The sequence below is a fragment of the Lagopus muta genome, chromosome Z (genome assembly GCF_023343835.1).
Source record: "Lagopus muta isolate bLagMut1 chromosome Z, bLagMut1 primary, whole genome shotgun sequence".
NCBI classification, from domain to species: Eukaryota; Metazoa; Chordata; class Aves; order Galliformes; family Phasianidae; genus Lagopus; species Lagopus muta.
In genome coordinates this window covers 28,213,280-28,275,550 of record NC_064472.1, presented here as the reverse complement: position 1 = coordinate 28,275,550, position 62,271 = coordinate 28,213,280, and the positions used below count along the sequence as shown (strand labels likewise).

Sequence of the window (62,271 nt, the reverse complement as noted above, 5' to 3'; positions counted from 1 at the left end):
CTGTGTTAGCAAAACATGTCTCTTAATGTCTGTTCAATTTAGGCTGGATTGTAGGCCTGCTGGAAAACACTAATCAAGGAGACAAGATCTAACAAGCCTCTACAGACCTAATTGTAGCATAAGGGACAGAGCTTGTGAAGAGTTTGCATGCATGATAATATTGTTCAGTACTTTTTTTCCTTGGGGTCCGAGTGTGATCTGATGCTCAGTAATGGGCTGGAAGAAGCTGGCAGGATGACCCGACTTAGAACCTGATAGGCAGCACGGAAAGCACCGTGGGAAATGAATAGCCCTAAATTCCACCACAAAAACATGGTCAGAGAATATAAAATTGCATTGCAAGTAAGTGTGACTTGTATTTTGTACACAGAATGTACTCAGCTCATGATACAAGGCTCTGGGGGTGGAAGAAAGGGAGGGTGCAGATAGCAGACAAAATGTGGGAAACAAGCATGTTAAGCAACTGAAGAACTACACCAGAACTAGAGCCACCAAAGAGGTGTAGAGTCTTGGCAACTGGGGACTGCCTCCTGTGAGGCACTGAGGCCCCTATTTATCACCCAGGTAATCTCTCCAGGAAGGTTCTTTCTCTGCCATGGGCGCCAAGAAGAGGCTAATGTATCTGACAGAGCAAGATGATTACTATCCACTCCTCCACACTCAAATTGGGAATCAGACGACTGTGACAAAGAAAAAGCAGAACATTAAAAGGGACTTCACATCCCTCAGAAGGACATAGAAGAGCTCAGAGTACAAGTGGTGTTCTCCTCTGTTTTAGAAAACAGGGGAAAACCTCTGAATTGTCCTAGAGGATCTCAAGAGGGCTCCCCACAGGTGGTAACACTGCTGATAGCCCGACTGAAGGGCCTCTACACCAGTGGATGCAACGTGGGAGATAAGCAGGAGGAATTGGAAGCCATGGTGCAATTTGAAGACTAGAACTTAACTGTGAACACAGAGACATGGTGGGATGATTCATATGGCTGAAGCTTGATAGTGAGGGCTAGAAGTTTCACAGAAGATACAAGCAGGGAAAGTGGGGCAGGGAAGTTGCCCCAAGTTATGGAGGAGCTAGAGTTCAAAGAGCTGCCTCTGAGAAACAGCCACAATAAATTTGAGAGCTTGTGAGTGATAATCAGGGACCAGAGCTCTAAAGGATATCTGGTGGTTGGAGTCTGCTACAGGCCTTGGAGATCGTCAGTTTTCTGCAGTTTAACCTCTCTTTTGAAAATGTAGATAATAGTATACAAACACAGCATCACAATTTGTCAACGCAGCCTTTCAGTACCTAAATGGAGCCTATAAACAGGGGGGGAATCGGCTCTTTTGAAAGAGTTGATAACAGCATGACACAGGGAAATGCTTTTAAATTGAGGAAGATTTAGGTTGGATGTCAAGGGGAAGTTCTTCACAGTGAGAGTGGTGAGGTGCTGGAACAGGCTGCCCAGAGAGGTGTGGATTCCCCGTCCCTGGAGGTGTTCAAGGCCAGATTGGACAGGGCCCTGGGCAGCTTGGTCTAGTATTAAATGTGGAGGTTGGTGGCCCTGCATGTAGCAGGGAGGTTGGAGATTCATGATCCTTGAGGTCCCTTCCAACCCTGGCCATTCTGTGGCATAACATCAGAAGGTCTATACGTGGCCCTTTTTCCCAGTTCAGTGTTCAAGCACTGGGATTATTTTTGTCACTGTTAGCTAGAATTCATCTTACTAAGCGCTAGTGTCTTCCATAAGTCTTAACTCTGAGCTGTAGGATGGAGAAAAGTTATGAGATGGTTAAGAGTATGTCTGTGCTCTTTTTTTCTAAGTGCCTAGGCCACTTAGAGTGGAGGCCACTTATATGTAGGTCACTCTGAAAGTAATGCCTCTTATTTATCCCCATGGAAACTACAGCAGATATAAAGAGCACAATTAGCACCGTTAGAGAAAATTCTCAGCTACAAAACACTACTTTTCAACAGAGTCATCGCCATCAGTTGTGCATTTTCTCCAGCAGTGAACAAGATTTCACAGGCTGCACTCATCAAAGTCTGTACCAGCGGAGGTGACCCAGTGTCGCTGTCACCACTGCTGAAACACACCACACCACACTGTGCTCACGTCTGCTGTTTGTCTCCAGAAATGTTCAGCAAGCATCAGTGAATGTCAGTAGGTGCCATTTTCTCCATATGGAGGAATTCAGTGACACAGCTTTGCTCCATCTACTCTTCCATGTCAGACACTGGTCTGTCAGGGTGCCCCCTCGGCTGCCATCTATCACATGGCAACAACACGGAATGGAATATTGGTGAGAAGGTTCCACCTCTACTGCCATACCACCACAATCTGGCTCTGACACTGCTGGCCAGCAGTCCTTGCAAAATATATAACAACACAGTTGACGTACATAAGCAATAAAACTTTTTTTTTTTTTTTAATTAAAACTCAAGAAAGAGTAACAAAATAATAAAACTAGTGGGATACGTAGCCTTGTTTTCATGAAACTAACGCATCAGTCTTGTTGAGTGGCAGTGGTGAGGGTTCTGAGTGAGCTCTCAAGGTGCTCCTCAGAGATTTTTGATGACATTTTACTCTTCCTGTGCTCCACCCTTGAAAACAGTTGTTCACAAATGTAGGTACTGCCAAAAATCAATCACATGAATAAGGCATGATTGTGAAGCGAGGGATACCTCTCTCAAGTAAGAAAAAGCTTAATAGAAGACAGGCGAAGAGCCATGACGACATTTTTGAGCTGTGTATCTGATTGCAACCCCATACATTCTGTTGGAAAATTTGCAGGTCATATATTTGAGTTAACTGTGCCCTCCCCAACTCAGCTGCAGCTCACATGGCACACTTGCACACTGACTTTTGTTGTTGAAAGTGATGAGTGTGTGCCCAGGGCTGGGCTTGGCAGCTTGGCAGGGCAGAGCCACTGCCTTTACAGTATGGGGCAGGGACTGGCTAGAGGATGAGTTGGGCCAGGCTGCATGCAGCCCATGTGCATGGCATGGCTGTGTTATCTGGGTAAACAAGGTGAGACTCAACCTGCTAAAATGGCTGCTTTCTCCTGTTTAAGCTGAGGTAATAGCTCTCACTTGCATATGACTAAACCTCTGGTGGTGGGTTAACCGCATCTGGCTGCCAAACTGCTTGCACTCCCTCTTCTCAAATAGGACAGGGAGAGAACATATGAAGAAATTACTTCAGGATTGCGATGAGGACAGGGAGATATCTATCGTTACAGGCAAGAAACAGACTTGACCTGGGGAAAACATTTAATTTATGACCAATCTAAAATAAAAGTAGATTGATGAGAAAGGGATAGGACTAAAAATACCTTTCTTCCACCCCCACCTTCTTCCCAGGCTCTGCTTTACACCTGCACATTCCTAAGTTTTCTACTTCCTTCTCTCTTGGCAGTGCACACTTGGCAGGGCTGGGGAAGTCTCTGCTGCACCTTCCTCACTGTGGTTTTCTCCTTTTTCAGTGTGAGGTCTCTCCCACAGGGTTTCGCTCTTCACGGACCCCTTCAACGCAGTCGTCTTCTTCACAGGTCCTCCAGGAAAAGACTGCTCCACAGTACATGATCTACTCCACTACACCTGTGCTGTCCTAGCCTTCTGGGAGCTTGCACCCAGCATGGGCTCAGCACAACCTGCAGTAAGCAGCCAAGCCTATCCCCTGGCTCTGGCACAGGCTGCAGCATGGATCTTGACTCTGAAACAGTCATCACTGGCCTGCACAGAGCCTGCTCCATCACGCTTATCTCTGGGGCTGCAAGTAACTTCTGTTCCATGCCTGGAGCACCTCCTGCCCCTCCTCTGAACAGCCTCTTAGGGCTGCAGAGCCATTTCTGTCTCATTTTCCCTCACTGTTTTATCTCTCTCAGCTGCTGCACACTACTTTTAACTTTCTGACATGCTATCAGAGGCACTATCACCATCAGCGATGGGCTCCGCTTCGGCCAGCGGAGGGTTTGGTGGAGCTAGAAGGAATTGGCTGTTCGACAGGAGGGGAGCACCTTGTTTCCACTCACAGAAGCCACTCCTGCAATCCCTCTCTGCTATCACAGCCCAGCCAAATACAAGTTACTACATCTGTTATCAAAACAGTAGGTTTACCTAACTTGAAAGATGCACCAACAAAGCAATGTTTAACTTAGAAGCCTGATATTGTTCTGTAAAACAATTCTGCAAGATAGATATGATGTAGCACACTACAGTTTTCGTCAGGTGTTTTCTGTTAGAGTTTACTTCCTCCAGGACAACATGCTGGAAATCGAGTATGGATCACTACCATCAGCTTGAAGTGTGATTTTCCACAGGAGTAACTTCAGGTAAAGTTGAATGCATTTGTCTTTTAATTACAGTATAACAGCAGTGGAATTGAAATACAAAATTAGCACATGATTTGCATAGAGATAATTACTACTAGAGAAGTACAAACTTCTAAAATTTCACAACTAAAAAGATTTAACTGCTAAACAACAGTAGCACAGTAGTAAGATTTAATATCAAAAACTGTAGTATATCAGTTAATGTGTTTGTTCACTTGTACAGATCCAAACCTGAACTGCAGAAAAATGATCAGATTGAGCTTGACCTACAGCATTACCACAGAATCACAGAAAAATAGTAACTTGAAGCACAGTTTTTATTTGTTTAACACGAAAACTTATAGATTAAATAGTTTTTTTTTTTTCCATAAACAAAAAAGCCTTCTAAATATCCCCTTAAAACAACAATGGATTCTGATGTCAGATCACAACAGGTAGGCCCTAATTTGGAAGGAAGTATGACAGATACTACCTATAACCAATAGCTATAATGCAGACTAAACTTAATGCTGGGACTCCTGAACTGGACTTGTTTGCTGTAACTTTGATATTAGTTTCAACTCTTAGGTGAAGATTCAAGCTCCATTCACTAAACCTCCAGCTTTCCAGGTAATACTATTATTGCACTTGTACTGGTTGTACTGGCTTACTAAAGCCACTGTAAAGCAACCATTTATAATTTTTTACATTTTAAAGCACTTGATCTTATCTGCAAAGGAAACAGAGAAATAAAACCACAATTTATTTCAACTTAAATGTGAATGTTGTTAGTTTTCAGGGCTTAAATGGATGTGTAACTACACTATGAAAGCAACAGATGCTGCAACTACCCTATGATGGCTTGTTTGGTCCATGTCAGTAATCAAGTGATGTTATAAAAAATAAACTAGTTTATTTTGTATAAAATGACCAATGTTGCATTTTTGTTCAGATTGCACAGTACAAAGAAGCTAATACCTAAATTAATACTGTTACAGGTAGTTATTACATAGGGACAGCAGCTAGAAAAAATAAGTACCTCAAAGCAACAGACTTCTGCAGCCAGCTTTTCATAACGTTGTATGAAAGTTAAATAAGTCTTAGTTACAAGAATGCATATTATAAAATGTTTGAAAAAATGTTTAAGTATGAGCTTTTAAACTAATTTTTCATAGCTAGAGTATATGATGAATATTTACATTTAAAAAATCCATTTTTCAGAAAAGAATTTACAATAAAATAAATAACCTTCAGCAATCCCTTAAACCCAAGTATAAGATCTGTAAGTGGCAGTAAAACAAAAAAAAAGCCACCTTGTGTCTCTGCTAGTTCAGTAAAGTATGCTTCATCCAGAAAGAAGTGCAACTCTGCTTTAACTTTACTAACAACCTAGAAACATGCACAATACATATGGGTACCTTCAAATATGGTACAACCTTGAATATTTGTACAAGAGTATTCACAAAAAACATACAATATATTTTACACTCCTTTCATACAAAATATTGATATCAAACCAATTTGCATTGATCAGACATTTCTTAGGCAGGCGAGGTGAGAAGGAGAATAACTTTCAGATTTAACCTCCTCTTTACCTTATAAACTCAAGCAAAAAACACTGTAGTAACTTCTCCAGAATATGTCTGTGATGTAGAGGGCCTTATGAACATCAGCTGAACCTGACTATGTGTGTGTTCACTGTCTCTCAGTACTATTAAGTATCAAAACCAAAAGCTTCAGTCTGAAGATTGCATTAAAAAAAAAAAAATCTACCTTCTTCTGATGTTAGCAGATGAAACTGCTTCTTAGTTATATTATCCCCATTTTAGATTTGAAAGATTAAAATATAAAAAAGAAATCCTACTCCAAATCATGGAAGCATGTCTAGAGCTGGTTTGCTTCCTCTCACACCTGATGTTTGGGAAGTAGTTTATTTTCCACTTAAGACACAACGCAGTCATAACTGCCCTCTTGAAATGATTCCTCATCCTCAGTCTTGGACTTGTCCTCTTCATGTCTGCTAGCACTGCTATTGCTGGCATCACTCTGAGGATTAGTGCCATGGCTAGACGAAGTCCTGCTCTCCTCAGCTCTGATATTTGCTTGTTCTGTAACCTTAGAGGGATTCACGGGCTGAAAAGCTTCAGGCTGTACTTGCTCTTCTGCTATTTCACTTAGCTTCTGGATCTGTGGTTTGATGATATTTAGAAATGGTTTGTACCCAGGGCTAGAAAAATAATGGTATGAGAAACCTTTAGTGAGTTGATTATACTACTTCTGTTGAATGCCTAGTAAGCATTTGTTGGGAGATGTTTCGTATAGAAGATCATCTTCTAGCATTCTTCCTGTACAGAACCTGAGTTGTTTTTTTTGAAGAGTAAAAAGGTTGACCCCCAACTCAATAGTCACTCAACCAAGTGACTATCCATAAATTTCTTGCAAAAGTGTTTTTAAATAATTGTTTATCTAAGGCTAAGATAATTCCAACTTGTTTTTTTAGGCAACTTACTGCAACCAAACCTCCATAAATGGAATAAAAATCAAGATGGAAAATAACACTTACCAATCTGTAGATGCCCATTTGTCAACAGCATACAGCCCAGTCTTGATATTTTGACAGATTTCTCCATCAATGTCAGAGGACTGCATTACACTGAAAACCTGGTTGATTACTGAAGATTCTCTGAGGATAAGACCTATGATAATACACCAATCCAAACATCCTGCTTCCATGAAGATATGTAGCAAGTACCTATATAGAGAAAAGCAACCTGCTGAACTACCAAGATTGGGAAAGATCTCCAAGATCATCTAGTCCAACCATCCATCTACCACCAATATTTTCCCATTAAAATATTTCCCTCAGTACAACACCTAATTGTTTCTTGAACACCTCTGGGGATAGTGACTCAATTGCCTCCCTGGACAGCCCATTCCAATGCATAACTACTCTTCCTGTGAATAAATTTTTCCAAGTAGCTAACCTCAACATGTGACTTGAGGCCGTTCCCTTTAGTCCCATTACTAGTTATGCGGGAGAAAAGGACGACCCCCAGCTCACCACAACCTCCTTTCAGTTAGTTGTAGAGAGCAATAAGGTCTCTGCTAAGCCTCCTCTACTCTGGACTGAACAGTCAGTTCCCTCAGGCACTCCTCATAAGACTTAGACTCTCAACAGCTTCACAGCCCTTCTCTGGACACACTGCAGAGACTCAGTGTCTTTCCTACGGAGAGGAACCCAAGTACTTGAGGTTTGGTCTCACCAGTGTTGAGTACAGGGAGATGATCACCTCCCTGCTCCTGCTGACAACACTATTTCTGATACAAGCCAGCATGCGACTGGTCTTCTTGATTACCAGGACACACAGCTGGCTTTAGCTGAGCATCAATTAGCACCCCTACATCCATTTCTTTCACAGTCTTCCAGTCACTCTGCTTCAAGCCTGTAGCACTGCTTGGGGTTGCTGTGGCCAATGTGCAGGACTTCACATTTGGTCTTGTTGAACTTTTTACCCCTTCAAACACAAAATCCTGTCATTCAAGTCTGTAGACATTTGTTTCTTTCTTGTAATGCTGAATACTATTCATTTACAGTTTCAAATGCAATGAGTATTTAACTTACCTCAGCTGAACTTGTGACTTGTGTGGCCCTTTACTAGCCAGTTCTAGTGAAAGATGTTCAAGCTCTGACTGTGTCAGACTTGGACTGGAGAAGTTTTCATCCACCATGGTCCAATCACCATCCACCATAGAACTTGTTTCAGTCAGGTCTGTTGCTGAACCAATGCTGCATTCATCACCTACCAAAAACATTCAGAAACAAAAAAAACCCACTTGCTTTATATTTCTGAAAATACTCCCTATAGAAATTGTTGAGTAACTGCAAAACATTGTATTGGTTATTTATGAAATTACTACCAGAATTCACCCATCAATATTTAAGGATTTAATTTCAGTTTAAAACAAAATACTTCAAAATGCTTATCAAAGTCCTTTGAATGCAAAGATCTTCATCCAGAGCAGTAGCAGACAGCAGTACAAGATGATGCAATGAAAAAATAATTTTTCTTCTCATTTAAACTCTTTCTTTTTTTTTTTTTTAGTTATGCAACTTTTACTTTACTTTTCTAAAAGTCATGGGAAAAAAAAACAAATGACATGAGACTAATTTTCTTAATTTTTCACTGTGTTTTCTTCCTCCCCCCACAGTTCAACATTATTTCACCAGCTGTGAGAAGCAACAATACAGCAATCACATGCAAATACTAGAATGTAGGTGCAATACTTTCAGGTGCATTTTTCCAGTGAGCAAACAGAAGGAAGTGTGACCAATTGACCAACCTTTACTGAGCAAAGGAGAAAGGAATGCATCTTGCATGTGTGGTCCATGGGATGAAGCTGTGTCCATCTCTCTCTGAGAGGAGCTGATGGTGCCAAGCCAGCTGCGACTGCGAGGTGTATTTGAAACCCCTGTGTCCATTTCCATACTTACAAAGGTGTCTGCTGACTGAGACTTTAGCAGCTGTTCCCCCATGGCTGAAAGAAAAGAAAAATAATGTAATGATCAAAAAGAAAATGTGTAAAGTTCCCTTCAGGTATTCCAGGAATCTGTAACTTGCAACTAAGTCAATACTCAATTTGTTGAGCTCAACAAAATCAAAGGAATATAGCAAGTTCAGGTATTTCAAGAATTTCTAATCAGTTTTTTACACCTGCACTGGCATAAAAGAACCATCAGGTAATACAGTATTAGCAACAACAGAACTAAACTGGTGCTACTACCAGGAAGAAGAATACTTGGTAGTGAATATCAGCTCTGCTGTAAGAAGGTAAACCAGTGTACTGAGAGAGTAATAATGCAGAGGAGGTTTACAGCAAGATTTCAAACTTCTAGTCCTCTACAACATAGAAAATTTTAAAGATGAGGAATGTTATTTTTTTTTTAATACAAAATAATTAAATTCTCATATAAAAACTAGGTAAAAATGCTGCTTTTTATAATGTTATGTAGCAGTTACACTTCAGCAAGCAACATCTCAGTCCAACTAACTATCTGCACAAGTTATATCCATTCCAGTACACCCAAGAAGGTAAGAAACCTCAGTAGATCAGACTGAGTAAATCAAGTAGATTAACCTCACTAAATCAAATAGAAGGGATGAGGTCTATGCTAAACAAATTCCCTTCAGAATATATACTCTATGTGAGAAGGCTACGCAGGTGATAAACCTCAGCCTGTATGCTTGGCTGAACTGAACGACACATTCAGGATGAGGGAAGTAAGACTGCAAAAGGGAAACCTAATTCAAATCAACACATATGTTACAGCACCTGTCTTGTACTTTCCATTCTTGAACGGTGAATTAATAGATGAAGCTGGCATGACTGGAAATGGCCAGAGGAAATCCTTGTGTAGTTTTTTCAAAGCAAAAACAAAGTCTTCCACACGGGCAGCTCTGGCTCGCTCCTTGCATAGCCAGCCAATGAGCTCAAAGCCCAACTGTGCTGCAAAACAACCCAGGTCTTTCAGCTTGATCTCTTCTAGCAGGCGCCGAGCATGTCGCCAGAGCATCATGTCAATGTACATATTCTCAGCACAGTCACTGTCTTTACTCCACCTATGGACAAACCAGACAATAGTCATGTGAAGCACTGAACTGAGTTGTATGGACTGCTGGCCACTGCCACAGTACAAGTGGAGTAATTTTCCATATACGAAGAAAAACAGCTTCCACCATTCCTTCCTGCCATATATTCTCTGAAATATCCCAGTGCCACAATAGGTAAAGTGAAATAATCAAAAGAAATTACTGCAGCAGCATCCATGGAACACCAACCAAATCATGAGCAATACAATATAATAAATAAACACAGCAGATGACATTGCAAAGTGACTTCTGAGAAACAATTTCAGAGAAAATTCAAGCATTAGTAATAAAATCATAGAATGTCCTGGGTTGAAAAGGAATTTAAAGATTATTCAGTTTTATCTCTTGCCATGAACACCTTCAGGGCATGGGGCATCCACAGCTTCTCTAGGCAGCTTGTGTCAGTGCCTCACCACCCTCTGAGTAAAGAATTTCCTCCTAACATCTAATCTTAAATTTCATGTCTTTTATTTTAAAGCCATTCTTCCTTGTCCCATTACTATCTGCCTGTGTGAAAAGTTGGCCTCCCTCCTCCAAGCCCTCTTAAAGTACTTGAAGGCCACAATGAGGCCCAGATCTTCCTTCACAGGAGATGTGGCTCCAGCCCTCTACAAAAGATGATCTCTTCAGGGTGTGTGCCAACAGCTCCACGCCTTCCTTGTGTTGGTGGCCCAAGACCTGGATGCAGTACTCCACGTGGGGCTTCACAGGGAAACAGCAGTGTAGCTCAGCAACACACTGCAAGATCCAGACATCCACCTCCGCTGCCCAATTGTCATCTCTTCTTTTGATAAAGCCAGGGATAGAGTTTCTTTTTCTGACCTGTGAATGCACACTGCTTGCTCATGTCATGCAGTTAATCCGCAAGGACCAACCACCCCAAGTCCATCCTTCTCCACAGGGCGTCTCTCAATGAGTTCTCCCAGTGTTTATACATATATGGCTTGTATTTACCCAAGTGCAACATTATGCACTTAGCTGTGCTGAATCTCATTAGGTTCATTTTTCAAGCTTGTTCAGGTCCTTCTGGATGGCATTTCTTCTTTCTCTCATATTAGCTTCTCCACTCAGCTTAGTGTCATCCACAAACTTGTGGAAGGCACACTCACTCAATCCCAATGTCTATTTCACTGATAAAGATGTTGAAAAGCATCAGTCTCAACATGGATCTCTGGGGGACATCACTCATGAGTAGCTTCTACCTGGATAGAGATCCACCACTCGCTGCAGCCATCCAAACAAATCTTTATCCATCAAAAAGCAACACCATTTTTCTCCAGTGTAGCGACAAGGATCTGATGCAATGTGGGCCTACGCCAAAAGCCACACGCAAGTCCAGGTAGATGACCTCAGGTGCTCTTCCTTTGTCTACTGATGCCACTGTTCCATCATAGAAGGCCACCAGATTGGTCAGGCATGATCTCCCTTTGGTGAAGCTGTGCTGGCTGTCTGAGATCACCTGATCATCTCTCATGTGTTCTAATACATCTTCTAGGAGGATCCAGTCCATTATCTTCCCAGACACAGACATGAAGCTCACTGGCCTTCCAGTCGTTCCCCAAGTCTTCCTTTCTTAAAAATGGGAGCGATGTTTCCTTTTTTTCAGTCATCAAGGATTTCACTTGTCAGTCATGACTTTTCATATATATGGAAAGTGGCTTAGCAATCACATCCGACAGCTCCCTTATGACTCTGGGATGCAACCCCAATGGAGTTGCACATGTTCAGTTTCATGAGGTGGTCTCTGACTTGCTCTGCTCTTACAGTGGGGGGATTTTGCTTCTCTGACCTCCAGCTAGAGGTTCAGGGATGTGAGAGGTTTGAGAAGTGTGACTGCCAGTGAAGCCCGAGACTAAACTTGTGGAGGACCCCAGCCTTCTCCATATTTGTTTTTGTGTATCCTGCCTTCTCATTTATCAAAGGGGTTACAGTCTCCCAGGTCTTTCTCTTCTGACCACTGTACCTGTAGAATCCCTTCCTGTTCTTTTTCACCTCTCTTGCCAAGTTCAGTTTCATCAGTGCTGCGGCTTTCCTGATACCATCTCTACATATGTGGAAATGCACACCCTTTTGAAACTCTTCAGATGGTGCAATTTATGGAAAATTACTCAATAAAAGGATTTAAGTTGGTACAAAGATTATTTTGAAAGCCTTATATATGGAAAAAACAAATCCAAGATAATAATGAGTCCTATCTCGCTGTTTCTTCTGAATATTAACAGTGGGTCAATAAGAACTCTGTACTGCAGCTTGAGAGGGATCCACCCAAAGGTATAAAATTTTCTGTGGGCCAGCAACACAGCGAGATCCAGATATGCACAGTATCACTGTGCAATGCTTTTTATGACACTGCAGTACTGTGAGTGGTTCATGGTATTTTTTAGCAAAACAGATTTTTCAAATAGAAGACATAAAATCTCACTAGCTATTTAAATTACTAAAAATGCATCCAATTGATTCAGTTTTCTGGTGGTCAGTAACATCCATTTGTTTCCATTTAAGTACACATATACAGACACACATATATTTACATGTGTGAATGCATCTTCATCTGAGAACATAAGTGAGGCACAAGCATTACAAGAGTCTAGAAATGACAAATACAGAAGGCTATGGAGAGAGATAACGATAAATTTAACTCTAGCACACAATACTTTAGCTTAAACTGGGAAGAGGGCTAGTACATTACCTAACAAAATAGAGAAGGAGAAGATATTACCTTTTTCCTGACGGGCCAGAGGGCATACTCAGTGTTTTTGTCAAGTTAAATTTGCTATGGAGATTCTCTGCTGATTGGGATAAACTAATGCTGCGATGTCTGAAGAATTCAAAGCCACTACTTGAACTAGGCTCCTAAAACCAAGAAAACCCAAACTTGCTATCAGTTGAGTAAACACGCTGTATAACAGCAAGATAGACCATAGAAAGTTTAATGCACAGTATTTGCTGTTTTCACCACAAACCTGAGTTGTTGGTGTAGCTGGAGGTGTCTCTGTTTCTCCAGAACCAATGGCTTTAAGGAATCTGATCATATGACGACAAAGATCCCACTTTCCCTGCTCTAAGGCAGTGTTAAATAGGAGAGTAGCATGCTGCCTACTAACTGCTGGAACTTCCATATTCTGCAAATAAAGAAGAACAATTAAGTCATTTGTGTTTGCCACTGAGAAAGTCAAACCTTATGTCACATTCAAAATTAACAGAATCAACTTTTTTCTGTAAAAGTAAGCTAGCTATTCACATTGCCCGATATTCCAATATTCATTACCACTGAACTTAAAATTTGTTCAACATAAGTAATTTTGGTATGAAGAATTTCTTTTTAAATAATACAGCTGCAACATAGAGCATACCAGTACCTGTAGGATAATGAGATAAGAGGCAGCTGTATCCAAGTCCTGGGCCATTAAGCACTCTTCAAATAAGTCCTTTGGGTTTCCTACAGCAGCAAAAAGATAATTCCACAGGGCATACTCTGTCTTCCTAGCACAATGAACAACTGTCTGCAGGAAGAGGGGGAATTCCGTAATGAATTTTGCCACAGTGGGAAGCAGAGGGTCGGGAATGGGTTCCCGCGAGGTAGCTTCTTCTTCCAGCACTTCATGAAGCATCAGTTCTAGTACATGAGGAAAGTATGGTAACGTGGCACAGGAGTGAGCCAAAAGCAAGGCTTGTTCACCAAGGTTCCTAACCAAGAGCTGGCGTAAAATGTGATGGAGGTAGATCTGAGAGGTTCTCTCAACAATAGAGAACGGAAAGAGAACCTCCAAGTGTTCTCTAGCACTGGTTTGAGTGTACAAACAGTCATAGAGCACAGTGTCATTAACAGCACCAAGAACCAAGGCATCTTCAAACAAAACAGCCAGTGGGTATATGTTGATGTGGAAAGGCAGCATGATCCGTCTTGACAGAAAGGAATGCGGCTTTCGATGATCTCTGGGAAAGAGGGGAAGCCAGACTTTCATACCTGCCCCACCACAGCTGAGCCAAAGAGCTTCCAATAAGTGGCGTTTGTGTTTGTTGATCCTGCAGGTAGTCCATACGTTTTCAACAGACTGGGCTAGTACAACTGGAGCACAAAAAGGCAGCTAAAAAAAAAAAAAAAAGGAAATATCAACAAAAAAAACCTGTGTGTCAAATAAATTATTCCTTGCTTTTAAACCTTCAGAGGAACACTTCTTTGAGCCAAGAATTTCTCTCTCTGAAAGGCACCTGAGAAAACACTACTTATATTTACTTACAAGATATCCTGTTCGTTTTTCTATTAAACTCATGTTAATCAGGACGCTAGAAGGATCAGAATAAGGGAGGAAAACAAAACCTGTTCTCTACTTCTTTGGGTAGCCTTTAAGTCCAAATGATAAAATCACTTTGAAGACAAGATTTGCTTGTGTTTGGACTGTAAACAATCCTTCATCTAAACTTTTCAGATTTCACTTTCCTTCATGTAGTGAAGAGGTTTTTTTCACCACCTCAGCAAACACTAATGCTTGAAGGTTCTGCTTTTAGGAACTTTGTAAATACATTCTGCAAAAATGGTAACATTCCATAAATATATAGAACAGTTTTAGATAGACTGGAGACCTTCTGTTACATATTTCGCACAGGCCTTTTATGTTAAAACTTGTATCTTTCATACAATACAAGCAGTAAATACTTTGGTTAGACAGTACCACAATTAAGAAGCAACTTTCACAAATTCTTAGGGGGAAAAAAACAATAATCAGGAAAGCAGTTATTTATTTCCAGCTAATAATTCATCCTGGAAAATTATATGTTACCTTTCATAAACATCTACCCTCCATTTTAAATTCCTGAACCACTCTCACCCACAATTTCTCCAGTCACTGTCATCTTTGAAGCCATCACAACATTTCATATGTTTACTCACATGCTTCCTTTGATTAGGATTACTATCCTTATCACGTATCTGAGGACCAGATCGATCCCTTTGCAACATAATGAGTTGTCCTGCTAAGTTTAGCATAATGCTTTCAGCTTCACAAGCCTAAGGATAAATCAGCGTTATGGAAATTACATTAGGAAAAAACAAAACAACAGAAAATCACAGGATTTTTGCATACACAACCACAACATAATACCAGAATAAAAACAATAAATTGACTGCACTGTCACTGCAAGAAAAGCTCACTATAAATAGCCATAAATTATAAGATGCTACATTTTCTGTTACCCTCTAAGACAAGTTCTGCCCAGAAAGGGGAGCAGTACAGAGTCCTCAGCTACTGCTTATCTGGTAAAAATAAACAAACAAAACAACCAACCAAAAAAAAAAAACCCCAACACAAAAAAAACAAAAAGCCAACAAACCCAAACCTATCCAACTTGTTCTGAGTTTTGCCTGCTTGAAGTAACAGGTATAAACAGGGCATGCCTGAACTCCACACATCGCCTTCCTTAGCAATTTTACAAGAGTTGACAAGCTACAAGATAAGATGCTGTGTAAACTTGCAAGAAATTAGTTACATAGCTGTAACTATGTTAAATGAACTGCCAGCTCCTGGTAAACTTAGCGCCTTGTTCACACGCCCACAACTGATCAGAAGCTTCATGATGCAGGTGTATTTACATAATTCTTAATCTGAATTGCATAATGCTCTAATTTAAATAATGTTCCACAGAAAATTGCAAATATGTGCATTATTTTTATAAATATATACATACAGATGTTGGCTTCTTCACAACCATTAGCCATGAGACTGTATTTATGATAGTGTGATACCTCATTCATAATGACATATCGTGCTAGGCTCTTTTCAGCAGTGTGCAACAATAGAACAAGGGACAATAGGCAAAAATGAGAACATGGAAAGTTCCATATACACATGTGATAGAAATTCTTTACTATGAGGATGCAGAGAACTGGAGCAGCCTGCCCAGAAAGGTTGTGCAGTCTCCTTTGGAGATACTCAAGCCCCTCTTGGATGCTTTTCTGCTCAACCTACTGCAAAGAAACTACCTTAACAAGGAGAGGTTGGATTGGACAATCTTCAGAGGTCCCTTCTAACCCCTGTGATTCTGTACAGTAAATTGCAAAACCGGAATTGAAATAACAATTGTATATATATGATGTTAATTTATCATTCCAAAAGGAATAAAAAACCTGAATATTTTAATTTGTTATGTTTTTTTTATATCCCTTATTTTAGCTTTCAGACATGTGTCTAGGCACACAATCTTTCAAATAACTGTTTTATCTGTTGTTTATTTGTTTAACTTCCCTTTCAGACCAAATGAATTTACTTGATCCATACAGAGACAATAAAGTCCAACTCAGTGCAGAAGGAGTCAGAAGACTGAAGCAGAACTGAGCACCTACAAACAGACTCAATTATACAGTTTTTGTGCAAAAGAGTAAATTATTGGATGCTTTGTTTAATAGATTTATTCCATGTATTTGTTATTGTCTAAAAATAAGACTGTCTTTTTCCAGCTAAGTCCATGGACACGGACAAGCCATTAGTACTTCAAGAAATTTGAAGCATGAGGAATTAAGGTCACTAATGAGTGACAACACTGAGAAGTCTGACATGTTACATCAGCCTTACTGCTTTGTTAAAAGGGCAGTATAATATCATATTCAGCACTAACGTTAATGGTTATCTTTCAATCACTACCAACATATTATATTTATATAAGTAGACAGTGTTGTGTAACTACTGGCTTGACAGCTTCTGTTTACCAGTCTGGGCTGTTTAAATCTGACCATTTGATTACGAGAGCTATTATGTCCTTTCAGGTCTTACTAGAAGAGAGGTAAAGATAAAAGTGAGACATCATTTTGGAACACAAACACACCAGAGTAAGCAAGCATCTGTAACATCTGCCTACTAGGAAAGCATGCAGTTGCAGGATTGACAGTTTGAAGATTATGAGCTTTGAGGAAGAAACGGTATAAAGTCAGTGTAAAGTTAAATTTAAAATAGTAGCAGTGCTCTAAAAAAATACCAATACCTTTTCCTCAAAATCAAGAAATGCTAGAGGTCAGGTATTTCACACGTAAGGACACATCTCACAGCAAAACAGACTATGAAATGACAAGCATACTGCCCCTTATGCTTTTGAAGAACACATGGAAGTCTCAGCTTGTATGTTCTGCTTTATGGGACACTAAATTAGAATAAGATGAAGTAAACAAAACCTTCAGATTTTATACCTATAGCAGAATTTCAGTGCCTGCCAGTGGCTCTGGTAAGTGAAGAAAAAAACAAATTTTCATATATCTAGAGGCCTATCTAACAGCTAGTCCAACTTTACAACTATCTTAAGGTAACTGCTGTAAGATTATAGGACTTTATAGTCCAGCTACTCAAATAACTGAGCTTATATCAGACAAAAAAATAAAACAGTTTTTCTTTACACTGCACTTTTCAGAGGCCATAATTATTTCCTACAGGAAGACACAGCATCAACCTTACATCTTAGTCACAGTTTATCAGCTCCAGTTTTCAGTATTTAATATATAACAGGGAAACATACCCCTGGCTTTATAGCTAAGTTTAATTTTTCCTCCAAAATTCAGCCCCAAACTTTACAACATGACAAGTGAAGATATGAAAAAGTAGTAAGGGTTTACTTCTTTTTTCTTTCAGTTCTCAAAATCTACACAATAAGCAAAATAGAAAAAATACACAAGTTTTTTTTACTATACAGAACTGATTTATCATTTATTCATCAGTCAATTTAACTTTTGAGACTTAAGCTAACAAATTCATGCAACAAATTCTTTGTACCTGCTGAGGCATCTTCAAGCTGATGCCAGTCTCTGTCCTCACAGATGTCAATGTAACAGACACTACAAGGAAGGGGTGGGGTATGTATCGAGACATGGACACTTCTTGAAGAATCTGGACACTGGCAGTAGCGTTAAGACTGAAATAAAATATAACTATTTAGCAATTATTTAGCAGTATTTTGCACAAAATTAGTATCCTGTAAGTAAACCTAACGAAAACAAGCAATTTAACCTCGCAAACAATTTTCTCTACAGATTGAAAATGATGCCGCCTCCTCCTCCTTTCCCCTTTAACCAGGTATCCATAGGCTCGACTACTTGTACTACACTGCATTATAAAATAAGCTTACTAAGCAAGGCTCTTGACCATTTCGGGTAACAGAACTGTGTGAGTGGATAGAATACATTATTATATACTTCAGAATAAGACTCCAGTCACCCTTCAGGTAATTAGATCTAAGCTAATTAGGGTTTTGTGGAAAAACAACATTGAAAATATTTTCCTCTGCAGAGGAATAGCTTATTTTCTGCTAAAAGAGCTCCCTAACTACTGAAATCAAATATATAATGAGGAAGAAAAATCACCCACTCAGATACTAAAAGCCTATCTGGGAACCTCTCTCTTCTCCAGGGTCACTAGTCTTATTCTCTGAAAATACGTCTCTTCATTGCTGCTGCTTTTGCATCAGAAGAGTTCCCCACAACACCGCAACCCAAACTTTTTTCCTTCTTTGCTTTTCCTCTTCCACCCTCACAAATTACTACCTCTAAGTTAGAAACAGTTTGTATTGAAAATACTCAGATAACTGGGTCTTATTCAGTATCTTCCTCTTCTGTCTATACTCAATTTTCAAGTTATTATCAGATAGAACATAGCACACATTTGTATAGGCATAGCTTGTGCACCTCAGTCATTAACTCCGCATCTGCATCTGTGTATTTGAATATAGCCATGTGACAAAACTCATGAATTATCAGTTGTGTACACAGATAACACTTATCCCTCTAACAATACATTTAAAAACGTGACTTAGCAAGTTTATTTTGCTCTAAGAATTCACGCAGACTGAGAACAGGTTTACATTACCCCAAGAAGCATTTACATACTACTCACCCTTCATGCCTTCTCTCGATACTGTAAAGGCAAATGGAACAATCTGCTCTGAACAATATTACAATGTCTCGGAAGACACTCAGTAGTAACGTGTTTGCTTGCACTTTGGTGATGTGCGCAAATGCGTTGTCAAGATTAGATGTTCGCAGGTAGATTCTCAGCTACAAGGAAAACCAGTAGTTTAAGTACAGGTACTGTTTACTAATAAACTGATAGCACTTCAAAATTCAATTATATTCATTTTGCTTTATGCTACTGCATCTAAACTAGTCAAAGAACAATAGAGCCAAATCTGAAGTACTGAACAAACTTCAGGAATTCCATTCCTTAGTTTGGAAAAAAAGAATTAATTGAAGTTTATCACATTTATACTACTGCTTTGGAATCTGATATACTAAGCAAGAGCTATTAACTTTGAAGAAAAATATCTCACCTCTTCCTGGTGATCATTTAAATTATAACATGCAAGAACAATGAAGTCATTCCACCAAGCCAAGCCACCTGTTACCATCATATTTTGCTCCTGAAAAGGAAAGAAAAGGCAGGCAAATAACAGACGCATGTATACCTATATGAGGGCAACTCTGAAAGTAATGCCTTCTATTTTATTATGTTGGCCTGCAACATGAGGCTGATGTTGATGGGATGGCAGCATAGCTTGAACTTTTCCACCAATATTTCATTATATTTGGCTGCCAAGTGACAGTCTGACAAAATGGCATCTAACGTGGAAGTGTGGATGGAGCAAATGTATGGCACCCACTGGCATTCACTGACACTTGCTAAACATTTCTGGAGACCAACCAGTGGATGTGAGCAGTGAGGTGGTAGATGTTATGCCCAGAGTAGTGACAGTGGAATCTCTGCAGGTGCATATTTTCATGAATGCAATATACAGGCTCTTCTTCATTGCTAACAAAAATGCAGAGCTAGTGGTGGTGTTTATGTTGAAAAACAGTGTTTTGCAGCTGAGAATTTGCTCTACCAAGTAGTTTTTTATGCTCTCTGTATCTGTTGTAGTTTCTATGGAAATTAACAGGAGAAACTGCTTTCGGAGGAAACTACATAGATACACAAAATACATATGCACATACACACATGCACATTCTGCAGATAATCTCAAAGCCTGACACAATCTACACAAACTTTACTGATAGTGGAAACAAAATCTACAAAAGCAAAGTTTTTGCTGTTTGAAAATAATGAAAGTACTGAAGAACTGTACATGAAGGATGAAAACCATTCTACAAAACACAGCTTTCCCTAGTTTACTGGCAACACCCAACTTTCTCAAATCAGCTTTCTTTTGTACAGAACTTATTAGCTTCACATTCAAAGCAGAGTTGCACTCAAACTCTCAGACAAGACATAAGGTAGCACCAGACCAAATGCAGTCATATTTGAACAGTTAATAATCAGGTACGAACAATTACACTAAAACTACAAGATGCTTCAGGCATTTCATTGAAAAGATACAAAAAATTAGTGCATCTACAGACTGATAATCTTAAAAAGTACTTTCAATTTTCTCTGAGAATCACATTCCAACAAACACAACCTCCCTAGTATTCCCTAATAAGGTTGTACATCCTCTCACCTGGGTAACGTTTCCAAACAGCTTCCATTTTTTGGTGAGTAAGGAATAATGTGCAAAACCAAACTTGCCAACAACAGCTACATTCTGCCCAAGCTTGTCAATAGCTGAATACTGGTCAAAAGAAAACAAAACAAACTCATCTACATCACCATGAAGTAATGAAGCAATACAAAGTCTGTGAAGTATCTTTATGTTTTCTACTTTTAATATCCAACATAGTCTTCTTTCTGTAATTTAAAACAGTGATTTCATCTTTAAGAACTCATCTAATCAGGAAGAATGATTGTAAGAACCCAATACTTCCAAAGAAGAAAGAATACGTTCTTAAAAATCACTCACCCTTATTGGCCAGTTGCTTTCTAGATAAGTACTATGAATCTAAAAGAAAAAAACATCAAAACAAACAAACAAAAAATTACCATACCAAGCTTCAATACAGTAGTGGTTAATTATAATACCTTTGATGTTGAGACTCCTTTTTAACCACAATTACTTTCTCCCCCAATAATACTACTGAATCATAAATGTTAGACTGTTAATACAAGAAATATAGAAGTGCATTAACAACATACAACACAACTTTATAGATGAATAACTAACTTCTCTCCCTTGAGGCACTTCTCTTCCATGAGAAACTTTCATAGGAAGTACAAATTTTGATAAATGCAGCAGTCAGGAAGGACTTCCAGTGTTGAGATGAAATTTCTAATCCAATCAGAAACACAAACCAGCATGCTCAAAAGCCTTGTTATGAAACCACTTCCCTGGGATGCATCAAATTACACCTTTGCCCTGGATTCCTCATGTCACAAGAGATGACAAAGAGATGATCCAGAATCAAACTCCGGTCCTTGGTCTAACACAAAGCAAATGCCTTCAGTATGAACTGTTAGATCTCAGAGGTATGTTGCTCTCCACAAAAATTCCCAGTTGTCCTAGTTTTCTTTCCACAGAGAATGAGGATTTTGCCCTCCTACCTCACTTTCAGAGTGCAGAACTGCTCTCTAGTCAGCTAAAGTGGAAATTCAATTGTATTCAGAATCTTACATATATGCTTAGTGTCACATGTTGCAATTATTGCTCTATGTGAAAAATAACATACTGGTACAAAATTTTCCAAATAATTTTTTTTAAAAGATCTCAAATTCTAGTATGGAAGATGTTAGATTAGAACATATTTAATTTTTCTTCTATGGCAGAGAAAGAAGAATCTCTGCTATTACTGATCTTGGGAAGTAATTTCTTCTTCCCAAGCTTTGTTTTGTGTGGTTTGAATTACATAGACAGATGCCATTTAAGACTACTTGAAATACAGCCAACATCATAGACTGTATTCATCAGTTTCATATGCTTTAAGAAATCTGAATAAACATACAAAGAACAAAACTAATCCCTAAGGATTTCTTGCATGTCACACTTACTCTCCCTCTCAAAGCACAGAGAAAGAATTTAGTTATTTCTTCCATCAGAATATCAAAAAGATATTCTGAGTTTCTCATTGATTAGACCACTAATTCATAACCAGAAAGCAGAGATGGTCAATATTCCTTTATCATTTGTCAAGAAGCCAAAAGAAAGTAAAATGGCAACAATTTTTTCTAGAGACAAGAAGTATGGCAAAGAGTGATGAGACTAACTGCAAATTCTAGTAAGCACAGAACACACAGGCAACCAGTAAGAAGTACCTGTACAACATGCCAATGTCGGTGTCCTAGTAAAGTGCTTAAACCCTGAGAATCTAAACTGCCATCTGAAAATGGAACTCTTTCCCTGGTAGGCTTATGTTCAGAGTATGCTGAAGTATTTCTTGGATTCTGAGCCTGTGTTGCATCCCCACAGTTCAAATACAAACGATCTTCTCCTTGCAGGAGGACTTGTTCCTGGTTACTCTATATTAAAACAAAACAAAATAAAATAAAATTAACCTTTCGCTCTGTGTACAGGAAAAAAAGGAAAAACATTTGATCACTGTATTAACAGATTAAGCAACATGAAAATCAGGCACTATAGCAGTTCTCAATCTTCGCATCTTTTTACACTGGTAGGTTTTATGTTACATTATTTCAAAGCCATATTTTTAAACAATCATTCCACAGACTTTACAGTGACCAGTTTAACAAAGAATAACTCAATAAACAAACAAAACTCCTTACCATACAAGGGTTGACAGTGAGTGCACTCTTGATGAAATGAAACTGCAGAATACCACTTTGGTGAGCTTCGCTTTTTGTATCTCTGTCAGACTTGACATTTTGAGAAGAATTTCCACAAATCACCCACAGATGATACCCTTCTGAACCCCAGGTCTAAATGTAAGCAATAATAATTAAAAAAGAAAACAAAAAAACAGAAGCATTTATCCTTACAAGCAACATTAAAAATAACGCTTTCCACACATACTTCATTATCAAACAGATGAAAAAAATCATCAGCTGTTCCTTCTTCTCTCAAAGAAACATTTGCGTTAGGAAGAACATTACACACACATTAACAATTAAATGTAATAAATCCAAAGAAAGCCAGTTTGGTTTTACTACAAATTATTAAAAAAAACCAAACCAACAGGCACCCCCCTGTGACAGTATTTTTATATTCATACTTACCATAGAACTGATCTTTAGAGGGTCCTTTTTAGTACCATCAGACTGATACCTTGAAAACAGAACAAAAAGAGTTTGAGTTTGGAATTACTTAATCAAAATAAAAAATTAACTAATCTTTGCATTGTCCTATGATTCTGTATTTACACTCATCTTCAACTATAAAGCCTAAAAGGTAAAGTGATGTTAAATGATGTTAAGTTTCTACAGTAAATGTAATTGTTATTCCTGGAACGTATATATATATATATGTATACACACATACACATACATGTATATATATATACATGGGCACCAAGCAAATTTTAACAATGCTTTTCTGCCAAAGTCTACCTTCAGCGGAATTAGCTTTTATGGGCAGAAAGATCACTACAAAACTCCTATTCAATAACATTCAATGATCTCCATAGGTAAGGAACTATAAAAGAAAAAGATAAAAAACTAAGATAATGTATTAGTTTCCAATTATCTTAATTAGATAAATGAAGTGTTCTAATATAGTATTTTATAATTTAGTGAAAGAAAGATACTCACGCAAAATCACCTCCTAAAGTACAAATAAGCTGAGCACCAAAAACACTCCACAAGGACAAGCCTCCACATTCCCAGGTCACCATAACAACACAGCTATCAGGTGACCATCTGATTAGCTTAACAGGCCCTGTTTTATTCCAAATATCTGGTAAAAAACAGACAGTAAAATATCATGTGAAAAAATGTCATGTTCTCCAACTGCTCTCATCTTAACAGTAGAAACCAATTCTTTGCTGCTGTCGCCCACTTGAATAAAAAACAAATTAACAATCAATTTTCTTTCAAATAAATCTTGGGTTTAATGGAAAACTAAAACCACATGAAAACAGGCCAGAAACACATCATACTACGACAATCATATAATTGCAATTCTGGTAAGATGGTTTTCAGGGAAAAAAAAGATTTTACAGCCACTCATGAAACTTCTTCCTCTGGCACATCACATGACTATGAAACTCTTATTTACCTTTTATTTATTTATTTTTTTTGGTTGAAATTTACAGGCATGCACACTTCCAGTTCAAGACATAACTCATCCCTTTTTATGTTCCTCACTGATAAGCCTACATTAACAATTGGGACTGCTGGATTATTCAAAAAAATATTTTCTGTAATCTTAGGACTCTGCATGTCACTTATTTCAAGTTATTTGAAGTGCCTCTTTTATTACATTTGTTATCAGTTTTGATAATAATTTCTGATTTTCTTCATAAGTAATGGGAAAGTGATATAAAGATGACGTGTGAACTACTGAGACCTGCAGCACTTCAAAAGGCACAACATGACAGCAGCACATGATCTGTCAGCTATCTGTCAGATCCGCTCAAAATAAAAAACCTCACATATGGAACACCCAAAACTCAGAAGCAAGCAGCAAAAAGAGCAAATACAATAAGAGTAATTCAGTATACACGTGCAAGAGTAGTAACTAATGCTATCAGTGGTAAAAGAAGAAAACAGTTTTTAACTAGTTAAAAATATGGGGGTTTTTTTAGTGCCCAAAAAGCAGCTGGAAAATTCAAGCAATAAAATTAGCTCACCAGGATATTGTTTTGGTGTTAGCTCCAACTTATGAGAAAACTGCATGGCTCCAGTGGTGGTATCTATTGTATAAACCTGCACAGAGCCACTGGAAGAGATTACAAACACTTTAGACTACAATCCATTTGAACTTCTCCTCAATTTCAAGATGTTAACAAAAGGGTTACATCTTAATTTTCATACTCTGTTTTATACATAACTCTGTTTTATCACTAACTCAACTTGTCCAGATGCAACAGAACAACTTCTTTACAAACTTGTTATACAGTACGTAGAACAGATATACGTCATGTTACATTTACATACATATTTTGAGGATCAGAAAAAAAAAAAAAGTTTCACAATAATTAATACACCAAGACTTTTTAATTCTCTGTAAACATATGTGTAGATATGATCCACACATTTTTATGGCTTCCAACTGCATTACAAGCTGTACGAGCAAATTCCATTTTTACTAGGTGCTAAGGGGTCATCAGGAGTGCAGCAGTGCAAACTAAGATCTATGTATTACAGTAAATGTTCTTCAAAGGCAATTGCCAACATACTGTATCATTACTACTAGAAGAACACTACTTCATAAGACAACCGAAAACCTGTACGATCACAGTCTTATGAAATACTCTGAAAATCCAATACACTTTTAAAACTGTAGTTCCTCCTATATTAAAGAAAAAAGTAGTAAATAAATACCACAGCTACTTTTTTTTTTTTTAAGGTTAAATTCTAAATAGTCCTATATTTAAACAGGCAACATTCTTCCCAATCAAAACATACCATTCTGTCAGTTGGCTACAAAATGCTACTTCCATTCAATATAATTAACTGCTTAAAATTGACTTCCTAATGCTCCTTTGAAACTAACTGGGACAGTAGCACATTTCCAATCCTTGCTACTGGTCTAGACACTTTATTTCTCCTCAAAGCTGAAAAAAAAGCATCAATTGCAATTTCAGTTCAAGTAGGCCTTCCCTCCTGGTTTCCTGACACAACATAATATACTAGGAAGACTGACCATTTTCATTCTTAAACTTCTGCAACAGAAGTTGGTGAAAATAATCAAGTACTTGTGTTACACAAGGAAACACATATTTTTCCCCAATGAACCACCCCTACAAAACTTACTTGGCACATCCAAACGCCATTAGTCTGTATTTGTTATTCACTGCCACACAAGTTCCATCAACCACATCTTGTGCCCAAACACCATGGAGTTGCTGTAAAGAAAGGAAGTCATAAAATGTTGAGTTAAACAGTGCTTTCATTCAAAAAACCCACTTTCTATCCGTGCGCTACCTATGCATTCCATATAACTGATTTGCTACTTGACTGTCATGACCTCAGTAAATTTCTATTACAAATACTGAAGTTAATGACATGGCTCAGGTAAACAGCTTCCCTGTACACTGGCATCCTTTTCTATATTTTTAAATAAGTAATTATGAAACCAGGTTATATATACAGTGGACTTTATTTCAAAGTTCTGAATAATCAAAGCAAGTCATTACCTATAAGGTAAGTATATCCCTGCTACTACCTAAAAACCAGTAGGTAGTACCAAGGATGGAAACAAAACACAAAGCAGGAGAATAAAACCCTCATCTGCAATCACTGAAACTGTAAATATTGTAAGACTGTGAAGGAGTCTAGGCCCAAGTAAATAAATTCTTTTGATTTTTTTTTTTTTTTTTTGTAATAGAATAAAATAGTTCAGCCAGAGGGGACCCTTCAGATCATCTAGTCCTTCTGCCTGATTAGAAGAGACTGAATGATAAAACGTAAGGTTTGTAGGCTGAGCTACGGAAAGAAAGTACATAGCTTAGAAGAGCTCCCAAGAAACAAATCCAGAAATATGCTTGTCACTATGAGAAGAATTATACTTAATTTCAGCAGAAAGCTAGAAATAGCTACAATACTTTGCCACAGGAGAAACCTCTTTTTATCACTTCACTTAAAACTAGTAAACAAACTGTCACAGACAGAAATAAGACCTCAGAACTATGATGGCATTCCAAAACAAACAAAACTAGAAATTTTACCTGCTACTAATTACTCTCTCCCAGTCAGGTATGGCCACTGAAGCAATCTAGTTCAAATATTCAATTAGAAATATTAAGTACTAATATAAGTACTGCTCTTATGCCAACTCTTAAGGTTTTTTTTGTTTTGTTTTGTTTTGTTTTTTTAAGATTATTTCTTTGTATCTGAACAGAAGTTAAAATAGAAAGCTAACTGGAAGATGGAGACCAGGGAATGGGTATCTATTGTAGAATGCGTGCTATAAATACTAAAGAGAATATACCTCAGCAGTGAATCTACTTGACACTGGCGTAATGAAACCAACTCTGCCGTCATTAAAAACAACTGCAAAACCATCAAGCGTGGCACAGTACTCCATATCTCTGATATAAACATCTTCAAATCCCAAAAATGAACCTGCTGATTTAAAAATATGTCAACATAGTGACAATGCAAACCAACAACTTCTCAGTTACTTACTACTTCACAGCAAAAGCTGATTTAAACAGGCTATTTTGTCCACATTTTAAAAAGGCAAATTTTTCTAATCTCCATTTCAAAGCACACTGTATTTTATATTAGACAATATTTCTTCATCAAAAAGACCCCACAATATATATATATATACCTCGAGAAGATTGCAAGTCCACGGAAAAAGGAACTGTACACAGGTTGATGGCCTTTCTTCCATTGGTCATACCATCCCAGTGAACAAGATGGAGAAATCCATCAGCAGTAGCAACAAGTAGGTCATCTAATGTGGACTGCAAACTAACAAATGTATTTGTAATTGTTTTTAAAATTTGTAACTCAAATCAATGTCACAGAATTATCAATTAGTGTAACAAATATCACATGACTGCCTTTTGCATAAATAAGTTTGGAAATTATATCAATTAAGTTATAATTGTATTAGCCTTTTAGACAGTAGGAAACCAAACTTATAAAATACAGTACCTCTTTGTCTTATTTCAGGAATCAGAAATTATTAACAGGTCTGTATCATCAGAGTAGTTGTTTAAATGGTACACGAAGATCTGTAGATCATACTCATAGTACTTTTACATAATAAACATATAAACATATAATAGAATAAACATAAGATGTTGCAGACAATCAACTATTTATCCGTAGCAGAAAATTACCAATATCACCAAGGCTGTACACAATACTTCCCATGCTCTCATTAAGCTCATTAATTCAGCAGACGCTGGACTTCTCCTAAGTAATTCCCAAAAGATCTCTAAAATTCTGAAAACTTGTTAATCATATGTATGTAAATAACAACCTGAAGCCTTCTAGGAAAGCTCTTCCCAACATTTGCTACATGTATTTCAATATCCATTTTCTCCTTTGAAGACTATTTCCAATTTGCACTTTGTTGTTCTTCCATCCCACCCCAATACTATGCAGTTTCACCAATTTCTTACGTTAAGTAGGTACAGAAAAGGCAATCACCACAGAAAAGTTGAGGTAAACAAAATCTTGCAGATGAAACATCTGCAGACGACTGGAGGAAATGCTGAAATTCTGCCTACATACTTGCCTATGTACCTATGTCTCCATTAAATATCTAATCCATACTTTGAGCCCACATGCAAACACATTTTATAGTACCGTAATATGGAATATAAATGTATTATGTACTTTTTTATATAGTGAAAATACATTAGCAAGCACAGAAGGAAAGAATTCCTGATTTCCTGAATTCCTTTTTCACCTTCTCAAGCTTTCTAAAGCTTCCTATCCAGTTTCCTCTTCTCTTTTTAACAAGTAACTGCAATAAACAGAAAAGTTCCAATGCAATTAATGAACATACCTTGTGATAGAAGCTTGTAGGTCCAACACTTTCTTCATTTCAACATTTAAAGAAGGAGCACATTGTTCTTCTTTGTAATGTGGGGTTCCCTTTATATGTGGGCTTCCTCTAAAACAGAAAGAAATGCAAACATTGAAACAAGGTGCCAGTCAAAAGAGGTAAGAGTTATTTTTAGAGTTCTTACTGATTTTTTCTTATGTATATCAGACATCTACTACCTACGAGCAACACAAGTTGCTCCAAAAATAATGCCTCCTATTTATTTCCACAGAAACTACAAGAGACAAAGATCACAATAACACTATTTGATAGAGAAAATTCTCAGCTACCAAGCACTAGTTTTCAACAGTTACCACCATTAGCTATGCATTTATGACTGTGACGCTCAAGAGCCTGCCCATCTGCACCAGTATAGGCAGCCCATTGTTGCTTGTTACCACTGCTGAAACGCAACACCTACCACCTCACTATGCTCACATTCATTGTTTGGCCAATGAATGTCAGTGGGTGCCATTTTTTTTCACAAGGAGGAATTCAATGACACACCTTTGATCCATCCATGCTTCCATTTCAGATACCATTATGTCAGGCTGCTCCTCTGCTGCCATCTGTCATATGGCAACATGTAAAGGAATACTCTTGGGAAGGTTCAACCTCTACTGCTGTACCACCAACACCCACTTCTGACACCAACATAATAAAATAGGGAGTTACTTTCAGAACAGCCCTTGTACAACACAATTTTAAAGCAAAAATTGTGATTGGTAGTATCATCCTATGTGTCTATAAGGAGTACACAAGCAAACTAATACAACGAGCAGACAATGAATGTTACAACAATTGCACATTCAATCTTTGTCAAAAAGCATGGCAGGTTTAGACTGTAAAACACTCATGATTCTTCATCTCCTTTTAGCAGATGAATGTTTCCATCTTTAATGTCTCACAACTCAACAAGCAGACATTTACTACAATAATTCATAGGACTACTACACTACAGTAAATTATCAGTAAGCCTTTGACCTACCAAGAAAAGGGATAAAACAGATGACTGAGAACTTCCTTAAAACAGACCATTAAGCTTTATGTTTCTAGATAGTGAAAGCTTCTAGTGTATATTTTCCCCATTTTAAATTTCACACTCAATTCTCAAACTAAATATAACATACTTATTTGTTTAGTTTAGTTTATTCAATGTGCCATATGTTCACTTAATTAAAAAAAAAAAAAACTTGACCTCTGCAAGCATTGTGACTTGACATCATCCTGTGCTGAAATGAGCATCACTCTGGCTAACAAATCCAATTATGCACTTCAAAGACACTGTAAACAAGTTAGAGTTTTGCCTAACAACATTAGTCAGAAACAAATTTATACACAAATCTATGTCATCTTGGGTCTTAGCTAAGAGAATACCTCACCCTACAGCAAGGCAGCCAGTGTAACTACACAATACATACCTGCATAATAACAACTACATAATAACAAAGCAGCTGCAGTTTTTGAGACGTTTGATATCACAGTGACACTTCAACCTCTTTCCTGACTTTCTTGATCTCAGTTGGCTTTACGTACCTTAATTTCATTACCATTTTATAGCAAAACACTGCATTCAGATAAACTATTCTTTGATGTATACTACACATATTCTTAAGCAAAGCTAAAGATTTATGCTAGCTGAGGTAAGAGAAAAGCAACCTTTAACAAGGTAAAGTTTACAGACAAATATTAACATGTTTTAACAACAACGCCATGGGGGTCACAGAAAAAGAAATATCTGTAAGGCTAGTTAATTTAATGTCCCCAGACTGCACACCTTGTCTAAACAAGTATACATAAAAAGCATAAAAAATTACAAAACACAGCTGACTTGGAAAAAAACAAACCTCATAGTAGCCAGCTATTCTTTAATCACTATGCATTTCTTGGAAGTTTCACCTGATTTGTCCTTACATCTTCTAGAATCAGGTATTTAAAAGATTACAAAAAAAATAAAAAATAAAAAAAGCTTAGCTCCTTCAAATCTCTGCTACTACCTGCAATGTATAATCCTGGGGATTGGAGAAGGGGACAGAAAACAACTAGAAATGACCAGATGTTTGAGCCTTTCAGTCCATGTGGACACACAAACTCAGACAGACTCTTCCCAAGCAACATGACAGGACTGTTGCTCATCTAGAATCAGTGTTATAACTCAATCTTCTAATCAAACAAAAAAAAATAGACAGAAAAAGATTGTGTAACATATAAGTGTTATTGTAACACACCATACAATGTAACTGACAGGTACATAACCAAGTATAAACAGCACTTTTGTGAAGGACAAAATACAAGCCAGAATGGGAACACCACAGCTGGAAAGATAGGTTTTTTTTTCAGGAAGATAATATTTCATTAGGGCAGACTTTGTTTTTCTTTAAACACCTCTGATAAAAATAGTATGTGAGAGTATTTCGGATTTCAGTTTTCTGATATTTTTTATCAATATATTTGTTTCAAACTGCAGAGTACATCTTCTTCCAGACAGCTATTATCATGCTGATGAAACTCAAAAACTTCAGTATTTTAATTTATTGCCTATAGCTAACAATCCAAAGTAAAGCCTGACCATGGGTGCAGGGAGAACACGGTACACTGTGTTCACACAGTCCACATCTGCATGAGTCAGCCTTACTAGTTCAGCTACTTTGACCTTTAAACAAAGAATTTGCTCTGCTGACAGAAGCAGGAAAGAATGTTTGGCCTGCATTGCCATATCAGCATCTGCTACTGTTGTATCCAAATTCTAAGTAAGTCTCTGCTGTGCAAGAATTGAGAGGAATGGACATTCCAGTAACCAACTAGCTACACGCATTTCACCTCTATTCTAACCTCATTAAGGAGACAACCAAAATCACTTTCGTGAAATTAAAGAACCTGTGCTTGAAACAATAGAGAAGAAACCGTAAGTGAAAAAGTGAGTGGCAAATGAAACAGTGGAAAATCTTTATTATATTTTTCAGAGTTCAGTCTTAATTCCTGCACAGATGAAGCATCAAAGCATGTTTTTCTAGGCCTCCAATCATTAACTTTAAAGATACTGGCCATATCTGTTAACATAACTAAACTTCTGCATAAGTCTCTTAGCATTCAGAATGAGGAAAAACCTCCCACTTCATTAGTGATCCAAGAGAAACCCAGATATAGAATCATTTGAGTTGGAAGGGACCCTTAAGAGTCATCTAGTCCAACTCCTCTGCAATGAGCAGACACCTACAGCTGCATCACACTGTGCAGAGTCCCGCACAGCCTGAATGCCTCCAGGGACAGGACATCCACCAACTCTCTGACCAGCATGTTCCAGGGCCTCACCAACATTACTGTAAAGAACTTTCTCATATCCAATATAACTTCTCCCTCTTTTTGTTTGGAACCATTTCCCCTTGTCCTATCACAACAGACCCAGCTAAAGAGTCTGTCCCCATCTTTCTTATAGAGCCCCTATAGACATTGGAAAACCACTCCCAGTTCTCCCCAGACCCTTCTCTTCTCCAGACTGAACAGTGCCACTCTCTCAGCCTGTCCTCACAGGGACAGTGTTTAATCCCTTGGATAATTCTCGTGGCTCTCCTCTGGACAGGCTCCAACAGGTCCTTATCTCTCCCGTACTGATGACTCCACATCTGGACACAACACTCTAGGTCAGGCCTCATCAGTGCAGAGAAGAGGGGCAGGATCACCTCCCTCACACTGTTGGCCATGCTTCTTAGGATATGGTTAGCTCAGGCTATAGTTAGCTTTTTGGGCTGGGAGTGGACACTGCTGGCTCTTGTCCAGCTGCCCATCCATCAGTACTTCTAAGTCCTTTTCAGCAGAGCTGTGCCCTACCCTTACATTCCCCAGCTTATACTGAAGCAGCAGTCGCCAAATGCAGTGACATGGAATGTGTAGAGTACTGCATTATTTATTTTTTTGAAGGTAGAATAAAAGCCTTTTAGTGATGTTTCAGATCTTGAAGATCAAAATGTATTTTTTTTTATGACCATATTCATTCCCTGTTCCATATTTTACATTACACTCTAGATGCTTATTCACAAAAAACTAGCATTATACATTTAAACAAAGACTCTGTAAGATGCTGAGGATCTAAACAACTCATGAATGACTTTTAAAATAAGGGTATAGAAATATGGTAAACATAATTTCTCCTTTTCCAAAATTCATTCACTAAGCATTTCATTCACTAAGCCCTGGAGAAGAGGAGGCTCAGGGGAGACCTCATTGCTCTCTATAACTTCCTGAAGGGAGGTTGTAGTGAGCTGGGGGTCGGCCTCTTCTCTCGTGTCATTAGTGATAGGACCAGAGGGAATGGTTTCAAGCTACGCCAGGGGAGATTCAGGCTGGACATGAGGAAGTATTACTTTTCAGAAAGGGTGGTCAGGCACTGGAATGGACTGCCCAGGGAGGTGGTGGAATCACCGACCCTGGGGGTGTTCAAGGAAAGGCTGGATGTTGTGTTGAGGGACATGGTTTAGTGGGAGCTATTGGGAATAGGTGAACGGTTGGACTGGGTGATCTTTTAGGTCTTTTCCAACCTTGGTGATTCTATGATTCTTTTCCCACGTTAATCTGATGTAGATTTCTAACCTGACTTTCCCCAAACTAAAGAGAAGCATATACGTAAGTGAAATGCTAAAATTCTTATTGTGAAGTCACATTCTGTTGCATTTATTTGATCCTGCAGAGAGAATTGGCTCTAATAATAAGTAATAAGTAAGCAAATAATAAAGTAATACTTTAAATCTAATAGAATGCTATGTTGAAAATAAAAGATACAAGATCCAACACTGATAAAATGGAAAAAGGAACTAAAAAGCAAAACAAAACAAACAAAAACAAACCATCCAACCCAACAGTATCATCAGTTCCCACAACTCACAGCTGCTTGGGAAGTAGTGGAGACACTTCTGAAAAGCACATTCAAAACTCTAGACTGGTTCATTAGGACATATATTTAGAACAAATAACTGAAACACAGGAAGTAAAATATTTTTATACATATTTTGGACTATCTCCACAGTTGCTGCTAAAGCGGTTCCTTCAGTAGTATGCTTTGAATTTTATATACATATATATATATGTATATATATATATAAACATATGTATGTTTAATGTTTCAGCTAATAAAAACAATAAGCAGACCTAGGGAAAAACAATAGAACAAAGCAATCAATATTTGCAGATGAATTTATACCACCATCATCACCTTTAAATACAAGTTTTTAATTACAAGCCACTGTCTACCATGCTTTTACGATCAGTTCTGAAATAAGTAAAACAAAATTGCACTATGAGCCTTGATTTCCACGTAATCTTAATTTTCTGACCTCTAAACTTCTTTATCTCCACCAGATACTGCAGCCAGCCATCAACACATAAAATATGTCTGGTTTAGTCCACATCTATATGCATGCAGACAGAAAAAGCCAGACAATCAATGATTTAAAGAGAGCAAATGAAATAACTATGAAGAGTGAGGAAAGATTTTAAAAAGTAATTCTCCATACAGTCTTTTCTACCACAGTGAATAATAGGTTTCTGTGGTTTGAGAAGTACCGCAGTGTGGTTGATACAGCAGAAGGAAGGGATGCCATCCAGAGGAACCCTGATAAACCCAAAAGGTGGGCCTTGTGAACCTAATGAGGTTCAACATAGGAAAATACAAGCTTTTGCACTTTGGTCAAAGTAATCCCAGGTATGTATACAAACTGGGAGAAGAAATCCTTGGGAGCAGCCCTGTGGAGAAGGACTTTGGGGCTCTGGATGATGAAAAACTTAAAATGAGCCAAGAGAGTATGCTTGCAGCCTGGAAGGCCAATGATATCCTGAGCTCCAACAGAAGAGGTGTTGCCAGCACAGCAAGGGAAGTGATTGCTTCCTTCTATTTTGCCCTCTTAAGGCTACACCTGGAGTACTGCATTCAGGCATGAGGACATCAGCACAAGAAAGAACTGGAGCTGTTTGTGGTCCGAAGGAGGCCCATAAAGATAATCCAAGGGCTGGAACACCACTTCTGTTAAGACAAGTTGAAGGAACCAGGCTTGTTCAAACTGGAAAAGAGAAAGCTCTGGAGAGACCTCATTGCGGCATTCCAATATTTAGAGGAAGTTTATAAACATGACTGAAATCAACTTTTTACATGGTTAGTGATAGGACAAGGGGGAATGTTTTAAACTAAAGGATGGAAGATTTAGATTAGATATCAGATGGAAGATTTTTTTTTTTTACTGAGAGAGTGGTGAGGTGCTGGGACAGGCTGACCAGAAAGGCTGTGGATGCCCCATCACTGGAAGTGTTTAAGGCCAGGCCGGACAAGCCTATGGGCAATATGATCTTAGTATTTGATCTACTGGCTGGCAACCCTCCCCGTGGCAGGGGGGTTGGAACTTGATGATCCTCCAAGTCCCTCCAACCCAAGCCATTCTGTGCTTCTAACTGACACACCAATCAACTGTTACTTTTAAAAGTAAAGTGGTGTCACAAGTTATTTCAGTTTCAAAGAGTTCTTAGTTGCTTCTGAACCATGTCCTGGGCTAGCAAATGCCACAATGTTTAATAAAATTTTACACCTAATCTAGTTTTAAATATACATTGTCCAATCAATGCCCAAACCAACTTTGTTGTTTTAACAAAGAAACAAATCACACACAAAATTTAGTGCAAGTTTAATCCCAAGAACAATTATTTAGTAAGTTAATTAACTGTGTATCTCAACAATTATCCATGCAGAGCTTAAAGTTCAAAACATATCTGCACACTAATCTTCAGTGTACTGAATCAGGGGAAAAAATCCCAACTGGTGAGGTAATTTATGGCACCTATAAGCAGCCTTGCTAAGGAAAGGAAAAAGTTTTGAAAAATATCAAAAATAGTAGGGCACAAATACTCTAACCAGACATGTACGCATTAATACAGTAATATGAACTGGAATATAAGCATTAGCTTGTTAATGCGCTCATGACGGTTGACATGACATTCAGACCTGATTCTAAATTTATGGCCCTTAACTCCCATGTGGGCTCCACTTGAGGATATGAGGAAATACGAGAAGAAAATATCCTCAGTATTAAATTACCACACAATGTCTTTTCAAGTCTTAACATCACTATTTTTGCTGAAATTCTGACCTGAAATAATTAACAATCCAATAGAGAAAAGTCTCTACTGTGGTGGTGTTGCACGCCTCACCCCTGTGAAACAATCTGTACAATATCTGTACAAATTCATTTGGAAATTCCTCAAAAAACATTGTCACTTATGTGACACTACTTACGTGCACTACCACTTTTAAGCAGACTACATGCAGAGATTAATCATATTTTGCCATCCTATTATCACACATTCTTTTGTTTTATTTTGTAGCACCTTTAGTAATATGGTGATAAAATTAGACTGAACTAACTGAAGCGGGACTTTGTACTTGTGTTCACTTCTGGGAAATATCACAGAATGTGGGCTAATGGCCAACACTGATCTCTTCCAAGCCAGCTATGAACTGGAGAGAGGTTTTTAAGAGCTGGAGCAGTAAAATAGTCTGAGGCAGTCTATTTTACTTTTTTTTTTTAAATGTGTTTTTAGTCAAATGGATTAAGCAGGACTCAGCATTTATTCCACAGACTAGAAAGCTCCAGCGAAGTATTAACAGAGACAAAAATATTTCTTCTTCAGAACAATTTCATCTCATAACATTCCTAAAATATTAAGACAGGCAAACAATAAAATAAAAAATAACAAATGAACAGCACTATCAAGGGACTCCAGATGAAGTACAAAAACCTTTTTTCCTTTGGAAAAAAATCAGAATTCTGAACAGAATGCTGCTATTACACTGTAAGCATTAACTTTACACTTTAAACTAATTTTGGGGCTTGCATATAAAACATGCATAACACTGAACAGTCTCTAAACCCTCACCACATCTATTCAGTATATCTGAAACCAAATAAGCCTCAAAAAGTACAACAAACTAAAATTTAAAACAGTACATTGCAACGCAGATTGAAGAACAAGCAGCTAAAGTGTTTCCCTCTCTTCCCATGCACAAACTCCTCTACAGATGTTTTTTCGCTTGTTTGTTTTTTGTTTATTTGTCTGGTTACATTTTCTTGGAACAGTTCTACTATGAGTAAATATGAACAAGCACTTCAGGATCATCTTGCTTCATCATATATAAGAAAAATTTCATGTGAAAGATAAAAAAGCAATGGGTTTTATTTTCAGCAGCTTTTTTGGTCCATTTCTTTAAATAGAGGCAAAACAATTATTTAAGGCATTTTAATTATCAACCAAACTCAATCAAACTCAAACTAGATTCAAACATAGTTTGAAACTAGTTTTGAAACAAGTATTTGTTTCAAAAATAGTAATGCCTTATACAGCGTAACTTACTGCATCTACCAATTGCCTAAAGCACAGGAATGTGAAAGAAACCCTGATGCCAAGAAAGTATCTTCTAATCTGCTTTTCTGACTCTTTTTATTTACTGACAATAAAGCATGCACATTGTATTTAAATGAGAGCTAAGGTGACAGGAGAACTTAAACACAATATTTATTAGTTTTTTTCCATCTTTATAGGAGGAAATACAATTGCAAGTTCAATTACTCATTAAACTAGAAAGTCTTGCACTAGGATTCAGGTGCAGCTGAGCAAGTCTCTGGCATGTACTGTCAGTGTATTTTCCTTTCATTTTTGTTTCCAGCAGCTAATTCTACTCAAACAAAAGGACAGTCTTCAATCTTCTTAATGTTCTGCAAAGCTCACATACTTCCACTCACAGGTAACTTAGATACGTAACTACATAAGTCAGAGCTGGACAAGTCAGAATTAACGTTTGCATGAGTGCTAAAATATCACAAGCAACTGCTTTATCGTGAACTGAAGAGAATCACTGCACAAGTATCACTGGCCAGTCGCTCCATGCTCCTGAACTTCACAACCCTGCTAATGAACAGGAAATTCTAACAACCAGTCCTTGGATTCAGAGCTACTTCAAGGTCACCACTTCCTAACACCAGCCCTTCTGTTACAACACAAGCTGAGCTACTAGAATCTCAGGGATGGCGGGCAAGGAGTTAAAGAAGGGAAAGAGATAGGTTTAGTTTCTCCATCAGGTCAGCAACCTAGCTTGCCTTAAAACACAGCTGTGTTATCACTAATCACTACGCCAGCACTCAGGAAGGAGCCAAGAATGCACTGCTACAGTGGGAGAAAATAGTAAGGTGATCCCTTCCAGGCACAATGCAAGAAGTATATGAGTCCTTACAATGATTTTTTAATTGCTTCATAGTTAACAGAACAGATTTGCTAAATTGTTCAGTCCTGCAGAAATAAAACAGAAGTATTTCAGTGAAATAGTTTCATCTTTGGCAAACAAAACCATGCCCCCATAAAGTTAAAGTTTGAGTTCTTAGTTTTTTTGTTCAGTTCGTCTGCTGGTTAATTTTGGCTTGGGTTTGGTTTGGGAGATGGATTGTTTTTCGTTTGTTTAATATCTGGTCAACACAGGAGAAACTATAAAGCAGAACTAGCGAAACTACCAACTGACAAAGCATTGCACCTGCACAGGAAAAGTAGTTCATAATAGCTTACAGAACAATCCACAGTTAATCCCAGCATACACAGTTTACACACAAACACTACTGGCTGTCTTTCTTTTGATCTAATATAACCAGTAGTAATTTTAAGAAGTTTTCAAAATTGAGATCTAAATACAGATAGACTAGTAATCCCAGTAAGTTCAGTGAGATCTTAAGTCCAGGCATTAGATTTAGGAGATTGTGAGCAACCCAACAAAAACACTGTAGCGACAAGCACCTTGTCTTTTTCATCCACAGAAAAAGCACTGTATTATCCTTTCGACTTGATAAATAAACCCTGAAGTCTTCATTCAAGAGACAACTCAGCTAACAAATACTTTCTCAAAAAACATGCACTTTTACGTTAGTCACTTTCCAATAATTATATATGAAAATTAGTCTGATATAGCTTGATAGCTATTTTCAAATCCCTCCTTAACATGGCACATACAAAGTTCCAAAATTTCTTTCACTCTTACTGCATAATTTATACACGTTTCCATACAGTTTCAGATTTTACTAGTTAAAAATATATGCCCATTAGAAGAAGAGCACGCGATCAGTTATCACTTACTTTGTTTGCATTGTGTGCAGCAATAGACATGCTAATTCCTTTATTTATTTTAACAGTTTCTTTACCAGGTTAGGCTTCTCTAATTTTTCCCCTCTCCTTTTTTTCTGATGACAATACATGATAAATCAAGACCATTTTATTATTTCTGTGAACAAACATCAACAACTACACAGTCTGCCTATGTAAACATGCAAATACACAAATACACCATTAGGGTTTTAATCTCTTCTACATAGTTTCATACCGTGTCAAAGCACACTAGAAATCAGTGAGGTAAGCCACAAATGCATCGTGTACAGTCACATTACATTTTAACAAAGGAAATGTACTACATGGTTCACAAGGGAAATAAGATGATAACGACAACACAAAACTAAAATATTTGTCCATCTTACTAAAAACAGCCCATATTATGTATAAGGTACAGGAAATTTGTTTCAAAAATATCTCAATTATTCTGAAGTTGGAGAGAAGAGAGGAATTTATAAAAATTTTAACCCTAATAATTCTTAAGAAACATGATATATTTAACTGAATTATTACTAAGAAAATATTAAAGCCTGTGAAAGATCAGGAATCCAAAAGAAGTGTCCTATATCAATTACAAAATTAGACATTATTGAGTCTGCTGTTCAGAATTTTGAGACCTCATGAATTGCCAGTAAGTGCCAGGAATCCTGCCAGTGTATAGCAAGCCAATTAGATCAGCTTCTCACCTGAACTGACTCTAAATCTAAAGAAAGATACCCTATGTAATCATCAAGGTTTAAAACACAAACAAGAAATAAAAATGTGTTTGATCATATAATCTGCCCAGGACTTGTCTGGTCACATTTTCCTACACTGTGAGGATGCAAAGAAAGTTTACAATACTTACTTGGGATACATTGGCTCATAAAGATACTTGTCTCTTGCCGGAGGGATTTCAAAAAATAAGATGTATCCATTCGCAGTCTGAAAGAGAAATACTGATAAAATGCACATCTGGATATCTAGACGCACGAGTAAAATCTATACAGATTCCTGTCATTTCTACGTCTTATACAGAGTGAGCACACCTATGCACTTTTCAGACATACTAAAAAATAGTGCTTTGAAATTCACTCTATGTAAAATCCATACCATTTCTCAAAACCCACTGAACATATCACTCCTCTGGGAGAAAACATGAAAATATGCTGTTGATGCAGGCATCCCACAGAAGTCTGTCGGACTCATACAGATCTAAATACATGAAAATAGACAGGTATGTGGAACTTAATCACCTCATTCCCAAAAGAAATGAATTGCTAACAGCACCATCTTGAGTATCGAATAGGAGAGAATTAGCTGTGCTTTCACAGAGAATTAATGCAGAAAGCAGAATGCAGCAGGCCTTCAAAGCAAGACCTCCAGATGCTTCAACACAAACATACACCAAAGAAGCCAGGCATCGCCTGTCAGTACTAGTCATCCAGGTAGTTTTGAAAAAATCTTAATTGATCCATCTTTAGATAACACAATATATTTTTAAACTCTTCCAGTCTGAAAAAAAAATCTCAAACTCAGTTATATTTTGCTATTCTGGAAGACTGATCTAAAACTACAACACTATTCAAAGAACAGACACAAATCATTTAGTTATCAGATGTTCCAATCATGAGTAGAAGCTAATACAGTGCAAGATGGGCAAATAATCAGAAAAGCTTATTGTTCAAAATTAAGAGGTATGATTTGTTCAAAGCACAAACTTAACCTTTAGGCAAACTGGCAAATGAACTTCAGTTAAACAGTATTTTCATACAAACATTTCAATATTGGCTGAATATGTACCTAAAGCATCATTACTAAAGTTAAGTAGGACTGAAATAAATGGTTTCAAGTTGCTTTGCAAGGTGGTTTCCTTTTCTGTGAACAAAGGAAAAAGTAACACCTGTTAGCTTCGTTCATCAGTTCACAGAAATCATATTTTCTGAAATGAATTTGTGCTTCAAAAAAGTCCAAAAAACGTAAGAAGAGCACAATTCTTGCACTCAAAGCAAAAACCTTTCCTATGTAAAAGTATCGAAGCCATAAAGGTGATACTGAGATGGCCCAAAAATAACTGGAAGATTTTCCATCAGCAGTAATACATTCCAGCATTATATAGGAAATAAAAAACAAAAAAAACCCCAACCCACCAAAGATGCTCATTTTTAGTATCTTTACAGTTTCTTTCCATTACATCATTAAATATTTAATCTCTAAGTTACCTTATACTGGAAGGAAAAGTAAAACAATACTGTGAAGTAATCTTTATACTGATACTGTACAAAGGGCCTAGATGAATCCCATTCAAAACACAAGTTACTATTGTTACAGGTTCATTTCTAGACAGAACCTCAAATTCTGTGAACAGCTGGCTGAAATGCAGAAAATTCAACCAGATACTTGCTGGAAATTGATCACATTTGTTTCTACATTGCTTTATAAACACCTGTGCTGCAACAAAATTTAGTGAAGTTTCATCACTGTCCTCTATTCCCTAATCATTCTCACCTCTGACAGTCAAAACAAACATTCAGTGCCTTACAAGGGATTTCACTACATGTTTTCTCATCTGTTGCAGTGTTTCATAAAGTTGTGCTTTAGTTTTGGGAATAGACCCTGAAAAACAACTTGTACTGGAGGACTGCCCAAATCAGACAGAAGTCTAAAATGCCAATATTTTTCTCTGCATTGAACTGTACTGATGCAAGTTCATTTATTGGCTAGGTTCAGTTGTCATGGTAGTACATATTAATCTAAGCTCAGCAATACTAGAAAAAAAAATTATTAGCACAGTAATATAAGAAAAGAACCTGCAAAATACTAGGGGGTAAAAAAAAAGAAGCAAGAACAAACTCTACCAAAAATGAACAGTGAACAGCAATGGTGAATATGATAGTCCAAAGCAGGATAGTAGTTTACAAATGTACCAACAGTTTAACACAAGAAGATAGTAGTAGTATGAATGCTAGAATTTCCAGAGAACAACAAGTGTGAGAAGTGCATAAGGTGGTTTAAGCCTACCAGAGATATTATAAAGCCTTACGTGCCAGATCTAAATTTGCTTTCAGTGCTAACAGTAGTTACCCCACACAGATGCTACAAATTGATTCCCCCCTCCCTGTTTGGCCATCTTAAATTTTACTTTGTGAAACCTAAGTTTGCAATATGTGCATATACAATCTGACATTATCCCCAAAATTGAACACTATGCATTTAACTGCAAAAAAAACTTGAAAGTCCAGTAACCAAATAGAAAAAAATAAAAATAGCCTCAACTTTTGTTGAACCATAAGGTCTTGAGTAAATGGATCTCAACATCATAGAAATAACAGACAAATTAATTCAATATAACAAACTACATCGCTTATGAATTCCTACATTGTAACATGCTTAAGTAGTTTACTTGTGATTATATTCTGAGTTATAAAATTGAAGAATTATTAGTTCATGATAAATTTTACATTTTAAATTTTAAAATGTAAAAAATTTTAAATTTTTTGCTACTGTAGATAAATACAATCATTTATAACCTGAAAATATAACCTGATGCAAACAGAAATATTAGAGTAGCATATTACTGCATTGATTTCAATTGATCTTTTTAAATGGTTTAAACATTGTACGGTAACTTATCAAGAAAAGAATATCCCAGTATTACATACAAAAATGGGATCTTAGGAATTTTATTAGAGGCAAGAACAATTTTATCAACCATCTAGTATTTTCCACTATGACAGAATGTCTGATAGGTTTAAAAGATGCTACAAGGACCACTTTAAGTATAGAAGATGGTTTATATTAGGAGGTGAAATCACCATACCAAACAAGACAAATTACTACACAATTTGAGATTCCATATTCCCAACTTCTGATGAGTAATTTTAATGACTTCAATCTTTTGCAGTTTTTCACAAGGAAATCCAATAAACTTGACTTTAAAAGCTATGAAAAAATATACAACTAATTTTAAACCAGTTTGTAATATAAGACCTGGCCCAAAGCTGCAAGAATCACATACTGTATTCCGAATCACTGTATTACTGCATCACATACTGACATTCAAAATGTCTGCTTTTACTGTGTCTTACACCTCCATCTTTTTTCTAAATATTGGAGCTCAAACACTCCAGTGAACTGCTGTGAGCATAGCACCAGCTATGAAACACCACTAAATACATTTTTCCCCACATGAAAAACATGAGTTCAACTTTTCATCCATTTAAGACTCACCTTTCTGAAAAATCCATAAATACTATTTATAGAGCCAGACATGCTTATGTTGCCTAACTCCTTAATTATTTCCTTCACTCACATCTTTATTCTTCAGATCACAAAAATATTGAGGTACTGCACAACCTCTAGCAAATACATCTAAACATTTTAATAACGAACTATAACTCATTCTTCAGAGAAAAAAAGCACTAGAACTACTAAAGAAAGTTTCCAGTATCCCCCTTGTTACCACTATCCCTTACTACTCATGCAAGATAAATAATTAGTTGTGTATATAAATTCCAGATTTCTGCAAGGAAATTGGTAATACAAAACTCTTCTTACAAATGATTTAACCACAATAAGAATATAAAAACTCTACTTACTGAAACAGCTATCATGGAGCCGTCAGGCCGCCATTCTGCTTGCTTATAAGGTCCAAACTGAGAAGCTGCTTTTGATAGTTCCTTGTAGCTCACAATTAATACACTGGGCTGAAGGAAAAAAAAGGAACACAATAATAATTACATTGTTTGTCTAGAAGAACTGGGAATGTAAAAAATTACATTTCCTTACAACATGTTTCTCTCAAAAAGAAAAGTTAAAAAATGAGTATTTGACAATGCATGATACAATGGGGCTTTTAAAAGAAACTTAAACTGAAGCCATACCACATTAATGTTCTTCATCTCACTTTCAAATAAAAGACAATAATATAGGTTGGTTCGTTTAGGGATCAGTATATTAGTTTAAGGACCAATACATTAGTTTAGCAAAAGGAATCAATCAGTGCTAATTCTAAAACTTTTAATTTCAACTTTACTTGGTGTCAACAGCCTTGTTTTCTTCTAATTCTGCTTCATATGAAGCACTGGAGTCATAACAGACTACTTATCTTTGCATTTCACAAGGTGCAAGGAAGCCTTCCTCAGATTTTCACATATATTCTTTTGGAAGTTGCTCATGATGGCATGAAACGGAAATTTGCCAAACTGGGGAAAAACAGCTAAAGGTCAACCAAAAGGTCACTGGAACAGGCTGCCCAGGGAGGTGGTGGAGTCTCCTTCTCTGGAGATGTTCAAGACCTGCCTGGATGCCGACCTGTGCGACCTGCTGTAGGGAACCTGCTTTGGCAGAGGGGTTGGGCTCAATGATCTCTGGAGGTCCCTTCCAACCCCTACAACTCTGTGATTCTGTGAAAAGTTTAAGTAATTAAGTCAATGGTGGAAAAATGGGTATAAAGTGGGCATAGGACCACCCTAAATGCAAGCACACATGCCCAGAGGGACAGTAGCTTATACTAATGAGTTCTTGAAAAAGAATATGCATGCCTTCATGGTTTTTACGTAGAACCTGAACTCTGAGAGAATGTTCCTGTTTGTCAAGTCTTCTGGTACCATGAGGAATAAAGGAATGCTGCTTTCTAACACCACACTGCAGTTAAAGACTTTTCTTCCTGGATTTCAGATGAAAGTGAGCAAGCAAAAAAAGTTATTTCCGAGAACAGAAGACAAGGGACTGAAATCAAAATGAGAAAAGAAAAAAAATGAAACACTTCTAATAGGCTCGTATAATGAAATGGACTGTCAAATTAGCCAGGATGAAAAATTCTTCATAAAAGATTTGGTGCCGTCTACTCATACTGTTTCTGCTAAACAGATGGACCACTGTACTAAATAGATGATACCCAGAAAATTATTTTCACATCTCTTCAAGAAAAGGTCACAAGAAACGATGCAGACAAACAACTTCTGTAGTTTGTTGAATTGATTTTGCATATGAAGGGAAGTGCCCATTTCTACCTTTACTCCTGGGTACCAGATCATGACTTCCAGTGTCATGAGGCTCAGACAAAGCTACCAAAAGCACAGTCTTCACTCCTTTTCTTGAAAACAGTTTAGAGCTGACATAAAATCCTAATGAAAGACTACCTCTTTTTGCTTCCAGGCTTAGAAACAGTCTTCCTCTCTAAACATACTTAAGACCTGTTTTCACTTTTCTCATTCTTGGACTAATAGTAGCTTTCAGCTTAGACAGGTATTCCCTTGTTTGCTGCCCTCCACCACTGGGAAAGAAGACAGAGAAATACGTGCACATACATTCGTTTGAGCACGACCATGCTCAGTTCTTAAGAAAAGAAGAACTGAAGATTTCCTGTGAAACTAGTAATGATTCTTTCACACAAACTGCAACTTAAAGCTAGCAGAAGCTTCCCTGAATAGATGAGAAGCCATTTCTCAATTGCAAAGAAAGTCTAGCATTTTAGTACAGTATATTTTGCTCTCAGTAAAGAATAGTCAAGCAAAAGCAGAATCCAGAAGTCAGCACTTGCTTTTGAATTGAACAGTGAGGGAGGATGCTCAAAAGATACAAAAATAGATAAAACGGAAAAAGTGAGGGGAATCATTAAAAAATGCACAGTAATATCATCCACCAAAGATTAAGTTAATTCTCTAGCGTTCCTGTAATAAAAAAGAGATAAATAAAATACAACTTCCTGTTCCCACAGTTAAATATACCACATCTCCTTCCTTTCTTGTCCACCACTCAGTTACTTTGCCTATCTCACAAGAACCCTTTCCACAGGTCTCAAACTCTGAATCTTCTGTGCTTGATACTTTCTAACATTAAAAAAAAGTTTTTTAATTAAAAAAGAAATGAAACATTTTGGATGACTAGTACTGAAATAGAAAAACTGCACTACCTATAAAACCCTTACTGTATAAAGCCAGCTTCACAGACAAAGACATTCAATTCAACTACCTGCTTTAAAACTGACTTCAATTTCATTACTAGTTGTAACATTGTTTAGTAAGAGCTCCCTTGGACTTTTAACTGAGAAAGATGGACACCACAAACACTCAGTGAAAGTTATTTGAAATCAATAGTTTTATTTATCTTTAACAAAGAGTTTTACCATCTTTCCCACTTCCTTTCTTTTTGCAAACAACCTCATAACATTGGATCATATGAATTAATTTTTAATGAAGAGGTCTATCAAAATATACTGGCCGTACATAAAAATCTCTCAGCAAACTAGACATGAGACATTATAGGTTTACTTCTCCAAACACAGGCATTCCACCATGTGAAGTGAATACACACTGAACAGACTCTTGTGAACTGGCCACCTTTAAATAGCACAAGTCATACAGACTTGAACAGCAACTCTCAGAGGAGCAAGTACCTGCTTTTATTGAGGTGTTCAAAGGCTTCAAAATAATATGATACATTAGCCAACTGGAGAGAGGTAGAGTCACTGGTTGTTTGACAGAATGTAATGTAATGAAAGCATAAGTTTTCCTTAATTTGGATACTGTGGTTTGACTGCTGTGGGTTAGCGGCAAACCACGCGTAAAGCACATTCAACACGTTAAATAGGCCAGCAAATACAACATAAAACTACTGGACTAAGCTTGAGAATTAAAAACCTAACAGCATGCGTAGATTCAAATACTGAAACCTGTTAACGATCCTTCATCTTCAGTTGCTCTCTCACTGAGAACTGACTTGAACAAAGGCAGAAAGAACAAAACAGGAACACTGCCATTTATAGGCACCCAAAAAATTAACAAAAGTGCAAAGTAACACTCTCTGAGGATTGCAGACGTTCCAGTAAGGCGCCAGCAGAGTCACGATTTTTACACAGAGCAATGAATTAGGTAGGACAGCTGAGTTAAATGCCAATAGCAACACTGTATCCTAAGCAAGGGTAACAACTTCACTGTCAAGCATTTATGCTCGAATGCTTGCCTACAACAAGAAGTTAAAGGAACTCTTTAAAATAGTGATGAAGTTGCATAGAAAGAGATCATTTCTGCCCAAATGCCTAAAGGCTTTGCAGAGTTCCGGATATTTTACTTATCCTACACACAACCAAGAAGTTCAGCTGTGATCCACATCTTTTTGCTCTCTGGCCACAGTTAACTGTTGAAACTCTTACATTCCCCTCCTCTAACATCTTACTATCTTAGACATAAAAATTTTACATCACTCAGAATTAGGAGGCCATTACTTTCAGAAACACAAATGTTTGTTTTGTCTCAAAATAAAATTTTCAATTCTGTATTAGGACATAGGCACAAGATGAAAACCAAATGAACTATTCTGATGTGCTTAAAATTTAAGTGGCAGGCTGAAAGAAACAGAACGAAGGGCTGGTGACACTGAGCAGTGTATGCTGTCAGACAGCTTGCACTCCGCTTTGAAGGTTGAATCTTAGCAGGTTTATTAAGTAATAAATGCTTAAATAGAGGGGGGAGAAAGAGATGTAAACACAGACCGTGAAAAGCTATTTTGTAAGTAATGTAAGTATAAGATGGTTGCAGAAGGATCTCAAAGTTATGTTGATTATCACAATATCGTTCTTAAAAAAGAAAGTTTAAAATCAGCAGCGTATCCGTCCAAGAAATAATGCAACATGAACAACTCCAAATACTTTCTTTCTACTTCACAGAAGCTGCTGTGGAAGTAGAAAAACCAAAGTGCTGCGGAACTGCCTAGCTGCTGGCAATCACTGCCTCTCCCAGGCAGAAGTTTTCAGTCAGTCTACTGCTCAAAAACACTGCCAGTAAAAAAGGCTGTGCTCTTTGCTGTTTCCCAGTCCCCTGAATTATCAAGTGCTTGAATTTCAACTATGAAAAAACGGGTCTCTGGGATGAAAAGCAAGTTTACAAAACCTCTAACATAATACCCGATCATACGTAGACAAACAATTTTACGTGCAACTGCTTGGAAACTCAGAGCTCGAAACAAAGATGCTATTCTCTTCAGGTAAATAATTTTGCAATGATTTGAAGGGTCATCTATTTGATATTAATAGAGGACAAACCAAAAAGGCATGCTAATATTAACATGAGAACTTTACATTTCATATGACAAGTTCATCAGTCCCAAAGGTATTTCTGTTTATTTATTTATTTATTTATTTTAATTTAACGTAAGTAATAAATAACCTTATAATGGAAACAACGAACAGCTGTCACTCAATAAAATGCAAAAAGAAATGGCCTTTTCAGAGCAGTCCCCAGTAGGTATCTCTGAGAAGTCAGAATCCCAGAGAATAAACTACTAGGAAAAAAAAAAAAAAAAAAAAAAAAAAAAAAGAAACAAAAGAAAAAAGAAAAAACAACCGAAAAAACCCCACAAACCATAAGAGAAGAAGCAAGATATTCAGCTTGCATTGATGCCATTTGTGCCACATTGTTTACAATGTGTAACCACAGGTCATTATCAACATATCTGACCTCCATATTCCAACAAAATTTCAAATAAAAATGCAAGAGAGATTGTATCTAATCCTACCTAGAAAAAGAAGCATACTACAGTACTCAGCAAGCTATTCTCCTTAGAGTTCTGAGATAATATATCACTCTGAAAGCCTAATCCTAGAAGCACAGTGGAAACAATCAGTTGTTTTTTTTCTTTTAACAGTCACCTATAATAATTAAAAAAAATAATACAGTAACAATGGCATTTTACACACACACATCTTTTCACACATCACAGTTCCTATAAGCACTGGCATCACAAGCAACTCCTTCTACAGCATGCCAAAACTCCAGGTTACAAAGATCACTTCTCTAAGAGAAGCACAGTTCCCTGTTGTGTCCCAATTTGCTTAAAGAATGTATCATGCTCAATTCTAACAGAGAACCAATTAGAGACTGAAAAGTGCATGAAGAATGTCTTAGAAGAATATAGAGAAAGTTAGCATTTAGAATAGAGATAGATTACTCAGCAATCTAGGATTCTGACATGCATGCTATCCCATAAGCTTGCAGTTCAGTGACCTTATTCAACATCAGAATATCACAAAAAGTTTAAAAACATGGGTAGACATAAACTGTAAGTTGGTAAACATCTAGGCAATTATAGTATCTTCCCCAACATGAATAGACTCCAGAGAGCTTGTTGGACTGGTAAAGAAAGGCAGAGTCATACCAGACAGTATGACAACATGCAAAGGTTTTCATTAAATATTTAAGACTGGTATTTATTTCTGTCATTGCCATCAGTCTGTTAAGATCAAAGAAAGGAAACACAAGACTATATTTATATGTGCAACTACGTCACCAGACTCTATTCTTGTTTTACTCTTCAATGTTTGCAGCAGAAAAATCCATGCCTTTGTCACATATTCTCCACCTGCACACATCTTCACTCAATATCTGGAGAATAACTGAATTTGCTAAACTGCCTTGAGTTCTTGTTTTATGAGATAACCAAACTGATCTAAAATAAAAAGTTACTCAAAGGAGTAACACTCTCAATGAGCTAAGAACAATGCTCCTCTCGTCCCTCCATGAGCAGGGAAAAGCAAGCTTCCACTTGTTGAAGTTGCCTGGCCCCATAAATCCAATAGTAGCCACAAAAATACAAGTCCAAGCAGTGAAGATGACAACTCTTCAAATTGCACAGCAGCCTCAGGAAAGCACACCTTCAGTTCCCTGGTTAATAAATTACCTCTTTTTAGTACTTCAGACAGTTTCTTTCAAGAACTGAAGTTTCGTGTTTTAAACATCCAAACACCTAAACATTAGCAGAATAGTCAAACAAGCTTTCCAATGCTGTCAATGAAAACAGGTTCACTGGCTTTCAATGACAGTGAATGTACTGTGGCCATAAATTTCTTATTAAATATTCAAGAAAAACGCTTTTTTTTTTTTTTTTTTTTTTAAAAAAAAAAACTTTTAATAAAAATTAAAAGAAAGAATTAAAAGAAATAAACTATCCTTTTAGTTTATCTTTACATTCCTTAATTTCTATTTTGTGTATGTTTTATAACATACAAATAAGTACAGTAACACACACATACAATTTATAAACAAATATACATACATGGGGTGAGCGCGCTCAGCAAGTAATGAAATAAGTTCATCACTTATTAGTGGTCTTTGTATCTACAATCTAAACTCTCTCTACAAGACAAGTTAAGCAGGCCTAGGAATTTTTTTACTCAAAGGCATCAAGATAATTTGACACATTTTTACCCATGTCATTTAACTCATTTTCTAACCTTAATATCTATATGGTTTCCAACCCCAGAACCAATCCACACTTTCAGAGAGATTTTCCCTATTGTTAGGTCCTAATACACAGTAGATAAAAAGGACCTTTAAACATTACCACTACACTTGAAAAAAACACATCACTCAATGTAAGTTCACAAGCCTGGAAGTATTTAAGAGGGCCTCTTGTTCTTGAAAACCTCAGAACAGTTTCACCAGCTTCATCACCTCATTCTCACACAAAGCCTTCCATATATATTTGAGATAGTGTTAAGCTTTAACAAGTACATCAGCCCGAAGGCTTTTCCACTCCATAAAACTGAATTAGTTCAATCTGACTAAAAAGTAGCTTTGTTCTAAAGAAGATACTTCTGCCTAATGATAACATTTTCTAGAATGCTAAAATTTTAGCTTATTTCAGAACAGTTAAACATACGACTTCTTCCTTAAAAAACAAAAACAAAAACCACTTGCAATAAATATGCTTCACAATGCAATGAAGCCTCATAAAAAAATGCTCAACATTCATCTCTGTCTTACAGGTGACAATGTAATTTTTTTGTAGTCTAAAATCAAGTCTGGCAAAATGAGCTTCAAAATAAACCATTACATACTGGAACTTAATGCACTGATAAATTTTTCATGTTCTGTAAGTTTGCTCAAACTTCCCTGCAACAAGTACATTCCTCTACCCTTCCATCTTTCTTTCTGTCAGCTACACACTGTTCAGCATTCCAACACAAGTCCAAACTTGTCAGGTAACGAACACAGGTAATTTACGCAGCCCCTGTGAACAGACCGTAAAATAAACTGCCTTCTGGACAATAGGATATAACTTGTGAAGCATTCTACAAACCTGTTCTCATTTACCTATGTTCCCAGAAAAGGCCACCAATTATGTTTTGTTGACAGCTATAGCTAGAGATTTAACAACCAGCAAAAGCTAGCAGACTGCATACTTCTTCTACACTACACAGCGCAAATCAAAGGGACCACAGTCCACATGATGAAGTTCACATGGCACAGGTACTGGGTTGATACTCCCTGATGCAATACATATGAAAGTTAAAATACAGCATGGGCACCCTGCCCAGGAACTAATTAATAGATAGGCAGAGCACAACACGGAGTGATGAAATCTCAGCATAACTTCAAGCAAGATTTTAAGACTATGACTTGTTGTTTGACGTGGCTCTAAAACAGCTTTCTAAAATTGGATTTTTACTTTTCTCTGAAATCTGAGATGAACTCAGAAAATTACCTGGAATCAGACATACTTATGGACAGGCAGAGATCTTACTTAGGCAGAATTTTAAAATATCCAGCATCAAAATTTAAAGTCAATATCACAACTGCTTTGTAATGCTGCACCAAATCAAACTGGCATGCAGCATTTTTTGTTAACAATATTATCAAAGCTAATTTAAAGCGAAGTATTTAATACCAATCATGTGCAGTTTCAAACAACACTGCTAAAGCAGCAACTTCCAACTAAAAGCCATTGCAATTCCTGTTCTCAGGGTCACAGAACAGTTAAACTCTCATCAAGCAAAGTTTGTGGAGTTCTGGATTACATAAATAGTTGTCACAGACAGTTTTGCTTTGTGAAAAAAACCCACATCCTTCGTTGCTGGTTTTCTTAATGCTTACAGGCTCTTTTATATAGAACATGTCACATATGCACACAAAAGACACGAAGGACTGTTTGCAGTAACAGTCCCACAAGCAGCCTCTATGTCACACCTGTGAGCCAAAATAAAAAATGAGAAACAAAAGAAAGTTGGTTCCGAGTCTCATCTCGGGGAATATGCGAAGCAGTCCAAGCAGACAGATCTCGTGTTTTCCTGACACTGCTCTGCCAGCAGCAAACAAACAAGCTGCACAGGAGCGACTCACAAGTAGCTCAAGGCTTCGCGAGCTCCGATCCCAATCGCCACGGCCCCTCTGGAGCAGGACGGATCGCACACAGCCGGGACACTCACCCTACAGTACCAGATGCTGAGCTGCGAGGACGACAGCACTACGAAGAAGGCCCTCCGGGGGTCCGTCTGGATGTGCAGAGGCGGCTCCAGACGCTCCAGCGGGCACAGCAGCCGCTTCGGCCAGCCGCTGAGGAAGTACATGGCTGCGGCTTCCCGGCCGCCCGCTCGCTGGGCCTAGGCGGGGAGCGCTCCCCGCCCGCGCGACGGCCTCGGGACCAGGGGCTCGGAGCGCCGCAGGGCCCGGGGCCGCCAGCGCATAATCCCCACCGCCGCCCAGGAGAAGGGCAGCCGAGGGCTCCCAGCCGACCTCGAGCCGGCGTCGCTGCCGCGCGGAGGCGGTGGGAACGGGATCGGCGCCGCGGCGGAGGCGGAGAGCGCGAGGAGGGGACGTGCGTCCGGCGGGCTGCGGCCTGAGAGAGGCAAGCGGTCACAGCTGAGCGCGCGCCGGCGGCAGCCGCGGCGGCTCCTCCCTCCCGCGAGTGCCTCTCCCGCCCGCTCTGGGTGTCGCTGTGGTGGCCGCCGCTCGGGCCTCCGCCGCCATCTCCCCGCCCCCGCTCCGGTCCCACCACCACGGCCCCGAGCGCAACGGCGGCCCCGCGGCGGAGGAAGGGGGAAGAGGCGGGGGCGGGGCCGGCCGCGGAGGCCCCCATTGGCCGCGGCCACGGGGCCGCGCGGAAATGACGTCAGAGGCGGAGGCGGCTCCGCCCCCACAGCTCCGGGGGCGCCGTGTCGAGGCTCCCCGCCGTAGGTGCGGGAGGGTGTGTGCCGGGTGAAGGGGGTGGGGCGGGCGTTGTACGCATGCGCGGCGGTGCGTGGCGCTCTTCCCCGGATGCGTGGTGGACAACGCATGCGCGTGTGACGGGTGTCAGCGGCAGGGCCACAGGGGGTGGCGGGGGGTTGTGTTGGAGGTGGGGCTTAAGCAGGGGCTCTTCGCCAGAGGGCGGTGGGCATAGGGCGTGCTTTCCAGTGGTCGCGTGGCAGAACTGCCGGAGTTGAAGGAGTGTTTGGACAGTGCTCTCAGACGTAGGGTTTGAATTTCGAGTATTCCGTATGGAGCCAGAAGCTGGACTCCATCGTTGGGTGTCCTCTCCAGTTCGGGTTTTCCTATGATGCTGTGAACCATCAGACCCAAAAACGGTGCCTTAGTTTCATCTTCCTTACCTGCCACGTGGAGACACGGCTGCATACTTGAACTGTAGTCCTTTGCAGCCTGGCTGTGTGTCGGGATGCTGTCCCACTAGAGATTTCACTCAAAATGGGCCTCTTTGCAACAAGCCTGCCATACAGGAAATGAATAGATTTACTGGCAGCAAAGCACCAGAGAAGGCTTTTTTATCTTGATTAAGAGATCTGGGTGAATTACTAGTACAGATAGTGGCATTGAAGCTCTTTTGGAGACAAGGAATGCAGGTGCAAGAAGAATCACACTTGCAGTGTGTGCAACAGTGTGGTTTTGGCACCAAGTTTCTGTCAGATGCTAGTACTAGCATTTCTTCCATCAAGCGATGAACGATGAATAAAAAGAATCCATTCATCCCAAAAAACCCTAAACTTTTTAGGCTATTTTTCCCCCCAATGCCTATTCTCTAGACTTGTTTCCAAAATTGTTGAAGTGCTTTTTTCACAGACAAAGGAGAGATGAGAAGCATTTGGTGAGAAGGGAAAATTGTCTAAGCCTCAGGTACACTGTTGGATGTAGTGAGTGAGGCTGATCTCTTGAGGGCAGGGGATGGAAAAGGTAAAAGAATTTTCAGTATGTGTCTGTACCATTCCAAGGCCAGCACATGAGTTGAAAAGACACGGCTTCAAATATTTTAAACTCAGGGAAACTTAATAAATAGTTTTCTCTGTCCTTGTTGTTACAGGAATTCCTTTGAACTGTGGTGTCTGCAGAAAAATCAAGTTGTATGCGTATTACCTAGTTCCATTCAAAGAACGTGGCCTCTTCCCACAGTTAAAGTCTGTTCTATCCTAACACCTCTTCTGGTAATAAACATGTTTTGTTCCTATACAAGTACCATATTTCAGCTGAAATCAGTTTTATGTTCTAAAACATAGAAATATATCTTGAAAATATACCTATATGTATGGCAGCAGAACATCAAGATATTTTTACCTTAGTTTTCTGAACGTGCATCTTGGAAAAGCCTTACCATCAGACACCCTACCATCAGACAGATGCCAGTCAGCACATCTGCTACATGCATTATCTTTGCTATAGGCTCTTCTCTGAATTTTGGCCTGCTTTACTGATAACAAGTGTTCTAAATTAGTAAATTAATTTTTGGGAGTATAGTATATAGTATCCTGATTATTAAAACACTTTCTAATCCTTATATAGGAAATAAATACCATGAAATATATCCTGAAGTAGAGATATGACTATAATGTTTCTTCTGGATTATTCACATTTGTTCAGCCTTACTTAATAGAAGTGCTGATAAATATATCAAAATCTATGGGGAAAAAAATCATAAACATGTTTTCCGTTCCATGTGGCTCCCTTAACTGTGGTGTTATAACACATGTATGCATAAGAAGCAAACGTGCTTCCAGGTCATACTGTTTCAGGTGAGTAATGCTGGGTAGTATGCTGAGAGTAATGTTAATGAGGGAAAACTACTGCTATCAAAGTGACTACAGTGGAACAGTGGCAGTATGCAGAAAGGAAGACTAATGCTTTGTCATATGTACATTGTTACTATTGTTGCTTTAACTGAGGAAAGACATGAGGTGCCGCAGAGTCCGAAATAATGATGGGAAGCTCTCCAACACAAATCATATGATATTTTATCTAGAATTGTTATTATCAAAATGAGAAAGGTATGATCCAAACTGTGTCATTTTTGGTATACAGTTACGGTATGAATCAAGAGCATATTTAAATGCCTAGTGCAATAACTTCGTAGCAAGATGATAGACTTTTTTGATTCATACGCTGTTTGAGTACAACAACATAAACCTATTTCTTGGTATTGTGGTATAGAAACGTAAGTCAGACTACCCTGAGAGGCAAAAGATATGTGGTAACGACAAGCATTCAGATGATCAAGCTGAGAGATCCTTCAACAGATCTGGCAGTGGCTTCCAGTCACAGGGACAGAATGTAGCGAAGAGACTATGATAACAAGGCTGGATACAATTGTGAAAGCCCTTCATACACAGAGGTCCAGTTGTCAATCTTCATCAAGTTCGTACAGCTGAAGATAAGACTTGCTTTCACCTGCCTACACAATGGTAGTCATGAAGTTTTGCAAACTGAACTCTTGAGATAACTGTTTCCTGAAAGAGAAGTGCTCACGCAGAGCTGTGGAAGCATGCAGGGACTTTGAAATAACCTAAGCCTAGATACATAGGTCTTACTGCAAGCAGGCTATTGAAAAAGAGGAGACAGATGCTGCTACATAAACAATAGAAGATATGTAAGGATGAATGAGTATCTCTGTCATGTACATCAGAAAATAGTTATTAAGTTATCTTGGCTTCTTAAAACTATGGAACAAACTTGTAATTCACCTCATAGGTTCCTGGTACAGAAATGAGAGGCCTGTAGTTTAAATTGCCTGTTTTCTTAGTCATCTCTTGACCCAGCAATAATGATGGTTTTCATTAAGTGCAGATTGATACAAAATAGAATGAGATAAGGCAAGCATTCAACTCATTTTCCTGTGAAACACCTACAGGGATGATTTCAGTAAGGAAGTTAAAATGAAAAGCTATTTAAAACAAAACAAGAAAACACAAAACAAAAACAACCAGAAACAACCACCAACAATAATGGAAGTTATTTGCTACATCATATAAAAAAATATTAATGTATTTTTAAAAGGAAAAGTAAAGAAGCTGTGAACTAAATGTTAAGACTAGTGGTCTGCAAAGCCACATGTGAAAATATACTTAGGAACTGAAGATGGACTTTCAGGCTGTATTATCTTGGGTTCAGTGAATAAGGAATATGCTGTTAGTTTCTTAAGTAGCCAGCCATTGAAGAATTTGTTTGTGCACACAATTATTTTGCTAAACACCATGGTGGTTTCTGAATATGCCTAGAGAATTACATTCATTAAAGAATTTCGATGTTTGACACCACTGAAAATGAAATGTCTGGAGTCACAGGTTGTTCTAATATTTGCACCATTAAGTTTGTTCTTTTAGACTGTGCAGATTCTAAGAAAAATACCACTGTTCTGAAGGTCAGTGAATTTCATTCAGTCTCCTCTGTTCAATGGAAAGACTACGGACAACCTCTGTATAGTTTCCCAGCAGGAAAAAGCAATCACAGAAGGAGCTAAGTGGCTGTAGTATGTGACTCCTAGCATATTTTCTATATAAGAGCACCAAAAAAGCATTTTCTGTTTACTGACCAAAGAGCTGTATAATCAATGAGTATACAGATGTTATAATTAAGAAATATACAAGAAAGTTAGGCTAAAGATGTTATCATACTAACGAAGAATAGATAGAAAGCTTACCCTTGTCCTGGGCTCACTGAGAAGACTCCAAGAGGAACAATTTCCAAAAGAGATCCTTCCTAGTGGTAGTCACCTCTCAAATGGGGTCTAGAAAGCTTCCAGTAGCACAGGAGAATTGTCTTCACCTGTGCTCCCAGGGCTGACTTATTGCTTGCCTCAGGTGGTCAATCAGAGCTTCAGGCCATGATTAAGCAGTTCCCATACAAGAACCTTGCAAGAACCTGCCATCTGTGGAAAGAAGGAAATAAATTAATTAAGCTTTTTTGGGGTGGTGACTGCATGGTTCTTTTTTTTTTTTTTACTAAGTAACACCTACTGGTGAGGTACTGAGAATACAGTATGGTTACAGTATGTGATGTGAATACTGAATTGCAGACAAGATGTTTGGAGAGATAGGAGCTCTGGTATAGGGAAGTGTTGGTAGATAGGGTGGCCTAGACTTAATGTTTGTTATGCATTTTAATTACTGTCTTTACTATGTGTTCCTGGAATGTTGCAAATATTTGCTGTATTGTATCCATTATCATCTGTAACTCACAAAAGTGCATTTATTTAATAATTTAGTTATAAATTAGTGTAATTTAGTACACTAGTTTATATGTGTTATTGATAACACCTGAGAAGTGTTATCTGCAACAAGTAATGCCCTGACTCTGTTGTTGGATTTTAAGAACATCTGAATAGTCTGAAAGTGAAAAGTAAAGGAAGTAAAGGAAGATTCATAGAAGACAGAAATCTGGTTTTAAACATTACCCAGAACATGAGACTCCATGTCCAAGATACAGGATCCTGATTTGTAGATTTTGAGATGAAAATCATTTGCACTTTCTTCTTTTAGTAGATGAATGTGAAAGATAAAAAGGAACAAAGCAAAAGCAGAAAATGCAGCTATCAAAAATAGAAGACCTTTTTTGTGTACAATTAGTAGCTATTAACATTAATTCTGTTTCCAAAGTCTCTTCATTGTAAGCATTTGTGTAGACTGAGAAGTACACTAAATTATCTCTGACAGAATATTGATGTGCACATGGCATTGGCAGTGCCCTCTGCAGGCTTTTATCTGGTAAGCAATGGGAGCTGTAGCAACCACACTATTTTGATTAGGTATTTTATCTGGCTGAGCTAGTTCTTTCTAAAAATTTTGCTAGTACAGCATTATCTGAACTTTGGAATTTTCTTGATGAGGCTGCCAGAAACAGTGTTTTAAGTGAACAGCCATAAAACACTAAGCAAACAAATTACAGTCTTTTTCAAGAGCTTGGTTTGTTATCAGTTTGTATCTTAACAATCTCATTGCCCTTTGGTTGACATTTATTCTAGATCCCATCTGTCTTCCCCTTGGGAGATTCTCTCTGTCTATATTGAATTGGATGCACCTGAAATAAATGAGTATCAATTCAGTTTTAGTTCTTTGCGGTCAGAGACTACATAGAAAAAAATAATCAGCTTTTCTATAAGTGCCTTGCATCAGACTCAGCTAAGTTGTTTCTGAGGGAGAGCTGTTGTAACACTGCTAGGATACAGCTGCAAGTAAAACTGACATTGTTTTTCATCACTGTAGAATCAGGATTAGCTGATGATATACTGTAAGAGATTGTTCTTTTACATCATTGTCTCAAAGCTTGCTGGGGACACAGATGAAAAAGTCCAAGCAAGTCCTGGGCAAGAATTGAGAAATCCTTCATCTGGGGAACACTGATGGACAAGGCCAGGGGCAACGAGAAAGAGATAAGCTACAGCTTAATGGCCGTGAAGCCATTTGTGTGGCTTATGTCGAGGAAGATGGCCATCTCAGGGGGTACTCACATGACTCTTTCTGAAGCACCCAGGGATGTCACGTAGGCAGAAAAAGAAGAATAAAACGGGGACCTACAATCATGAGGTTTAGGTTTTTCTGGCAACAGATTCCTCACAAAGAGGAAGAGGTTTCCGACAAGAGAATCCTCATGTCCTGCCCCTCTCCTTCCAGGACTTGCTCTACACTCTCTCCCTCCTGGACTTGCTCTGCCCTCTACCATGATACTGAAGAAGAACAAAGGTGTCTGCCATCAGATTCCTCACTATGGAATTTGTGCATGCTGACATACCCTCCTGGGCCTGCTACCTGAGTCCTGCTGCTTCCTCCCGGACTGGCTCTGCAACTGCCTCCTGCTACCTGCTTGCTGCCTAAGGCCAGCCACACTGCTGCTGCTCTCCCCCCTTCTGCTTTTGCCTCTGACCTTTGAAACTTCATGCAACGGGACGCTGCTGGGTCCTGGTGGTGATCATCCCCATTTTATGCTATTCTTGCTTTTTTCCTATCTTTTCTATCACCCTCCTTCCCTTCCCCATCTCCCTGATTAGGACTTATAATAAACTGGTTGGATTAACATTTGAACCGTTGTTTCTTAATCTCATGCTGGGTATGTTATATTAAAAGAACCTCATCTCCCTCCTATAAATTGGAGTGAGACATACACAACATATGTATAAAAGGTGTAGATACTGTCAGGTATAGTATTAGATGGAGGTGCTGAAGGCCAGGTCGGGTGGGACTCTGGGCAGCAAGGAGCAGTGGGTGGCAACCTTTTCCCACAGCAGGGAATTTGAAACTAGATGATCTTTAAAGTCCTTTCCAACTCAAGCAGTTCTCTGATTTAGTGATTCTATGAAAGAAGAATACATTAGAAAAGTTTTAGAGAGTTTGTTATCTTCATCCACATCTAGAAACATCTCTAACAAACTGTCTCATGGCCTACATAGAGTTTTGAAGTTTGAAAATAAACACTGGGTGGAGCTATAGAGCTTGTTCTGCTGCAGTAAATTAGCAGAAAAAAACAGCGAAACAGAGGAGAAAGGGCTATTTGAACGTCTGCTTTTAGGCTATACACTAATAGTCACATTTTTTAAAATCACTGAACCATGCCAACCTTTCAATAGTTCCTTGACAGAGTTAAATATACATTTTTTCTAAATGTAATCAGTGGCAAACTTTGCCTTTTCAACTGCAAAAATAGTGCAAGCTTGCAAGGCTTGTAAACTCAGATCATATAGAACTGAAGAAAGTAGAATATATCTGGTCATTGAAATTATTCATTTTTTTTCTACTTTCTTTAAACAAAAAGAGGCTCGTAAGTTCTCAGATCCCTCTCAGTATTCAGATCTCTGTGTAAAAGAAAAACAAATATGCAATTACTCAGCAAAATCTGGAAGAAAGTGAGATTAAAAAAAAAAAAAAAGTGGTTGGTCCTGTGCAAATGCTGTCTGTCTTCATGTGACATTCTTGGCCTTGTGAGATTTGTCTTGTGATCCTCTTCCCTAAATTTTATTATGGTCTTCGAAATATTGACATTTCATACTGCCTCCTTTCATATTCCCACAAAGAATCTGGTTTCAAAATAATATAGCTTTTACTGAGACAGCAAAATAAAATGTTCATGTTATGCTCAGAGTCATGAATTATGTTGCAAATGTGGCTGTAAATATCTGAGAAGATGTTTCCAGATGTGGTATGAAAATCTTACAGAGCTAAAAACTGAGCCTAAACCAGTAGAAAAGTACAAGATGTGCAGAAATAAAGGACTTTTGAACAACAACAACAAAAAGTTATAATTTTGTTATGGATGAAACATGAGAAATTTGTTGAAATTTGAATGTTTCAGTACATAAGTGACAGATAAAAAGCAAGCCTCTCTAATTTCAATGGAAATTACCACTGCTATCTCTGGTAATGACACCGGGTCTAGGTGTCATTAAAACTGTAAAATGCTAGAGCTGGATTCGCAAGTCTGTATGCAACAGAATGCTTACACGTGGCTTATGCACAGCAAATAAAAGAAGGAAGAGTATCAGCTTTCTCAGCTGTATAATGGTGTTTCTTCAGAGCCTTCTATGAGAAAGAAGCATTGACTTGTTGACATTCAGAAACAGCACTCACACTTTTGAGAGTTATTAATAACTAACATCCAACATCCCTGGGCAGAGTACAGTAGTTTGTTGCCTTTTATTATACTTATAGAGGCTGACTTGCTCAAATAACACAAAATATTCAGATCTGTTTATTTGTAAAATAAGGCTTTCTGAGACTTACCAGCGAAAAGGAAAATATTGGAGACACAATGTGGACAGTGGTACTCTGAGTTGATGTTAGCATTGTAAGTAAAAGTGTTACAAAATATGCTGTGGTTTTATTTCTGCTTGTGGCTATTGGCATATTTTGCTCAAGATAAATTTAAGTCTGAAACACTCAGAGGAGAGCAGGGAAGAGGAACCTGACAGAAATTGGGACAGAAAACCATAAATCTAGCATGCAAAGAAACTTTCATCAGTTTTAAATTTCTAGCAACTGCTGTTGGGTTTGAAATATGGGAGGGTTATTTGTACCACAGCCAGGGAGGTGTTAAGAAACCAAAAAGCAATTTAATGTGCTTATCGATTAAAGTGTTTGGTTTTCACATCCTCAAGGCTTATATGTAAAAGATGCTGGAAATATTTATCAGCATATTTCATGGTTTGGGGAGAATTAGTATCACAGTTATCCTCTGTCATTGTGGCATTGCCTTTTTTTTTTTTTTTTTTTTTTTTTTTAAATACTTCTTACTTTGTTTTTGCATGTTGCCAAATTTTATCCGGTAAACAATGAGATCTTGTTATAGGGTCTTCCTTAACAATTCTCCATTGCTACGTTAACTTTTAGATCTTTCTGTAGCACTTAAGCTGGTGATTTGTTCTGCTGACAATCACTGGACTCCATAGCGTGATACCTGTACAAACTTTAAGTTAAAAGAGCTTCACTGGCAATGGTTGTTCAACAGTGGCAGAATTAGAGCACGAAAGGTCTCTTCCATCCACTAACGTGTTATCAGCCCATATGATGTTCTGGTTGGTAGTGTTGTGGGAAGTTGCAAAGCTGCAAAGTCATGCCATGTAACTGTCAGAAGCTACTATAAGATTGCATCTTGTCACTTTGAAAAAAACAGAAGTATGTCCCTAAAACATATAACCAATCTGCCTAGTGTGGACCCCTTGACAACTTTTGATTCTTGATGACTTTAATATTTTCAGGGAGAAAATTCCATGCAAGTGGGTAGAGGGATCAAATCTACTGTATTTCTGCTCAGAGTTTTACAAATCTCTACAGACCTCTTTTCATAAATGTAAACAAATTTTTAAAAGATGCTGGATCCTGATAAAACAATAATGCAAAGCAAACAAACAAAAACAAACAAGTCTACTCAAATGGAGAAATTCAAATAATTAAACTGGAAACACAAGCAAGATTCCCTAATTTATTGTTTATTTTACTCCTTGTGTCTTTCTTAATTAATTAAAAATTTTAAACAGAAAATTTTTTACCTTCTACGTAGTGTTACTGCAGACTGAATAGCATGATTTGTTTCAAATGCTTTTGTATCTGCTCTTTTCAGAGCTAATAGTCATGGCCCAACACTTAATTCTGAGGATGCCAAACTTTATGAAATCTGTGAATTTCATGGAAGACTTTCAGATGTTCACTGAATCAAATCCTGCTCCTGGCTTTGAGCATTTTAGCCAGTTTGGGAACAGGCTCTATGCCTAACGCTTCTCTTTAAAAGCAGTGATTTGCTTTCCAGAGCCTAGAAATAGGAGCCTTCAGGAAGCCAATTAAATATCTCTGACATTTTCCCCCATATCTCAGCAAAGCTCTATGCTTTGTGGTTTACATTTCATGAGTCTTCAGGGACATGAGGTATGTGTACTGTAAACATAGAGAAATTAAAAGGGGGCCTAAATATGTTGTTTTTCCTCTAATAAACTTCCAGGTATCTTACTGCCTTATTTTTCTAATCAACTGAATACAGCTCCATGGGTTAGGATAGCAATATTTTGGGGATGTACAGAAACAATTCTCAGTGGTTCAAGGCTTACAATGTGAAAACATTCTTTGAGCACAGAGTTCATGATAAAACTTCTGTAGTTCTCACAAAAATTCTGTGTCCCTCTTGAAATAAAAATT

General features: G+C 38.0%; 1 protein-coding gene across 2 annotated transcripts; it reads right to left on the bottom strand.

Annotated features, from left to right (window-relative positions):
* Positions 1-4,315: 4,315 nt before the first annotated feature.
* Positions 4,316-52,448, bottom strand: RIC1 (RIC1 homolog, RAB6A GEF complex partner 1). Of its 2 annotated transcripts, none has more exons than XM_048930964.1 (26): positions 51,826-52,448; positions 43,220-43,327; positions 39,490-39,566; positions 28,422-28,529; positions 27,231-27,373; positions 26,886-27,022; positions 25,709-25,800; positions 24,583-24,671; positions 23,543-23,687; positions 23,012-23,060; positions 22,562-22,714; positions 22,094-22,297; positions 20,748-20,786; positions 20,409-20,519; positions 19,245-19,334; positions 18,812-18,972; positions 17,696-17,834; positions 14,833-14,949; positions 13,301-14,029; positions 12,905-13,063; positions 12,661-12,794; positions 9,625-9,911; positions 8,635-8,829; positions 7,916-8,093; positions 6,857-7,045; positions 4,316-6,520 (listed from the first exon to the last, which is right to left on the bottom strand). In XM_048930964.1, exons 1-26 carry the CDS (start codon positions 51,964-51,966, stop codon positions 6,235-6,237), a joined length of 4,260 nt encoding a protein of 1,419 aa, XP_048786921.1. In that variant the 5' UTR covers positions 51,967-52,448; the 3' UTR covers positions 4,316-6,234. The 2 variants fall into 2 exon arrangements, with proteins under 2 accessions (XP_048786921.1, XP_048786922.1); XM_048930965.1 differs by having other exon boundaries at positions 26,886-27,019.
* Between the last annotated feature and the right edge of the window lie 9,823 nt (positions 52,449-62,271).

Bases quoted from the DNA above. Each gene is read 5' to 3' on its own strand.
- RIC1 (XM_048930964.1), bottom strand. From the start codon at position 51,966: ATGTACTTCCTCAGCGGCTGGCCGAAGCGGCTGCTGTGCCCGCTGGAG. The intron at 13,064-13,300 runs GTACTGGTATGC...CTTTATTTGCAG, and splicing joins CTTATCTCATTATCCTACAG to AATATGGAAGTTCCAGCAGT. The intron at 8,094-8,634 runs GTTGGTCAATTG...TGTTTTTGGTAG, and splicing joins TTCTCCTTTGCTCAGTAAAG to GTGATGAATGCAGCATTGGT.